General features: G+C 38.3%; 1 protein-coding gene across 1 annotated transcript; it reads right to left on the bottom strand.

Moving 5' to 3' along the window:
- Nucleotides 1–4,001: 4,001 nt before the first annotated feature.
- On the bottom strand, nt 4,002–57,928 carry HPGD (15-hydroxyprostaglandin dehydrogenase). Its single transcript, XM_036764743.1, has 7 exons — nt 57,528–57,928; nt 56,813–56,936; nt 52,238–52,344; nt 35,994–36,090; nt 10,697–10,773; nt 7,574–7,737; nt 4,002–6,522 (listed from the first exon to the last, which is right to left on the bottom strand). The coding sequence occupies exons 1-7, from the start codon at nt 57,618–57,620 to the stop codon at nt 6,384–6,386; spliced, it is 801 nt and encodes a 266-aa protein (XP_036620638.1). The 5' UTR covers nt 57,621–57,928; the 3' UTR covers nt 4,002–6,383.
- Between the last annotated feature and the right edge of the window lie 14,161 nt (nt 57,929–72,089).

A 72,089-nucleotide genomic window follows, 5' to 3' on the forward strand; every position in this document is an offset into this window, starting at 1 on the left:
AAAGTTGTAGTCCACCCAAAGGGCAAGGAAGAAGAACATGGTGTGTGTGAGTAGGCTGCAACATATTACCAAGGAGGTCTTGACTAGGAAAATGGTATTAAAATTAGCAATTAGATGCATATAAATAGATGCAGAGAAAAAAACATGAACCAGTCATAGAGAGAGCAAGGGCTAAACGATGGAGAGTCCATGTGCTCTATTGGTACTTTTGCAGTATGAAGGGATGCAAAGGAAGATTCTCAGGATGTTGGGATATACTCTCTATGAAGGGTTTGTGGGAGGAAAGACTATCACATGGAATGAAAAGGGTGTGGTTAGGGCTCAATCTGTATGGTAGGCACATGGATGAGATCCATCAAAGTATTTAGATCCCAGCAAAATGTAAAACTCATCGAAGTTAAGAATTGTTTTACAATAGTGGTTTACAACACTGTCTAGTACATTGTACTCTCATTCTCTTTATCTCTCTTTTCTGAATAACCCCACCCCACCGCATACACACATGGAATATTTTTGCAGATACAACAGAACACAAAAAAATGATTCTATAGGAAATGGCAAATCTTCATTTCATAGCACTACTCACATAGACATATACACACAATGTAAATTGTAAATGGAGAGTTTTTTCTCTCTACAACTGTGAAAGGTAAGCTGCTGGATCCCACAGTCAAAAGGAAGCATTGGGCTGATTAACAATAGTCATATAATCGATAGTTATTTGCGGATCCTTGCTGGATCTTTTTGTCATGCCTCCTGACTATGGGCATCACCCACAGCTCTGTCCTGGGCCTTCTCTTTCTATACTCTGTCACTTGGTGATCTCATCAGCTTCTATGAATTCAATTATTAGCTCTATGAAGGGGCTACTTTTGCTTTTCTTTATACTCCCCAGCTTGCTGTAGTGCTTGGCACTTAATAAATGCTTAATAAATTATTGATGACTGACTAAATGGCCAACACACTATCTAGCAGTTTCTACCAAACTAAAAAGGCTTATTAATGATTCTGTTCAAAGACCATTGTGAGTTCAATGTGAAGAAGGCTAGCTACTATGTGGACGATTTTAACTTTCCCTTTTCAGACAAACTGAGAAATATAGGGAGGTAATTTGGGATCAAGACACAATTATGGAATCATGGATCTTTTAAGTATCAGGATGTATTTAGAAGACAGATACTTTAAATAAGAGGTAGCAAGCCACTAGGCTTCCTATGGTTTAAGTGAAGGGGATACCCCAAAAGGCAAAAATATAGTCTCTGCCCCCAAGAAATTCACATTCTAGTAGGGAAACAACCTGAAAGTAACTATATAAAAAATAAAATCAGGTAATCTTAGAGGGAATGTACTAAGAGTGCAGCAGAATGGCACAGTGTGTAGAGTTTTTGGCCATGGAGTCAAGGAGACCTGGGCTCAAGTCCTGCTCCTGACACATAATTTCTGTGAGACCCTAGACTGCTCCCTTAATCTCTTTGTGTCCCAAGCAGCTCACTAAACAACTTAAAGTTGCAAAGAAGGTGCTGACCTGTATTCATGGTGGAAGACTTTGTCAGGAGCTCCCTATTCTGATGTAATCACAGGTACAATCTAAAGAGAAACTGCCCTGTGCAAGCACACGCACACATAATCTTTGCATGTTCACCTATCTATATGAATACAAATTAGGGAGGGAGTGATTGAGAGGGAAACCAGGCTAAATAAAAATATATACACATGTACACACACACACACACACATACAAAAAACCCCTATTATATATTACCATATTACATTAGATATTATATATACATACATATGCATACATATATAGTACATATACACACATATGCACACATACATATATACATATATACACACATATACACACATACATATATACATACATATACATACATACATACATACATACATATATATATATATATATATATATATAGTCTGAGCCTAATTTCAAAAAAACATTGTTGACTTTTTACGTGTGCATATATTGAGGTAGAAGTACTTTACCAGAAAGTGTAAAAGATCTTCCACAGCCACAACCTGTCCTTAGTAGTGTATTAAGAATGTGGATGCTGTATATCTCAGAGTTCATGTTGATGTGAAGGACTCAGAAATGATGCCATTTCTGTTCAGTTCAATTCAGTTAAATCCAACAATACAGAATGGAAATCTTGATCTGATATTGAGACTACAAATGGCAAAGCAAGAGAGTCTGTAGGCCATGTTGAAATCATTAGCTAGGCAATACAACCAACTTCTACATAATCTTTTGCCCTTAATGTGTGCTCACTTTTCCAGTCTTTTTGGCTACTACCCACCTCCTGCAATCTTTGACCTAGCCAAACTGACCTTTCTGTTCCTCACTTTCATCTCCCAGCGCTGACCATCTACCACATAGGCCATTCTTTAGGCCTGGAATGCACTTCCTCCTCATTTCTGCCTCATAGTCCCTCTTTCATTAAGATGAAGTTAAGGTGCCATTTTTTTGCATGAAGTCTTTTCTGATCCTGATCCCCTAAATTGTTATTGTCCTCTTTCTCAAACTACCTTATATTTATTTACTTTGCATATATTTGCATTTGTTCAATATGTTTATATATGTACTTGTTGTCTCCCTCATTAGAATGTAAGTTCCCTTAAAGCAGGAATTATTTCATTCTTTGTACTTGTATTAACAGTGCCTCACATAGTTCCTGGCCCATAGGAGTCTCTTAATAAATACTTGGTTGATTGATATTTAGTTAATTAATTATTAATTAATAATTAATTCTCTCCCCTTCATATGGGCTGCGGACCATCTCATTGCCTAGGGCCCATGTTGAGTCGGAGGTGGTTGGTGGAGGATGGCTAAAACCGAACATTCATATTTTTACTCTGTGACTACAGTTCCACACTCATTTGCAGTCTAATTGAATCTGTGGTCATAGTGAATTTTAGCCTGTGCCACAGACTCACCCAAGGACCATGTGACTGGTCATCTTTCCATGGATCCTTAGCTAAACACTTAATTACTTCATTTTGACATCTACCCTTGGGATAGACTAAAATATTTAGAATTCAAATCCCCCAATTTTCTCCCAAATTGTGCAAGGTCATTTCATTATGTTTTATGAGCATACTATATGATTACATTTTATTTAAAAGGCTGTTAAGACCAGGATTTAGAAATTCAGTTTAGACACATCTTAGGACAATTTTAGGAAACCGCACTAAAACTTTTGGGAAATCCTGTAATTTCATGAGATTATGTGGTGTATAGAGCATTGGACTTAATATTGGACAATGGCTCAAATCCTTCCTCAGATGCTCACTACTTTATTACCCTTGCCAAATCACTTAACGTTTCTCAGCCTCAATTTCCCCGTGTGTAAAATAAGAAGGGGGTGTGGTTTTGACTTTTAAGGTCCTTTCCAGTTCTGAAATCCGTGATATATTCTAATGCTCTCTCTTTTCAAATTAATCAAAGGAGGCCCATAGAGTTGAAGTGATTTCCCCAAAATCACACACATAAGAAGGATCAGCTCCAGGTCCTCCCCCTAGGCCAGGAATCATGTCACTACATAATACTGTCTTTCCCTGTTACATTCTATTTTTGGTTTTCCTTAAGTGCCATTACCACTTATTCATTCAATAAATATTAACTTTACCTTTGTTTATAGTCCAGTGCTGCAAAATAGGAATACAAAGACGTACCTGGTCTAGGCCCTGTTCCAAAGGAATTTTCAAACAAAATCAGAGAGAGAAATAAATGAGGTGGTAGGGACAAATTCATAAATAACTAGGATTCTGAGCAGAGGAGGAAGTGTAAAGGATGTGTCCAGGCAGTGTGCCATGAGAAATTTGAAAAGAAGGAGCACTTTCAGTTGGGGATGGGGTGAGGGAGGGTAAGGAGAGCAAATCGGGGAAGGTTTCTTTTTAATTTCTTATTTAAGGGAAAAAAAACTCTAGTAACTAGATATGATATATTAATACATTAAATTTTATTTAAAATTTACATCTTTGATCCCCTCCCGTTTTCAATATTCATTCAGCAACAAAGGAAAAATTCGAAATACTTATGATAAATGAACATTTTCAAGCTTCTCTCAGTCCAACCTAGACTGTCAGGTTAGTTACACAGAGAAAAAATAAGTTGCTTGAATCCTTTGTGACTAAGTGTCAATTATTTTGTGCCTTGGAAGCAGGGAAAGGATCTGAGGATTTGGAAGAAAGTTTTGTATTCACAAAAGAAAACAGGGGAAGCACTTATCTCCGCTGGAATCATCACCGGTAATTTAAAAATAAGAGGCAACTATGTTTAGAATATGCATCAAGCTTGGATTTTCCCAACATAGTAAGTGATTTCTTTCCCCTGTTCGTGTGCTTACATAGTATACCATGTTGCAGAATTATGAACACTATTTACAGAATTTTTAAAAGGTGAACAGCCTTTTTTTTTTTAATATATACACTCACATTTTTGTTTGGTGCTGCTCAGCTATTGCTTTTCAATGCCTGCTACCGACAGTTCTTTGTCTTGAAAGAGAATATTTCTATCACAGAATGTACTTGTTGAGAGCTGCCAGAATGCAGGGTAGGTCTACAAAATTAGTATATACACATTTCGAAGTAGGACTTCACGTCACAGAGAGAAAATGAAAAAAGGCAAAAAATAACCATGGCTTACAATGATGACATTCAATGCCTGGGTTCCCATTGTATGCTGTGAAGAGGTCTATGCCTGAATGTGACATAGCCTATTCCCAACTTATCTCCGTTAAAGGCAAACTGAATCTTCTTCCATTGGAGTCTGCCTTGTTGAGGCTGCCTGTCCCAAAAGCTTTCTTAGTGAACTCTAGGAAATAGCCACCAGGGATTCACACTTAGTTAACTCCACAGAATTTTAGACAGTAACATATATGGTATTATATGCATAAACCCTCCTAACCTCTATCTGTTTTCCTTTAGGAGGTACATTTGTCACTAACTACACAGCGTAGAGGACTTGACTCACATTAAGAGGCCTATAATTCAGCAGGCAGAGAAGATTCACTGGCATTCAGGCTACAGTGACTAAGTTAGGAATCTAGGGCTTTCACCATTGAATGGCTGCAGCATTTACTGGAGCATGGATTACTTTAACCTGGTACAGCAAAAACATTTTTGTACACCTCAGGTAAGGTAACCAGCTTTTCCCTCCACCACATATCTATATCCCTTAATTACATGTAATTACAATGCTAGCAACAAAATGGGCAATATTACATGGCTACTTTTATTATTGTATGCTGTGGCTTTTTGCCAGATCTATTGCCAAATTAGCTCCTGAACAGTGAAAGAGATGAATTATCATCCTATTTGAGAGTACTCAATGATATTTTACAGATTTTAATCAAACGAGTTTAGTGAAAGCCAGGCAATTTTAAAATCCATGAAACTGGCTAACAGGAAAATTGAGTCTGAAATACACATTCCAGTTATATTTGTTTTTATGAAATAGTAAATAAATTTAATTTTTTGGGGGAGGAGGAGGTTCCTACTCTTTTTTTGTTCCATGACACTTCTAAAAGTTTAATTGCCAATATTAAATGTACTGCCCCCAAAGTCTAATATTAAAGCTTTTGAAGTTAGAGTTGGGAACCTTGAATTCAGAAATAGCTGATTAAGTGGATCAATCAGTCACAGTTGTGACTGAAAATGGGAAGGCAGTGTTTCTTCTAAGACAGGAATCTGAGCTGTGAAATCAATAGTCCCAAGTTCTATTCTTAGCCACTGATTTTCTTCCCATCTGTGGTAAGTATATCAACTGTAGTCGATTCCTCCACTTCCTTCAAAGGAATACTGTCACAGTAGATATGCTAAAAATTTTAAGAATGGGAGTTGCTCAGATCAAAGAGCATACATTAAGTATTAAAAGTATTATTATTGAGCATTTGTTATTTCATGTAGCTTAACTCATTTAAACCAATTATGCACACAATTTTTACAACATATATCTATCAGCCTTGAAAGAGCAATTCAAGTATTTAAAATATCAAACGTGAAATGATGGTTCTGAAAAACAAATCATTTGTGCACCAATGACTTAATTAGATAAAAATGCATATTAGTTTTTCAACACCCTACTGCATTCCTCATAGCTCAAGTTTCTATGTCCATTTTACAGTCCATACAATGTATCAGAATTATTAATCACATGCTTAAGACCATAAGGAAAAATGTCATTAACTCATTAATTTCTTCTCACAAAAATACAATTCTTCTTCATTGTAGATTTTCTCATGAAAGAACTTAAGTTGTAAAATATCTTTAAAACAGATAGATTTTATACTATAAATCAAATCCAGAAATGCATGAATAGATCCGTTGTACTTCTCTTCAGATACTGTCAATTCATGAAATGTTTACTGAGTTTTAGACTGAAGTGGAATTGTATCATAGTTTTGAAAGTGAATTCCCTGAGATGTTGTGATCTTCATAATTGCACCATTTAAAGCATCATCTTCTATGATGGTTATCAATCCTTCAGCAATGATTGATGGGCTAAAAAATAGAAATGAGGCACATGAACTTTAAAAGTTAGGGATGACTGGTATTACATCTATTTTTTAAAGTAATTTCTAAAGTACTCATTTACATCCAACCCTCATCACTTTAATATATAATAGGAAAGTAAGTTTATGATGAAGACATTGCTATTCCCAACTACTTCTTGTTAATCAGACATCAGGAGATAATGACTACAGTAGTCAGAGAACATACTACATTTTGGTCACTTTGAGCCTGAATTATTCATATTTACTGTTGGGTGCACTTAGATTAGTCTTTTTCCACCCTGTTTCACAAGTTCAACTTGACACTTACCAGCCAGAAAATGTCAAATTTGAGAGCAAAAAACTATATCTTTATTCTATGACAACCTATTACTGATTTCATTAAGTCATTGGGTGCTCCTGTTTCCTTACATTATTGTGACATTCTGTTGTCTAGCCATGGTAGAATGGGGAATGTGGGTTAGGATATCATGAACTTTCATAAAATTATATTTTAATATAAATATTTAACCTTTGAGAGGGCTCTGTGGTATAGCTGGAGTCAGAGTCACCATATAACATGGGTAACACACCTGACATGCGCTGGTTTGTGTGATCCTGGGCAGATTCACTTAAAGCAACCTTTCTAAGACTACCAGTTGCAGAGCAGATGCCAAGTTGTATTGGTAGAGTGAGTTTCCTCACATGGGAGTGTTTTATACCAGTGAAACCATAGGTTTGGCTCAGTTTGGTTTTTCTTCCACCTTCAGAGAAAAGCAATCAATCAATCATAGATAAGATCCCTAGATTACATTTGTTTTGGAAATAGATGCTGATGACATTCTCTTTTGACATTTGATTACCAGGTAAGATGTTAAAGAAGCAATTCCATTTTAGAAGATAGCAGGCTTCTTTCTCTCTTATAAAATTTCAACATTGAAAAACTCAAATGTCACCCCTGGCTTCATGGGCATAGCAAAACACAGTCATTTGGACCTTGAATTATATGCTCACATATATTATTAAGTAATAGGAAAGAAAACATAAAGATTTCTACTTACTCTAATATCCCATAAAATTTCATCATATCTTTGATACAATCCTTGTATTCAAAATATTGTCCCATGTTCTCTTCTTTTTCAATGGATTCGAGGATTGGTGTGTTAACAAAACCTGGGCAAATGGCATTTAATCTCACACCAGTCTTCATATTGCAAGCTGCCATCTGCCAAAAAAAGTGTTAAATGATTTCCAAAACTACTACTATAGTTTTGAATAGAATTAGTATATTTGCAAAATGTAACAAGTATCATGGTATCATAGAGGGTGAACTAGCTTCAGAGTTCAAATCCAGCCTTTCACATATACTGACTGCTATTGGATCCTGGGCAAATCACTTTATTCTACAATGTTAATCCTTCATAGGATTAAGGCACTGTACAAGTTGCCAAAGATAGGAAGACAAAACAATAGAGTTCTTGCCTTAAAGACCTTCAAAGTCACGCACAAACCTGTCTTTCCTGAGTGATGCTGTCTTACTACTCAAGCACCAATCAGGCTATCAAGCTAGTGCTACCTCTTTCAAGAAGCCTGTCATAATTCCTCCTGTGGTTAAGTGTTTTATTCTCCATTATGTCATATTTATGTTGAATATGTGTAATCAATTTGTGAAGCTGTATCTTTTCCCAAATCCTCAGGCAGGAGGTAAGTTCCTTGAGGGCAGAGACTATCTTATTTTTTTAATTTGTATTCCCAAAGGCCATATGGCACATAGTAGGTGCTTAATAAAAACATGTTCATTAGTTGGAAACACAATTTTTAAACTATGAGAAAAGGGCTCTGTTCTCCCATGGAAGAACTCATTGAGAGTCCTCCAAGACCTCAGAGAGGAAAACAGTAAGGTAGGCTGCCACAGTCTTTACCCTTTCAATGAAAGGAATTCAAATAGCCCAAAGATGGTTGTAGTAACTCAGAGTTTCAGGTTTCTCACCTGTAAAATGAGAAAGTTGGATTAAGTCAGAGCTTCTTAACTTTTTTTAATGTCATGGAATCTTTGGAAGTCCAGCAAAGTCTATGGACTCTTTCTCAGAAGAATTTTTTAAAATTCATAAAGACATAGAATTACACAGTCAACATTACAGAGAATTCAAATCAACCAATTTTATTGAAATAGTTATCAAAATATTAAGAAAAACTTGTTTATAAATCCCAGATTAAGAACTATTGGGTTAGACTTGTCTCTGGGGTCCTTTCTTTTATATTTCTAAGTCTTCTGATCTTCTATTTCCCATAAAATCTCTTTTTGGCTTTATGGAGAGATAGTTGGATGTCTTAGTGATGTCTAGAAAAAATGCTCAAATTTTGCTCTCCAATAAAGTTGACTTGACTTAGGCCAATAATCCCTCTAGTTTATGAAACCAGCCTTCTATCTTATCAGAAACTACACTTAACACTAGTGGGGTGAGGAAGGGTGATCACGGGTAGTGTTAATGTAGATCAGTTTGTTGATCTAAATAAAACAAAGTTGTCATGAAGCCTGTCTGGTAGGGTTTGATTCCTGGACCAGTTACAACCTTGAACAGGCAAAAAAAAATTCTGTTTCATGATTGCAGGCTACACCCTTCATGTACTAGTCACTGGTCGTCAGACGAAATGGTGAGAGTGGTTTGGCTGGGTCATCCACACTCACAGTCACATTGGAAAAATAACTCAAGTCACATGTCCCACTGACAGGAGGGCAGCAGCAGCAGCTTCCCATAGGAAGGGAAGCATGTTGAGAATTCAAGGAGGAAATATGAGAAGCTTTTTTTTAAACATCATCATCTAATCCTATTTGTTTTAGTGGGAGGAGTTGAGTTCTATAAGACTGTAGGTTTATAGAGTATTATTTCAATCATTTTATATCATTTTCAAAATATGTTAATTGTGCTAGCTTTGAACTATTCAGAAAAAATTCATGGTTTAGTTATATATAATAATATATAATCTCTCTAGTCCTAGTCAAATATCTTAAGAGAAATCTGATTTACTTTGGATTGGTCAACCCAGGAACTGTATAGACAGAGTTTAGGATACAATAACTTGGGTTTTGCTTGGGGAAAACTATAGTAAAAATCCAAACTTTGAAACTATTTTCACTATGAGAAAGTTAGAATGTAAAGGATGGACCTATTATATAGTTGTGGCAGAACAGGGACCGGAATCCAAATCTTTTGTTTCTTTTCATCACACAATACTTAAACAATTGAGTAGTGAATAACGTATTGAAGATTCCTTTTATAACATGGTGAATAACTCCAGAATTTAACAGATCTAGAAGTTCAGATTTTTTTATTCAAAAGGGAAAATGCTTTTATTTTTAATTGTCTAAGATCACTGATGTGAAATATTTCTTTCCTTAAGAGTTTAGAATGAAGCCTCCAACCACATCTTAGTCTGTGTTATGGAGAGATAACCTTGGTTCTCAAAAGCAAAACACAAGCTCTGTCAATATCTACCAAGATGGAAAAGCTTGAAAAAGTCCAGTGATGGACTGATCATACATTTGCTGTCCAGGACTAACCTAACTATGTTTGGAGAGTCTGTCACTGAGTTGGCAGAAAGGTGATGAATTTTTTGGTCACAGCAACTGTCAAAGATCATCTATTAAGTTAGAGAAGGATTGTTAACTGTGTTGAGTACTGGTACTGATGAAATTGCAGATCCTTAATGTTCCTAAATCAAATAGAATATCACACTCCTCTTTTCTTTCATGACCTGTAAAATATTGAATTTAATAATAATAATGATAGCTAGCATTGCTTTAAAACTTGCAACATGCTTTATATTATCTCATTTGCTTCTCCTAAAACCTTGTGAAGTAGCTGCTATTACTACCCTGAATTTACAACAGATGAGGAAACTGAGGCAGGTAGAATATAAGGGACTTGCACAGCTAGTAAATGTCTGAAGCAGGATTTGAACGCTGGTCTTCTCAACTCCACTGCTAGTATGTTATCTATTGTGCCATTTTTCTCATGTAACTAACTTTATTAAAATCTAGGGAGGGAAGGAAGAAGAGAGAGAGGAAGGGAGAGGGAAAAGAAAGGGAGAGGGAGAGGGACAGGGACAGGGACAGGGAGAGAGATCTCTATGCTAAGTAAAAGGTATGTGGCAAGTTTTGGGGCAGCTATATATTTACTCACAGCAGCAGATCGTGTGAATCCAATTATTCCATGCTTGGAAGCACAATATACAGGTTGATGTTCAGCAGGCATAAGTCCTTTAAAAAAGATAAGAGAGGAAAAATTAGATAGACTAGGTTTCACTAGACCATGATTAAATCCAACTAATTTGTACTAGCTACAGCTGAAAGAGAATTTTTTTTGGAAATCTTTGAAGTAAAAAAGAATACCCACTTAGCCTCCAGGCAATTTTGATAAACTTCCCAATTTGCCCCCGTCTCTCCCCTCTCTCCCAAATACACCCATTCTAATGGCTAGGGCCTGGGGCCTATAGGTCTAATTAAATGCCCAAGAGGCTTAGTGAAGGGTGAACTCAAACTTCTTCACTGAGAAAATGAGGATAATAATATTTGTCCCGTCTATAGTGATGAGGAAAATCCTTAGTAAGCCATAAGTCTGCTCTATAAATGAATTGCTATTGTTCTCTTCTTCTAAGTAGGCAAGTCGAAGATAATCTTTAAATAGAGTATAGTTCCTAGAGGAAATTCCCATTTAAGGAACCCTATTATCATTTTATGAACTAAAACCAAAGTATCAATTTGTTATTCTGTAAATCCTCCTCTCCACCCTCTTTTCAAGGAATGCTCTGTCATTCCTGGAGAGTAGGGCCAAGGAGAACCTTAGCACCTCTGTCTCACACAAAAGCCTAGTTTGGATCTGGTTCTCGGTTGGTGGCTGGTTACAGCCATTGTCTGTAGCAACCTGACCAATTCCAGGCATTTTGACACCCAGTTTCAGACGAGGACCTTTTGTCCCACATGGTTTTTCAAGGAATTTGCTCATAATATAGTAAGCATTACTATCAAGCTTATTTCCCTGAAATGCCTGCCAATTTGGGAGTTAATTAACTCTCACATCCCTCACTTTTTGTCAATTTTCATATTTCTTCAAGTCAACTACATATTACAGATGTTCCATGCCGTTTCAGCAACATCACTCTTTCTCCTAGCCCCTTTCTTAAACATGATTTCTTTGAGCAGGAAACCAATGATCCTTGGCTACTAAGTTATTACACTAAATGACCTGCTAATAAAATGAAGTAACCTCCACTCAGCATAGCCATTCTCAGATTATCACCAAATAAATTGTTTGCCATGCCAAAATTCAGATATGGATAAAGAGTTTAACCACTCCCAAGATGCACATCAAGTTCCAAACCAGAAAGCATGTTTATTTGGAAGTTATTTAAATCCTCAGAAGAATAATTCATAGGTAACAAAATGTCCACTCTAGGAATCAAAGAAGCTTAATATTTTAGTACTCTTTTTGTTTGAATTAATAAGTTGGAAAAATATATGTAAGTGCATTATCTGTCAATATTATGGCATCCATCACTTAAGTTTTGTTTTTCAAACCAGTTAATTTCTATAATACTCCATACACCCACTGAAATTTTACTTACAACAAAGAAAAACAGAAAAAAGAGAAGCCCTTTTGGGGGGTAGAGTCAGGTGCCTCCTAGCCTCCTTTAATCAATTTGCCCTCTGTCTCTCCACCTGGCCAAAATACTCTACTGGTCAGGACCTGGGGCAGTCTTATAGATCTGATTGAATGCCCAAGAGGCTTAGTGAAGGGTGATATTGGAACTTCTTCACTTACAAAATCAGAATGATAATTGCCTTTTCCCTCTCACCAGGTCTGCCCATCACCAGCAGCAGGAAGCTAAGGGCAGTCCCCTTAGTGAGACTGTGGCTGTCCCCATATCTAGAATTCTCTCCTTCCTCGCTTCTCTGGCTTCCTTCAAGTCTCAGCTAATGTCCCACTTTCTGCAAGAAGCCTTTCCAAGTACTTCTCAATCTTGGTGCTCTTTCTCTGAGACTACCTCCAAGTTATCCTATTTTCATTTTGTTGGGACATAATCGTTTGTATGTTGTCTCCCCTATTAGACTGGGAATCCATCAAGGGCAGGGGCTGTTTTTACCTTCTTTGTGTTCCCAGTGATTTGCACTATGTTCAGTACACAATAGGAACTTAAAATGCTTTCTGACTTAAGTAAAATTCCTAAAATCCTCCAGTTTTCTTCTGAGAGGACAGCAGTGTGTTAGTTTTATCATCTGCTCTCTGGGATCAAGATTCAACAACTACTTATACCTTCAACAGAGCAGAAAAATGTAATAGGAGTTTGAGGCTTACAGGATTTTTAGAATTAGTAGGTTTCTTAGTGATCAAATTAAAAATGGAAGATTGTTTCAAGTTCTCCTAACATAATCGTTTAAAACAACTTTCTAAGGCTGGAAGTATGCTCTCTAGAAGTCAGTTCGAGGAGCTTCATCTAGCCTTTCACATATGATAACAGCAAAAATCCAAACTCATTAAATACTATCCCATGGTCAAAGTTCTAGAGCTGGAAGGATCCTTCAAGGTCATTAAATATAATCCCTTTATTTTTCAGGAGAAGAACCTGATGTTAAGAAAGAGGAAAATGATTTGCCCCAAAGTCATCTATATAATAACTAGTAAAGTCAGTATTTGGACCCAGATCTTGGGGCTCCAACATTAGTACTCTGTCTAGTGGGTGAAATGATATTTATTCAGTGCTACTCCCGAGTAAGAAAACATAGGACTTCTATTTAATCCAGTGGCTTTATTCACCTCCCCTGAGGCAATTTCTTCATGTGTGGAAACTGCCATTACCCCAGGAAATACAGAGACGAGTTTACACAGAGATAAACTGGTTGACACAACAACAAAATATATAATAAATCAAAATACAACATACTCCCAGCTGAAAAAGAAAGCAATCTATAGACTGGCAGAAATGCCTTTCAAAGGGCGATTTAGAATTAATTTCTACTGTCACAAGGCTGAACTTTGGAACTCAGCTCACTCAATATTTAAGTATGTAGTTGGTGAAATAAAGTATTTCAAATACAAGTTTTATTGGCTCTTTCTCCAACTCATTTCCTCAGGTGGTACAATTGTAAAGGCATCCCTGGTTCTTCAGGAACCTTTTTAAACTTCTAGAGGATTTTATTTATTCTAAATATGAGGAGCTGTGAGTATAGAGAAGGTCATAGCCCAGAGAATCTAAGTCGGAGCTGGAAGGGTACTTGAAGGTCATTTTGTCCAACCCCCTTACTTTTTAAGAGAACTGAGGCCCAGGGAGGTGTGATTGTATGGGGAAGACTGTTGAATTCAGCGACCTCTGAGGTTCTTTTCAGCTCTAAAACTGTGACCCTAAGTGTCTTTCCCTAGGTCAAGCTGCTAGTACCTGGCAGAGTCACGAATCATACTCACTTCTTCACTACAGTTCCACGGCTCCTTCCATTGTGCCACATTTTAATTTAGTTCTTTAACAAAATTAAAGACTCATGGCTAAACATGGTATCTTAGAGGTCTGTATGAGGTAACTGTAATATGGCAGCCAAAGGAATTAATGTGATTTAGAAATGTACTAAGAGGAGTACAGCTATTGAGATGATTTTAATGAATGTATTCTGCCCTGCTCAGACCATAGCTAGAGTATTATGTTCTGGTGAAGGAGCCACAATTTAGGAACGACATTGACAATCTGGGGAGTGTCCAAAGAAAGACAGAGAGAATGGTGAAAGGCCTCCAGTCCATGCTGGATGAAGAGAAACTGAAGCAACTGGGACCTTAGCCTGGAAGAAACTCAGCAGGGTCAGGATAGTATTCTTCAAATATCTGAAGGGCTCTGATGTTGCCTTATTCTGCCTGGCTTCAAAGGACCTATTTAATAGCAATGCACAAAAGTTGTAAAGAGGAAAGATGAAGATTAATTGTAGGTAATGCTTCCTAATAGAGTTATCCCAAACTGGAATATGCTGCTTTGGAAAATACTGGTTTCCCTTACATCTGAGGTCATTTAGCAAAGGCTGAGCAACCATTTATCAAGTAATCAACAAAGGGACTATTGTTTTTCGAAGCACTGTGGTGAAGTAATCAATAGCTGTCAAGTTAAAAAACCCAAACAAGCAATCATCTACACTTAAAGGATGACAGCTGAAAAGATGTTTTATGTAAAAAAGGTAAAAAAGAGAAATTATTTTTTGGTATTTTCTGACCTTAATTCAGGGGCTCTTAACCTCGGATCCATGAACTTTTAAAAACAATTTAATCACTATATTTCCGTTATGTCTAGACTGCTAGGGGGCAGTAGTTAGAACAGAGTCAGAGGGGTGGATGATGAGTGCTCCAGACATGAGGGACAGCCAGAGAAAATGCCCCTTGCTGAGAGATGGAATATCTTGTTTGTGGGACAGCCACAAGGCCGTGAATATTTTATTTCAACAAATACTCGTTGATGGATTTTGGCTTTCTCCCCTTATTTTTTATTTTAACAAAAGGTCTTGAATTTATAGTTCTAAATTAGATAACAAGTCTTACTGACTATTTTGGCCTCTGAATATTTGATAGAAAGTTAAAGGGGATACACAGGAAACTCAGTATCATTAGGTTCAGTACCACAAGGCTGGCATCTAGCACCGTTATGAGAACATGACCCCAAAATGCTTCTTGATATGATTGAAACTTCAAAGTCTTTTACTTCTGTGCAAATAAAAAGACTGCTAATAATGTTAAGCACAATACCATTTTCTAAAACAGAATATGCCCTCCAATTAGGAATATCCTTTGGGGCTTCTTTCATACCTTTTTTGTAAAGCTTTTCACTTTCAATAGTAAGCTAAGATAATCTCCCCATTTTTACAGGAATTAACAAAATTGCAGGGGTTTTAGAAAATCCAAATTCATTTCTGAGATGAATGCACAGGTCTGGTCCTGTAATCTTTACATAGGCACAACTCCCAGTAAAGTCTAGATGGAAAGATTTGGCTGTTAAACCAACATAGTTCAGTGTAACAACAGCAGCATTATTCTAAGTGTTTTTTAGTTTTGAGGTTTTTTTTAATTTTTTTTAAATAATTACTGTGTTTTTTAGTTTTGAGTTGTTTTTTGTTTTTTTAAATGTTTTAAAAAATAATTACTGTGCAATCCCAAGAGGTTATTACGGTGGGTCCTCAAAGGCCATGCCACCAGGAACACATCTTTTGTAGGTTTTACAAGGCTAGAATAATTTCAAGTGGGGCCCAGTGTCTTACTGTCTACCTGAGGCAAGTTCTAGGAGGCTCTTGATCAAAAGTTGGTAAAGAATATTGCAGCCACAGCACGTAGTGATTTGTTTATTAAAGCATGCTGGGGGTGGCAATCTGCCTTAGTGAAGGTAGTGCCATAGCAATGAAATGACCATCAGTCTTTTAAAGTGATAAAGAATTATCAAGCATTAAAAAAATAGGTAATCATTTATACTCAAAGGATGTTGCCTCAAAAGATCAAAAGATGTTTTATGTAAAAATATAAAAATGGAAAGTTTTTTTTATAGTTTCCAGACTTTAATTCAGGAGTTCTTAAGCTGACGTCCATAAACTTGTTTGTTTTTTGTTTTTATAATAACTGTATTTTTAGTATACCTGCACAGTGAGAGTCATGGTGCTTACAGTAGAGACTAAATCCTGCTTCCAGAACTTATTAGTTACAACACACTGGTCACTTGACTTGTCGGCCTTGATTTTCTCATCTATAAAATGGGGATAATAATAGGGCCTATCTCCCAGTGTTGTTCTGAGGATCAAGATCAAATGAAATCCTATTTGTAAAGTTCTTTACAAACCCCAAAGAGCTCTATATATGTTAGCTATATGTTAAAAAGCTGTATATAAAAAGAGTTGCATATAAATGTTAGCTGTTGTAGTCATCGTCATCATCATCATCACCATTATCATGGTTATTTTATAATGCTATGTATTTCATTTTATACGTAAGTATCCAGGGCTTTTAATCCAAGTCCAGGGATGTATTGTGCGTCTGTTTGTCTCCCGAGGCCTGGCTCAGCTAATTCTGGAGGCTCTTCATCAGAAGGTTGGTTATAACATGGTTGAGATTCTCTTCCCCAACTCCCTGCCCCCTCCCAGTTCAGGAATACTGCCTTCTAAGGGGTAGAGGACTTGCATTTGGAGTTGAATAGAGTAATGATGCAGATGCAAACACAGATCATTAGATCGATTAAAGTAAGAAGAGAGAAGACTACGTGTAGTGAATAAGAGCTGACCTTGTGTTTCACAAATAATGCACCGGAGGCACTGGAGTTTCTGGACTCCAGCCTCTAACAGGTTCACTCCTGATCTGGTCAGACAGGAAGAACAGGAAGAAAGCTTTGGAGGCGTTAATAAACTTACTTTATCCTAGTCTATTCTTCTCAAAGGGGTTGCTGATAAGGGGAGCACCAGCTCCTACAGCATTCCCTAATCACTCCTCTCACAGGGGTGGGCAAGAAGTGTGTGTCTCGATGGGGTCAATTGAGACAGGTACAGCTTGTGCACTCCCCTAAATCCCCTGAAGTCTTGATGGGGGCTGGTCAAGGCACACACAGGTTCCCCTATGGGTTCCTTGTGGCTCCCCGTGGTTCCCTCACTCACTGACCAGTGCCCACTTGCTTTATTGGGCAACAAAGAAGGCATCTTGCCAACATTAAGCTCACAGATTAACTTGAGCAATATTGTCGTTCTGCACAAGCACAGTAAATATCAATTATGCCATCCCATAACTCATGGCACAGCCTCTATAGGACTGTCTATCACTATGATTCTAGGAATTACTATCTAGGATCCTTGGGGCTATTCTGGGAGTTATTATCTAATAACTGGAAACTAGACATTTCCATGGCCATGGATCCTGAGAAACTGAACTCTGAAAAGAATAACAAAATCCTCCTTATTTACACCTTGAATCTCTCTTTGTTCGAGACAACTTTCTAGAACCTAGCATAGTGGATGAAATCTAGAAGCTGCAGGGATGGTGCTGACCGGTTCCAGTGGAGGGAGTGGAGTTAGATTTCTGCATCAATGAAATCACAACCCCACTCCCCATTCCCATGCTAAATAAAGAAGGCTTCATAGACATTAAACAGACAAAACCCAAACCTAATTTTCATACTATTAACATTAGTATTATACCATTTCACATCATTATGAATGAAAAAGGCAAAAAAAGAAAAGCCTAGGATTCTGTAGAACGGACCTGAAAATCAGCGTGAAGGTGAAATTGTCAGTTTTCCTTTATTGGTTTTAATGATTTTAACCTTCTTTCTAGAGTCTGCATTTTAAAGTCCTTTTCATTGCCTGTTCTCTCAAGGGCTAAAAGTCACAAAATCTTTGGGGCTGTTAAAAAGTAAAACACATAGAAAACTATTTCCCTCCAATAGCAGCATTTCTTTTGATCCCAAGAGGATGCTTATTTTAGTTCAGAAGTATCATTAATGATAATAACTAGCATTTCTATAATGTTTTAAAGTTTGCCAATAACTTTACCCACATTAGCTCATTTGATCCTCACAATAACCCAAGGACATAGGTGCTATTATTTTCTCCATTTTACAAATGAGGAAACTTGAAGCTGAGAGAGGATAGGTGACTTACCCAGGGTCACATACTAGTGAGTATCAGGATTTGAACTCAAGTCTTCCTAACTCCAAGTCCAACAGCCTATTCCACTTAGCTGCCCTATGTCCTCCATCTCTCCCCCTCACTGCCCCCATTACAATTTATATATACTACATCTTTATTGAATTCAATTTATTGGTTGCCTAAGTAGGGATGATTGCTATGTCAGGTATTAAACACACAGATACATGGCATTCAAAGCCTGCATTGTCTAAAAGTTGAAGACCTGTGAATAGACAAAGCTTCAGAGCACAGCTCACTAGACCTCATCATGATTGGTCTCCCTGGCTCCAACTGGACTATCTCTCCTCTCCAATCTAACCTCTACGTAGCTGCTCAACTAATATCCCTAAATGCAAGTCTGACCAGGCCCTTCTGTCGTTCAAGAAGCTCTGCTGTTGTTTAGTCATGTCTGACTCTTCATGAACCCACTTGAGGCTTTCTTAGGAAAGATGCTGGAGTGGTTTGTCATTTCCTTCTCCCACTCATTCTACAGATGAATAAGCTGAGGCAAACAGGGTTAAGTGACTTGCCCAGGGTCACCCAGCTAGTAAGCGTTTGAGGCTAGATTTGATCTAGGGAAGATGAGTCTTACTGATTCCAAGCCTGACAGTCTATCCACTGTGCCGTTTAGGTGCCCACAAGAAGCTCTAATGGCTCTCAATTGACTTCAGGATAAAACACAAACTTCTCTGTCTGGCTTTTAAAGCCCTCCACAATCTGGATCCAGGTTACCTTTCCAGGTTTTTTGCACTTTCTTCTTCTTAATGCAGAGTGTTTCAGTCAAACTGTCCACTTGCTGTTCCTCATGTCTGGCATTCCACCTTCCCTCTCAAAGTTCTGCCTTCTCCTCCCTAATCACAAAAGCAAGAGAGGCCTCAAGGAGGACCTTCCTTCCAAACCCACTTCATGTGCCACCTCCCACATGAGGCCTCTTCTGACTCTACTGTCCCACCCCTAGTTGCTAGTGCTCTCCCTCCCTCACTGAAATTACTTTAAATATGTTGTGTATTTAAGGTAACATTACATGGTTTTTGTCTGTGTCCCTAACACCTAACACTGCCTGGAATATAACAGTTGCCTAATAAATACATTTTGAATTACATTTTATAGTATAGGAATTACTCCTATGAACACTGAGCACTTGGTAGCTGGGGAACATTACAGAAGGGAAATGGGTTAGAAACATCTGTCTCCAACAATTATCCTATTCCCCTTTCTATCAATAGGAAACAATGGATAATGCCTCCCTATGGCACAGAAGATACCATAAAGAGGCATTACCCCATGTCACCCAATCCACTCAAACAGACTCATAGAGGGATTGGAAGTTTGCAAAGCACTTTATCTACATGACCTTGTTTGAGCTCCACAGCCACCCTATGGCTTATTTTATGCAGGACGAATCCTTAGGCTCTAATAGGTTAACTGGCTTGTTCATATCAAGCTCAGTGGCATAGTAGATAGTGAGGGTCCAGTCTCAAATTATCTCTAACTGTATGACCCTGGGTTTTTAACCTCTGTCTGCCTCAGTTTCAACTGTAAAGTGAGGATAACAATGGCACCCATATTCCAGGGTTGTGGTGAGGATCAGATAAGGTAATATTTGTGGAGCACATAGCACAGTGCCAGGAACACAGTAGGTCCTTCCTTCCTTCCTTCTTTCCTTCTTTCATTCCTTCCTTCTTTCCTTCCTTCCTTCCTTCCTTCCTTCCTTCCTTCCTTCCTTCCTTCCTTCCTTCCTTCCTTCCTTCTTTCTTTCCTTCCTTCTCTTCATTCCTCCCTTCCTCTCTCCTTTCCTCCCTCCTATCCTCCTTTCCTCCCTCCCTCCTTTTCTTGTCATACAGCTACTCATTGTCACAGGTGAGATATAAACCCAAGTATTTTTTGACTCCAAGTTTAGGATTCTATGTTCTCATTCCACCCAGCCTCTGTCAGAGAATCAGAAACTACATTACCAAGAGAATGAAAGTTTAAGTATCATTTATTGTTGACAAGAAGTCTGGGTGGAAGAGCTTCTGTGTCTGGCAAATTATCAGTATGATTTCCAGGTCTCTAGACTTGAGCACACCCTTCCCTCAGCATGCTGAGTAACCAACCACTCAACCCTGATAGCTACTCTCCTGTTGGTTAAGCTCCCTAATTACATTTGGTACTCTCTCTGTGTCACTGACCATTACTCATTAATCTTCCAGCCCAACCCAGTTGTCTCAACTAAGCTTTTAACTGGGACACTAAAGGACTTTGCTATGTAGAAGGAATAATTAAGATAGACTCTGGCAGAACTGAAGACAGCCATAGGTATCCCATTACTGTCAAATGAACAGGGAAAAAATGGATGGTAAATATGAAGAGATGGGGGTGGAAAAAGAAAGGCAACATTGAACATGTGTACAAACCTAAAAATCCTTAAAGGGCTCTTTTTAGTTCATGTCATCAAGAACACCCTAGCAGAGGGAGTGGGCTGCCACATACGAATTGTGATTTAAAGGGCACATCAAGTTTCCTTGGTTTTGTATTATAGAGTCTATAATCTTTCCTTTTATGACACGTTCCTTCTCTTCTTAATAGTCTGAAATCACTGTCATTAAAGCCATTGCTTTGCTTTATGGGGGGTTGGAGTGTGTGAGGGAAGAGCAGAAGAATTTATACAGAAGGCTACTGCTAAACTGCATGTAAGGCAAGGACAGGTTTGGGGAGAGCACAGATAGCTGCCTAGCTTTCTCCTATTATTTCACTCTCCTGGATTTGTCCATTAGATCAGGTAGGTGTCATCAGCTGTCAGCGAGAACCTGGCCCTCAGGAGGTGAGATACAGGACTGCTAAATTTCACTGGAATGTGCCAAGGAGGCATCATGATGTGCTAAATTTCACTGGAATGTGCCAAGGAGGCATCATGATGTGCCAAGGCCCCCATAGGAGCCTTGAGCCTGCAAGAGGCAGAATAAAGATGTCATATGAGGTGGAATTGAAGGCCCGAAAGGCAGTGGGTCCAAGAGTGGGAAGCAGGGGACAATGACAAACCTGGATACTTTGCAGTTTGATTGGGGCCTGTTTTGTGAGTCATAATTGATGTCTAATCAGGAAGCAGTTTGAAGCACTAGCCTATCATTTGTCAAATTACAGGAAAAATAGCACCTTAAGAGAAAACAATACTATTGAAGGGAATGTCAGATTTTAAATGATATGTATCATTTGTGAAAGCTCATTCCACTTAAGCTTTTCAAAGACTGAACCTTTGGTATAGAAGAAGAGTACTTTATTATTCAAGAACTATCATGTAGATTGAAGTTTGGCTTTGGAAGCAGAACCTGCATTAAATCCCATCTCCTCTGTCACACACTGGTTGTTACATACCAAATATGTGACCTTTCCTTCCTTCCTTCCTTCCTTCTTCACTCCCTTCTTTTTCTTTTTTCCTTTCTTCCTTCCTCCCTCCTTCCTTTCTTTCCTCCCTCACTTTCTTGTCACAACCCTCTCAATGCTCTAGGCAACTGTCTTAACACTATAAGCTGTAGAAACGTGCTGATTTGCATTGCAAGACAGAACTCATTGTGAATTCTTTATGCTGAACAAATCACGGGCCCAGTTTTACACACACACAGGTTATCCACATTTATTATTATACTGATGTTGGAAGGGAAAGATATATATTGGTAAGGAAGAAAAATGCTTTACTATTTGGGGGTTTAGTAAGCATATACAAAAGATCTGTTGACTTAGAAGTGGAAGGATATTTAGACATAAAATGTAGTCCAACCCTCTCATTTTGCAGGTGAGAGACTGGAGCCTAGAATGATTTAATGATCTGTCCAAGGTCATACATCTAGTAGTGGGAGAGGCAGGATTTTAACCCAGGTCCTCTGACTCCCAATTCTACGCTTTCTCTATTGTACTATGTGTGCACATACACACAGATACATACACATAATTAAACAAATGTGTATTTAACTACTAGATTCTTTGATAAAATCATTCTGATGCTTTTTTCCACTGTACCACATGTGTACATACACATATATGCCTATATACATATAAAGATACATGTGAACATAGATGTGATAGGGCAGCTATGTGATGCAGTGGATGGAGTGCTGGGCCTAGAGTCAGGAAGAATAATCTTGAGTTCAAATCTGGCCTCGGACACTTACTAGCTGTGTGACCCTGAGCAAGGAACTTACCCCTGTTTGCCTCAGTTTCCTAATCTATAAAATGAGCTGGAGAAGGAAATGGCAAAGCACTCCAGTATCTTTGTCAAGAAAACACCAGATGGGGTTGTTAAGAGTTGGACATGACCATTAAGAACCAGTTGAACTTTCTGTCATAAAGATGGCTCTTTGAGGGGAAAAAGGGGGAAGGATACATGGGTAAATTTAGGTGTTAAAAAGGTATATTTTTTTTTGTTCATTAGATCTATCTATTTAAAAAAAATACTCAAGACTTTTTCAAAATCAATAAATTATTCTGTTTTCTAATGGAAAAAAAGAGTTGGACATAATTGAAACGACTAAACAACAAAACATTTGTGTATGTGTGTGTGTATATGCGTGTATGTATGTGCATACGTATAATATTTACTGAAGTTACTACTCATATACACACATAGATGTTTAACTATAGTTAAACGTCTGTGTATGTGTTTTAGGAGTATCTTTAATAAAGTTGCTCTAATGCCTCACTGTGGTTTGAGGGTGGCTCAGAATTCGTAGGTTCTCACGGACATTGGAACATGTGATCTGGCAGTGCCTGGCCATCTGAAGACCAATTTAGCCAAATATGGAAAAAAGCACCATCACCAAAAGATTAGGGAATGGGTGATGGTTGATTGGTTTTGGTCACAGCAACTAATGAAGGCTAGTTTACTAAAGAGTTGGGATCTATTTTCCTCAAGGGAGTATCTGTCTTGATGAAATACTGGATAACTGAAGCATCTGTAATATATATTACACAGATATATCTGTTTTCATATAGACATATATATATATATATATATATATATATATATATACTTAGTACGTATGTGTGCACACATATGTATATTTGTGTATCTTTGTAAGAGTATACATACTCTCTACCCATCTATGAAGTATATAGATAGATATAAATATATTTAGACATAAATATCTTTTATGTTGATAACATTATAATGTTAATCATATTAATACTATATTGTCCCATTATCCCCTATATTAAATGTGACATTATGCTTTATAATTCTATATACACACTTGTGTATATAGACACATACACATACACATATAGACAACTCTGTGGCTAAATGAGTCCTCAGTTAAAAAAGAACTGAGAACAGTCTTAAGTTCCACATTGTTATTTGTAAATTCCTATCCTGACATCTGACTACAGGCAAAAATCATCAAATGCTTCCTGGGCTTGAGCACATTTATAACACAGGGCCAGTATTTTCTACCTAAGTATTTCACTGGAGCTTTGTCAAAATGTAATGGAGCTTTGGGAACAAGCCCTGACCCACCAAAGCCAGGGCCCAAATTTCTTTGTGCTATTAAATCTGCAACCGGAATACATTTTCATTGACTTCCAAATGGGGATATCATCAAGCAACGCAATAGACCAGAACACATTTCTGATTAATTGAAACTTTTAAACTTTAAAGCTGAAAGAGACCTTGGAGACCACCTAGACCAATGGGAAACTGTTTTTTCCTTACAACACAATGTTTTTTTGGTAGGATGAGTTGTAAACATTGACTTTTTAAAGTTGTCAATGCTTGTGGAAAATCGGGAGATTTTTGGTGTACTCTTTCTCCTTGGGAAGGGTAGCCATTTTGTTGAGTGCACTGTAGAATGCGGGGTCTGATATGTTTTAAGGTTAGCGTTATGTATAAAAGGCAAGATTTGTTGGTTTTGCATATACTGTTCTTTCCATACTATTTAGGCCAAGTAAGATTTTCATTACTAAAAATTAATTTATAATTTTTTTAAGCTGCAATAATGTGATACGCAAATTTCCCAGCATACTCAGACTTGAGGCATATTAGTTCACTGTGGCATATTCTTTAGGAACCACAATATAAGCTTAACCCTTTGTTTTACAGATGAGGAAGTTGAATCCTAGAGCAGGTTAAAGATTTTCTAAAGGGAGTAAGAATAGATGTTTGACTCCAAGGCTAGGTATGATCTTTCTATTATGCCATGGGGGTGGGGGCATACTGAAAAGAATCTAGTCTGCTATTAATGACCTCAAAAGAAAGTGATTTGGACTTCAGGTGCCAAGATGGCAGAGTGAGAAAGGAATCCTTTGAAGCCCTCCTAAATTCCCTTCTAAACAACTTGAAAAACAGCTCAGAATTGAGATAGGTACAGGGAAACAGCTTATCAGCCCAGCAGGACAGGTCTGTCTCACTGGAGTGTTGGGGAAGGAAAGGTCCAAGCGTAGCAGTAGCAGTCAACCTCACAGCAGGGGTGCCACAGCAGGGGTCCTGAAGCAAGGCTCCAAACCTGGGGCAATCTACTAAGGAGGCCCTACCCTCCTGAAAACCAGCTGCTAATGAGCCACAGCAAGGCCCCACCCCAGCAACCCCATTCCCCCCATTCCCCCAGCATAAGCCATCAGGGACGCCTTGGTCCCATTGCTGACCAGTAGTGAAGCCCCACCCCTTGAGCAGGTCATCAACAAAATTACTTCTCCAGGACCAGATCCAAAAAGGCCCTGTTTCTATAGCAACCAGCAGCAGAGTCCCACCCCTAGGATGGACCAGAAACAAGATCCCGCCTCTGTGTCCAGCCACCAGAAATACTCTGTTACAAAAACAACAAAGCTCCACCCCTGGAGCAGGCCAGCAGCTAAACCCTACACCCAGGGGAGACCAACAGGGAGGCCTCACTCCCCAGTATAAGCCAGAAGGGAAGTCTACCCTCCAGAGAAAGGAAGTAGATAAGCCCTGAAGCCCAGTGAAAGTCAGCAGTAAGCCAGCAGCAGAGCCTCTGCACAAAAAGCTGGGGACAGTGCAGGAGCAGAACCCAACTCTCAGATAAAAACACAAAGTCACAAAAAAGCTGAAAAAATGAGCAAAAAACAAACGAAAAAAATCACCCTTGACTGGAGGAAGTTACTATGGCGATGGGGAGGATGAAGGCATAAACTTAGAAGAGGACAACAGTATCAAAATGGTTACATGTGAAGCCTCAAAGGAAAATGTAATTTGGTCTCAGGCCCAAAAAGAATGCCTGGAAGAGCTTTAAAATGGGTTTCAAAAAGCAAATTAGAGAAGTAGAACAAAAATTAGGAAAAGAAATGAGAGTAATGCCAGAGAATCATGAAAAAAGAGACAATGGCATGGGAAAAGATATATAAAAATTTACCAAGGAAAGTAACTCCCTAAAAAATAGAATTAGCCAAATGGAAAAGGAAGTACAAAAGTTCATTGAAGAAAATAATTCCTTAAAAATTAGAATGGAACAAGTAGAAACTAATGACTCTATGAGACATCAAGATATGATAAAACAAAATCAAGAAAGCAAAAATAATTGAATAAAATGTGAAACTTCTCATTGGAAAAACAACTGACCTAGAAAATAGATCCAGGAGAGATAATTTAAGAATTACTAAACTACCTGAAAACCATGTTAAGAAAAAAAAAGACTGGGCAACTTATTTCAAGAAATTATCAAAAAACAAACAAACAAACGAAACTCCCCTGATATATTAAAGCCAGAGGGAAAAATAAAAAATGAAAGAATCCACTAATTACCACCAGGAAGAGATCCCCAAAAGAAAACTCCCAGGAACATCATAGCCAAATTCCAGAGCTCACAGATTAAGGAGAAAGTATTGAGAGCAGCCAAAAAGAAACAATTCAAGTATCTTGGAGCTACAGTCAGGATTACACAGGATTTGGTAACTGCTGCCACATTAAAGAACCAGAGGGCTTGGAATATAATATACTGGAAGATAAAAGAATTAGGATTACAATCAAGAATCACCTACCCAGCAAAATTGAATATAATCTTTTGGAGAAAAAAATGTAAGGAAGTAGAGGACTTTCAAGCATTTCTAAATAAAAGACCAGAGCCGAATAAAAACTTTGACCTCCAAACTAAAGACTCGGGGGAAACATAAAAAGGTAAAAAAGACACAAGATAGAGAAAACATAAAAATTTCAGTAAGGTTAAACTATTTATATTTCTATATAGCAAAATAATATTTGCAACTCTTAATTTTATTACTATAAAAAGAATTGGAAGGAGTATATGTAGACAGAGTGTATGGATATAAGGTGACTGTGATGGGATGATACCCAAAAAAGAAAATAAAGTGGTGAGAAAGAAAAAATGCACTGGAAGAAAAAGGAGGGGAGAGATTGAATGGGGTAAATTATCTCACATAAAAGAGGCATAACAGAGATGTTATAATGGAGGAGGAAATGGGGATAAGGGGTTGGTGGGCAAAGTTTAAGCCTTACTCTCATCAAAATTGGCTCAAAAAGGAAATAACATACACGCTGTTGGATATAGAAGTCTATCTTACCCTATAAGGAAGGAAAAAGGGATGAGGATAATAAAGGAGGAAGGAGGACTGAAAAAAGGGAGGGTATATTGGGGAAGGTAGTGATCAAAAGTAAAATACTTGTGAGCAGGGAAAGGTAGGGGGTAAGAGAGTGAAGGGGATAAACAAGAAAAAAATACCATGGAGGGAATTACCATAACTATAAATGTGAATGGGATGAACTCACCCATAAAATGGAAGCAGATAGCAGAATGGATTAAAAAACAAGAATCCTACAATATGTTGTTTACAAGAAACATATCTGAAGCAGAGAAATACATAAAGAGGAAAGGTAAGGGGCTAAAGCAGAATCTATTATGCTTCAACTGAAGCAAAGAAAACAGGGGTAGCAATCATGATTTCAGACAAAACAAAAGCAAAAATAGATCTAATTAAAAAGGATAAGAAGGAAACTATATCTTGCTTAAAGGTATCATAAACAAGAAATAAATACATAAACAATTGGTTAATTTGATTAAAAAAAGGAAAGAAGAAAAACAAATTACTAGTATCAAAAATGAAAGAGGTGAATTCACCACCATTGAGAGGAGATTAAGGCAACTGTTGGGAGCTATTTTACCCAATTATATGTCAATAAATTTGACAATCTAAATGAAATGGATAAATATCTAAAAAATGTAAATTACCCAGATTAAGGGGAAAAGAACCTAAATATCCCAATCGTAGAAAAAGAAATTGAAGAAGCCATCAATGAACTTCCTAATATAAAAATCCCAGACCAGATGGATTCACAAATGAATTCTACCAAACATTTTTTTTAAGTTTGTTTTTTTTAATTTTTTTTTGAGATAACACATGTAATTTATTTAACATATTTAGTTTTCAGCATTTTCACAAGAGTTTGAATTACAAATTTTCTCCCCATTTCTACCCTCCCACCCACTCCAAGATGGCGTATATTCTGGTTGCCCTGTTCCCCAGTCAGCAATCCCCTCTGTCACCCCACTCCCCTCCCATCCCCTTGTCCCTTCCTTTCTTGTAGGGCAAGATAAATTTCTACACCCCATTGTCTCTGTATCTTATTTTCTAGTTGCATGCAAAAACATTTTTGTATGTTTTTGAACATCTGTTTTTAAAATTTTGAGTTCCAAATTCTCTCCCCTCTTCCCTTCCCACCCACCCTCCCTAAGAAGTCAAGCAATTCAACATAGGCCACATGTGTATCATTATGTATAACCCTTCCACAATACTCATGTTGTGAAAGACTAACTATATTTTGCTCCTTCCCAACCCATCACCCTTTATTGAATTTTCTCCCTTGACCCTGTCCCCTTTTGAAAGTGTTTGTTTTTGACTACCTCCACCCCCATCAGCCCTCCCCTCCATCATCCCCCCCATTTATTTTTATCTTCTTCCCTCTTCTTTCCTGTGGGGTAAGATTCCCCATTGGGTAGGTATGGTATTCCCTCCTCAGGACAAATCTGATGAGAGCAATGTTCACTCATTCCCCCCTCATCCGCCCTCTCCCCTCCTCCCACAGAACTGCTTGCTCTTGCCTCCTTTATGCGAGATAATCCACCCCATTCTATCTCTCCTTGTCTCCCTCTCTCAGTATGTTCCTCTCTCATCCCTTAATTTGATTTTATTTCTTTTAGATATCTTCCCTTCATCTTCAACTCACCCTGTGTCCTCTCTCTCTTTCTCTCTCTCTCTCTCTCTCTCTCTCTCTCTCTCTATATATATATATATATATATATATATATATATGTATATATACACATATATTATATATATATATACACATAGATATATACATACATACACATTCACCCATATATATATATATACACAAACATATATGTATGCATATTCCCTTCAGCTACCCTAATACTGAGGTCTCATGAATCATGCTTGTCATCTTTCCATGTAGGAATGTCAACAAAACAGTTCACCTTTAGTAAGTTCCTTGCAATTTCTTTTTCTTGTTCTTTTTCTTGATTACCTTTTCATGCATCTCTTGATTCTTTTGTTTGAAAGTCAAATTTTCTATTCAGTTCTGGTCTTTTCATTGAGAAAGCTTGAAAGTCCTCTATTTTATTGAAAATCCATATTTTGCCTTGGAGCATGATACTCAGTTTTGCTGGGTAGGTGATTCTAGGTTTTAATCCTAGCTCCATTGACCTCCGGAATATCGTATTCCAAGTCCTTCGATCTCTTAATGTAGAGGTTGCCAGATCTTGGATTATTCTGATTGGGTTTCCACAATACTCAAATTGTTTCTTTCTGGCTGCTTGTAGTATTTTCTCCTTGATCTGGGAGCTCTGGAATTTGGCAACAATATTCCTGGGAGATTTCTTTTTGGGATCTATTTGAGGAGGTGATCGATGGATTCTTTCAATTTCTATTTTGCCCTGTGTTCTCCTTGATAATTTCTTGAAAGCTGATATCTAGGCTCTTTTTTTGATCATGGCTTTCAGGTAGTCCAATAATTTTTAAATTCTCTCTCCTGGATCGATTTTCCAGGTCAGTGGTTTTTCCAATGAGATATTTGACATTGTCTTCCATTTTTTCATTCCTTTGGTTCTGTTTTATAATATCTTGATTTCTCATAAAGTCACTAGCTTCCACTTGCTCCAATCTAATTTTTAAAGTAGTATTTTCTTCAGTGATCTTTTGAACCTCCTTTTCCATTTGGCTAATTCTGCCTTTCAAGGCATTCTTCTCCTCATTGGCTTTTTGGAGCTCTTTTGCCATTTGAGTTAGTCTGTTTTTTAAGGTGTTGTTTTCTTCAGTGTATTTTTCACTATTTTTTGGGTCTCCTTTAGCAAGGCATTGACTTGTTTTTCATGGTTTTCTCACATCCTTCTCATTTCTCTTCCCAATTTTTCCTCTACTTCTCTAACTTGCTTTTCCAACTCCTTTTTGAGCTCTTCCATGGCCTGGGACCAGTTCATGTTTTTCTTGGAGGTTTCTGTTGTAGGCTCTTTGACTTTATTAATTTCTTCTGTCTGTATGTTTTGGTCTTCTTTGTCAGCACAGAAAGAATGCAAAGTCTGAGACTGAATCTGGGTGCGTCTTCACTGCCTGGCCATATTCCCAGCCAGCTAACTTGACCTTTGAGTTTTTCAGTGGGGTATGACTGCTTGTAGACTACAGAGTTCTATGTTCCACGTTTGGGGGGGAGGTGCCAGCTCTGCCACACCAGCACTGCTCCTTCCCCAAGAACCCCCAACCCGAACTGGGCTTAGATCTTTGGCAGGCTGTGCACCCCTGCTCTGATCTGCCACTTAATTCCTCCCACCAGGTAGGCCTGGAGCCGGAAGCAGCAACAGCCATAGCTGCCCCACCTCTGCCGCCCCCGGGGCTGGAAGCCGAACCATGAACTCCTTCCACTCCCGCAGCTCTTCCCACTAACCTTCTCCGCAGTCTTTGGTGTTTGTGGGTTGAGAAGTCTCGTAACTGCCGCAGCTCACTGGTTCAGGGCACTAGGGCATGCTCTGCCCAGTTGCTGGTCTTGTTGGTCCACGCTGCTCAGGCTGGGCTCTGCTCCACTCCGTTCCCAGCTCCCAGGTCCCAGCTCCCAGCTCCCTGTGGGATAGACCTCACCCAGAGACCATCCAGGCTGTCCTGGGCTGGAGCCCTGCTTCCCTCTGCTGTTTTGTGGGTTCTGCCATTCTAGAATTGGTTCAGAGCCATTTTTTATAGGTTTTTGGAGGGACTCTGTATGGAGCTCAAGCTATTCCCTGCTTACCAGCCGCCATCTTGGCTCCGCCCCCTTAAGTTTCTCTACCAAACATTTAAAGAACAATTAATCCCTATACCATACAAATGATTTGTAAAAGTAGGTGGAGTCCTGCCAAATTTGTTTTATTACACACATATGGTGCTGATATCCAAACCACTAAGAGCCAAAACAGAAAATTATAGACCAATTTCTCTAATGAATATTGATGCAAAAATTTTAAATAAAATACTAGCAATGAGATTGCAGTAATATATCACAAGAATCATACACTATGACCAGGTAGGGCTTATACCAGGAAGGCAGGGCTGGTTCAATATTAGGAAAACTATCAGCATAATTGACTATATCAATAAGAAAACCAACAGAAATCATATGATTATCTCAATAGATGCTGGAAAAAGCCTTTGATAAAATACAGAACCCATTCCTACTAAAAACAGTAGAGAGTATAGGAATAAATGGAGCTTACCTTAAAATGATAAGCAATATTTATCTAAAACAATCAGCAAGCATTATCTGTAATGAGGATAAGCTAAAAGTCTTCCCAATATAAGCAGGGGTGAAGCAAGAATGTCCATTATCACCTCTATTATTTAATATTGTACTAGGGATGTTAGCTTTAGCAATGAGAGAAGGAAAAGAAATTGAAGGAATTAGAATAGGCAATGAGGAAACAAAACTATCACTCTTTGCAGGTGATATGATGTTACACTTAGAAAATCCTAGAGAATCAACTAAAAAACTACTTGAAATTATTAGCAACTTTAGCAAAGTTGTAGGATAAAAACTAAACTCACATAAAACATCAGCATTTCTATATATTACCAACAAAGCACAGCAGTAATACAGAAATTCCATTTAAACTAATTATAGACAATATAAAATACTTGATAGTCTACCTGCCAGCATAAACCCAGGAACCATAAACACAACTACAAAACACTTTTCACACAAATAAAGTCAGATCTAATCAACTAGAAAACTATTAATTACTCATGGGTAGGCTGAGCCAATATAATAAAAATGACAATTCAATCTAAATCTATTTATTCAATGCCATACCAATCAAACTATCAAAAATTAGTTTATAGAGTTAGAAAAAATAATAACAAAATTCATTTGGAAGAACAGAAGTTCAAGGATGCCAAGGGAATCAATGAAAAAAATGTGAAAGAAGGTAGTCTAAGTATGCCAGATCTCAAATTGTATTATAAGATAGTGATTATCAAAAAATATGGTACTGGGTAGGAAACAGAGTGGTGGATCAGTGGAATAGAATCGATAATCATAGTAATCTAATTTACGATAAACCCAAAGATCCAAACTTTTTGAACAAAAACTCATTCTTTGACAAAACTGCTGGGAAACCAGGAAAAACAGTGTGACAGAATCTAGGTATAGACCATCTCATATTGTATACCAAGATAAGGTCAAAATGGTTACGAGTTACACATAAAGAATGATACTATAAGTAAATTAAGAGAACATGGAATAATTTATCTGTCAGATTTATGGTTGAGGGAAGAATTTAGTACTGAAGAAGACATGGAGAGCATACAAAATGTAAAGTAGATAATTTTGATTATATAAAATTGAAAAAAATTCACAAACAAAACCAATGTAACCAAATTTAAAAGGAAAGCAGAAAACTGGGGAAAATGTGCACAAGAATCTCTGATGAAGGCCTCATTTCTCAACTATTTAGAGAACTGAGTCAAATTTATGAAAATACAAGTCATTTCCCAATTGAAAAATGGTCAAAGGATACAAGCAGGCAGATGAAGAAATCAAAGCTATCTATAATCATATGAAAAATACTCTAAATCACTATTGATTAAAGAAATGCAAATTAAAAAAAACTCAGAGACACCACTTATCAGAGTGGATAATTTGAGAAAAAAAGAAATTGTTGTATGTTATAGGGAATATGGGAAAACTGGGACACTAACACACTCTTGGTAGAGTTTGTGAACTGATCTAAACATTCCTTAGAACAATTTGGAACTGTGCTCAAATGGCTATAAAACCGTGCATACCCTTTGATCCAGCAATTATTCTTCTAGGTCTGTACCCCAAAGACATCCAAAAAGGGGGTGGAAGGACCTATTTGCACAAAAATATTTATAGCAGCTCTTTTTGGGGCTGCTAAGAATTGGAAATTAAGGGATTTGGCTAAACAAGCTGTGGTATATGATTGAAATGGAATATTACTGTTCTAAAAAAACAGGATGATTTCAGAGAAACCTGGAAAGACTCGCATAAACTAATGCATAGTGAAGTAAACACAACTAGGAAAATGTTGCGCACAGTAATAGCAATGTTGTTTGGTGAAGAATTGTGAATGACTTAAGTATTCTCAGTAATACAATGAACCAAGACACTTCCAAAGGGCTAATGATGAAGCATACTATCTGCCTCCAGAAAAAGAACTGATATTGATTGGATAGAGACTGAAGCATGCTATTTTCACTTTCTTTTTTTGAGCCTTCTTGTGCAAAATGACTAATATTGAAATGTTATACACAAATGCACATGTATAACCTATAATTGATTGCTTAATGTCTGGGAGGAATAGGGGAGAGGAGGAGGGGGGAATAGAATTTGGAACTCAAAACTTTAAATAAAAATGTTAAATTTTTAAAACATCACTCTACATAGAGGCCTCTTTTAGTGATAGATTGTAGTTTTGGAAAATGATTTCATAAACCCATGATAAGCTACAGGGACCAGGAAAGACTGGCATTTGAAGCTGATTTTGCCACAGTTCCCAGTGGACATTTAAGTCTCCACCTTATAGGAATGCTAATGACTTGAGAAGAAAAGTCCAACACAATGACTGGGCATACATGGGTAAATTAAAATAGTATCAATGCAGCCATCCAATTAAAACAAGTGCCAATATTCTTCTACTACTCAACAGAATTGGAAAAAATAAAAAGAATAATTCAAAAATAGTACTTGGGAGCCTGAATTTTCTAGATTGGCTGTCTAGAGTAATCTATTCATCTCTCAACCTCAATTGACAAATATAGCTACGTAAGATTATATATCTAGAACTAAAAGGAACCCAAAAAAGGCCATAGAGTTCAACCCCTTCATTTTTAAAGATGAAGAAACTGAGCCCAGGAAGGCTAAGTGATTTTCAAGGTAGACAGGTAGAAAGCATCAGTGGCAGCATTTAAACGCAGGCATTCTGACTGCATAGCCAGGACACCTTCTTCTGTATCACACTGCCTCCATACAACTGAGTTATACAAAATCACCTGGAATTGTTGATTTAGTAATTCCCATTCATAATTGCTATGGATTAATCAAGTAGAAATCCACCCATTGAATGTTAGCTCAATGTTCCCAATCTGTGAACTGGTAGGGAAAGGGGAAAGATGGTCCAAGAATCCATGAGCCAAGCAACTTTTGTCCTGTTGATCTTTATTTAGCTTCAAAAAAATATGCACCATAACTACGTATAATAAGTCAGCAAACATATCTTCTGTAGACTAACTAATATCTTGCAAGTACATATGTATGAGGATAGAGATAATAGGAGAACTTTCAAATAAAGACATTTCCTTATCAATGCAGGTGAACACCTGCTCTGCAGTATAGAATCTTGGAGAGATGCTTAGTACAATAAGAGATTAAGTGACTTGCCCAAGGTCACATAGTCAGTACATTTAGAGGTTGCACCTGAACCTAGGTCTTACTGACCAATATGGCTCCTGGAGTCATAGAGGTTTTTTTTGTTAGGGTTCTATGTATTTCTTTTTTCAATCAATAGATACTGATTGTATAACTGCTATCATGTGGGGAGATCTTCCAATATTTTTTACCATAAAAAGAATCATCATACCAGAAAAAATTGTGCTGGATGAATAGTCTCCAAAATGGGGACTGTGGAACTAGGGCCTACCTCTTACCACTGACCTTCCATGTAGCTGGTTCTCTCCCCACTCAGAAGCCTTAGACCCATCACAACTATGCTGGCAACATCTGGCTTTCTCTATGTCTTCTCTATATGTTCCCTACTCTCTATTTATACATGCACTACTCCAGTTCAGACCCTTACCACTTTTTAGCTTTTATCACTTCTAACCTTGACTACTAAAATAGTCTTGGAATTGGCCTCCATATCTCTAGATCTTGGGACACCTAGGTGGCTCATGAAGTCAGGAAGGCTCATCTTCAGGAGTTTAACTCTGGCCTCAGACACTTACTAGCTGTGTGACCCTTGGCAAGTCACTTAACCCTGTTTGCCTTACTTCCTCATCTGTAAAATGAGCTGGGGAAGGAAATGTCAAACCACTCCAGTATCTCTGCCAAGAAAAGCCCAAATGGGGTCACAAAGAGTCAGACATGACTGAATAACACAAAAAATTCCTAAAGGTCTCCTCAATCCTATCCAGCCTTCATACAGCTGCCAAAGTGATTTTTTTTGTACCATATGACCCCTTACTCCATAAACTCCAGTGGTTCTCTGTTAACATTAGGGCCAAATATAATTTCATCTTTATCTCATCCTATATTTCTATATGCCTATGTTTCATAATGTACATAATTACTAGAACAGTAGTACAAATATAATTTGAAGATAGGTAAATATACATATATTTGGGGTTTGTGTTCAAATATCTTTTGCTGATAAGCAAGGGTGTGCTAGCACCAATTCTAACTGACTCTGAAGAGTTGATTATTAAATTTTCAGGGTGAGCATTCACATTTTTGGATATAAGTAAAAGCTATAAATCAGGGCTTGATTTATTGTTGACTTCTAAACTTAAAGTGATGAAGAAAATGGTAACAAGGCAGAATAAACTTTTCTCCTCCCGCCCCGAGAGCTAGTTGTTAAACATTTATCAGCAGGGGTATACAATCAAAAAAATTTAGAGATTACTATTCTGTACAATCACATAGCTAGAATTATGAGCTGATTCTAACATCATATATCAACTCTCAACTTCATATGCAAATCTTGAGGATTTGTCAACCCACCCCTCATTTCATCAAGCTTTCTATTTTTTCAAAGTGATTTCACACATGCTATTTCCTAGGACTAACAATAGCCCTTAAAAAGAATCTGAAGCAAGGGCTCTTGACTTGGGATCCATGGATAGATTTCATGAGGTCTATGAACTTGGATGGGATAAAAAATTATGACTTTATTTTTACTAACCTCTAACTGAAATTTAACATTTCCTTCAAATACAAATGAAGGCAAAATATTCTTCTGAGGAGGGGTCTACAGACTTCCTCAGATTGCTAAAGGAACCTTGACATGAGCAAGGTCAAGAACTCCTGCCCCATATAAAATGACATTCTGAGTGCTCAGACTGGAGATGTGGGCACAAGCTCAAGTTACAAAAGTTAAAGGACAGTCCAAAGCAAGGGAACAATGCAAATTCATAAATGCTCAAGACCATTAGGAAAATAAAAATACAATTTTTGGTTGTTCCTTTTCAAACAGATGGCTGTCTTGAAAATGCAACTAATAGAAGGCATGGGGCTAACTTTTAAAAAATACACTTTAATATACTAAAAAGGGAAGAAAAGATGTATTTACATTTCCTTTTCTTACCTGCCAGAGATGACATGTTGATAATGACTCCTCCATCACCTCCATTTTGTTTACTCATGTAGTCCAGTCCAAGATACGTTCCACTTATCACAGAAACCTGATAGTGAGAAAAAAGGAGAAATCAATGCACAGGTGGATTTTGCCAGTTACTGTTGTTTAGGCAGGGCCAGTGAAGGAGGTAAAAAGCACCTTTGCATTTCAAGATATCCTTGAACATTCATTGAAACAAAAGAAAATCAATCATATTTGAACCTGAATTTTAAGTGTGTCCAATAATTATGGTACTAACCATGCTACTGTAAAACTTAGAATGATAGATTTGGAGCTGAAAAGGCCCTCTGATGTCATTTACATGCTATTAATTTATTAAAAGGAATATTATTTGTAAAATATTTTTCAAGTCTTTAAAATACCATTTAAATGCTAGCTACTAATTATTATCATCATGCAGTTCGGCACTTGTTTTGCAGAAGATGAAACTGAGACAAAGAGGGTAAGTGACTTGGCCAAGATCACACTGTGGCAGACCTGAGATTTGGACTCAGGACCTCTGATTCTAAATTGCTATATAAAATATCACCTAAAATACTTGTTTTATCTCAAAATATTGCATTTTAGCTAACCTTGTCAGGGAGTAGATCAGTTACTGCAATGGACTTTAAGTCCTGCTTAGTTTGAGAATCATTCAGAAAGCCCACTGATCAAGAATTATTAAATGGTCTCATTCATATGTTTCTTTTCCAAATTTTGTTGTTGCCTCTTGACATTTTGCACCCATATTCCAATATCATTATATTCCTGTCTTGTGACTACTTCTTGGGTTCCATTATCCTTCTGTTCCTTATCTATGGACCAGGAATCATCCATTCATTCATTTGCTCATCTACGGGTTACTGTACTTTTTTTGACCTAAGACTAGAATTTAAGATATCATCAAAACCATAAACAATTTGTGAAGTAAAATTTATGCCTGAAAATGTAATTATTTTCCCCTTCAGTTTGGGGCTTCTTCACACCTGTGACTCAGCTTTGGGAGATAAAAACTTATTTGAGATTTCATAATACCTACTTACATTTATCTGACTTTCAAGGACCGAATTAAGAGGAAAATGATCTTTAATGAGTCTGAAGAGGTAAGTATTTGCTTTCCTATCTGACATTGCCCTTGTTTCAAAACCTTTTGGGTTTTTCCAAACAAGCACTCAGAGAGGCTTATCTTACACAGTAGTAGTTTTGTAACAAAAAATTAAATTACTATCCTATTCATTTCAGCAATAAATCAATTTGACATTAAGCTGACTGTGGAGCAAAATGAGCCATTCCCTCTTCCCACTAACCCAAGACAAAAGACACAACTTAATTGTTTATATAAGAAGAAAGAAAAAATAATACGGAAGGATAGAATTACCAAAATCTGTTCTATTCTGCCAGTTTCTGGCCGAGCCTCCTGCATGCCCAAACAACATCTAGGTATCATATGTATTAGCACTTTGCTTCTTACCTATACCTATTCTCATGGATTTACAATTTGGTTGACAGACAAGTTCCATATTTTCAATACACATGGACACACACACATATATTCAAAATTAAATCTCTCTTTCTCTCTCTCTTTCTCTCTCTCTCTCTCTCTCTCTCTCTCTCTCTCTCTCTCTCTCTCTCTCTCTCTCTCTCTCTCCCCCACTATTTCATGCTGCCTCTGTCCCTAAACAATCATTTTGTTATTGTCGTTCAAACAACAGGAGCAGTGTCTGGCTCTTTGCGACCCCATTTGGAATTTTCTTGTTAAAGATAACTGCAGTGGTTTGCCATTTTCTTCTCCAGCTCATTCTGCAGACGAGGTAACTGAGGCAAGCAGGGTTAAGTGACTTACCCAAGTCATACAGCTAGTAAGTGTCTGAGGCCAAATTTGAACTCAGATCTTCCTCACTCTAGGCTTGGTACACTATCCACTGTCTATCCACTGTACACTATCTACCTGACTAAACAATCAGAAGCAAAGAATTATTTTAAAGTGGTTTCAAAATGAACATGTGGCATGACTTGACCAACTGAAACCTTCTCTAGAGAAGTGAATAGAATTCTTGTTGTGGAGTCAGAGGCACCTAGGTTCAAATCCTGCATCTGACACTATGTGACTATGACTTAATCACTTAACCTCTTCAAGTTTCAGTCTCTTCACCATCTAGTCCTATTCTGGTGACCTAAATAATTTTTAGAAGCCTCATATGCAGAGTACTAAAATTTGGTTTAATATATTTCCTTATGAGCCCTTTTTTTCCCCGTTAAGTAAAACTTTCTATTATAACCCCTTTATTTCTCTCATTGTTCTGTCTATGGTGAAGAAGTCTCTCATGGATGCCATAAGGTAAACAAATATTCTTGAGATAATTCCTAACATTTCAATCTTAAAAGAAACCTTCGATGCCATTCTCCCCAACATACTGCCTGAAGTAGGACTCTCCCTCCAGCATCCTAATATGTGGTCTTTCAACCTCTGTATGAAGATATCTAGCACAGAGTTCCATGTGTTGTCTTGAGACTATTCGATCCATTTTTGTACAGCTCAAAAGGTTAAGAAGTTTCTTCTTAGTGTTTATGAAAATATTCCATGGCAAGGTGGCGGTACAGTGGAGGGGGGAGTGTTTAGGTCCAGAGTTTCTTCTCCTACAGTGACCTAAAATCTGTCTCCTTCTAATGTCCACCCCTAACTATCTCTATTTGAACTAAATTGTTTTCTTTTTAATTTAGAGATCTTTACCTCTTGGAAGGGATGTGCTGGTAAACGTTTAACAGAAGGCTGGGGGTGGGGATTATATGTGACACTTCTAAGTTTAATGTGCATTAGTAACCTTTTCTCCATCCATTTCGTAAGTCTAAGTAATCAACCAAATAATAAATGGAGCTTTGATTTGTAGACTTTACTGATTTCCAAGAGGTGTAAAAGTTCACACTGAAAATTTCACAATTGCTCTCCTGAGTCGATACAAGCAGGTTCCAACATACCCCTGCCTCTATTTTCCTATGCACAGCAGAGCTTACTCACCACTAGATTTTTTCCAACTTGTCATTTCCCTTATCTCCTCCCTCATCTTCCCTTTGGGGTTATCCTTTAGGACAAGCATGATAAATAGAGATTTTCTTTTATATTGCCCAAACTATACGACTTTATTTCTCAACTTTCTTGCTTTCTCTTATCTTTCCAGTTCTTGAAAATGCTGCTTTTATTCAGATAATTATTACCCTTTGCTTCCTCTTCCCCTTGTTTTCCATTCTCAACTTCTCATCATAGTTTATAGCATCCATCTACAGTGTGTACTTTTTGCTTGGAGCTGCCTATGAGTTAGTGGGTTACCTTGACCTCTCACAGGCTCTGGATACTTCCTCGGACTATGTACATAGTAAATGTTATTGTATCTTCATGGAAGGTATCGAGCCTATCTTGGAGACATTAAGGGGAGCTTAAGTAGCTTCCCAGGAGCATGAGCAATGGAAGAAACAAAAAGGAAAAAATGGAGTAGGAGTCAAAGAGAGTTGGGTTTCAGTACTGGTTCGACCACTCACCAGCTAAAGTCACCAGACATGATTTTCTCATCTGTGTGATGGGGACAATGCTTACCAAATCAACCTGTCTTACAAGATTGTGAGAAAAGTGCTCAGTGGAGTTGGAAGTGAGTTTTTTATCAGTTCGTTTCCTTTGCTGGGTAGCACACTTGGGGTAAGATACTTGTGTTAGGAGTAAAGGGACAAAGAGACATGGGATTTCATAGGATAATATATTTAGAGTTAGAAGGAACCATGAAGGTCAGAGTCCAAATTCTTCATTTCAGAGATGAGGAAATTGGGGTCAAGAGTTTTTTTTCCAAGATTGGGTTATGGTGGCACATGCCCATAGTCCCTGCTACTGGAAGGCTAGGAGACCACTTGAGCTTTGGAGTTGTAAGTTGAAATAGGGCTAAAGTTGATCAGATGTCTGCACCATCAGGCACAGGTATAGCAAGCTCCCAGGAGTAGGGGCCACTATGCTGCCTGAGGAGGGAAGAACCAGCTCCGTTTAGAAATGGAGTGTTGTTCAGCAATGCATTGGGGCCTTGAGTGGCCCCTGCCCTTCCAGCCTGGCCCAGATCTTAGTAAAACTTTCTATTATTATGCCTCTATTTCTCTCATTGTTCCTCCCATGGAGAACAATTATTCCTTGTATGCAGTCAGGTAAATGAGTGTTCTAGGTATATTTCATAATTATGGCTCAGGTCCCCCCATCTTGCCCAGGCTGGAAGGGCAGGGGCCACTCATGGGCCCAGTCCACTGCTAATGGATTGCCATTAGTCACTTGACTTGGCCTATTCCATTACTAACTTGGTCTCGTTCTCCGCTCTTCTGGCAACTACATTAAATTGTCTCTCTAATAAGGTACATGTGAGTATCTAGGCTGGCTCTATTGCCTAGCTATAGTTGTATCTCTTTCCTTATAAGTTCTTCCTAGCAACAATTTCATGTTTTCACTTTGAATTTAGTGGGGCAGATGGGAAAGAGTACCTGTTGACTCTTTGCTCAAATTTTCATACAGGGATGGAACTGACTTTTTGCTTTAATTTATTAACATGCTGACAGGTCAAAATAGAACACTGGACTAAGCAGCAAAAAAGAGAGTTCAGGACTCAGGTCTGCCACCCTTGGTCAAGTCTTCTCTGATCCTTAGTTTTTTATATGTAAAATTATTGCTCTGGATTCGTTGCTGACGTCGTCTTATCTGACTCTTAACGGCCCCATTAGGGGCTTTCTTGGCAAAAATAGTGGAGAGGTTTGCCATTTCCTTTTCCAGCTCATTTTACAGATGAGGAAACTGAGGCAAACAGGGCAAAGTGACTTAACCAGGGTCACCCAGCTAGTATCTAAGGCCAGAATTGAACTCAGGAAGATGAGTCTTCCTGACTCCAGGCCCAACACCATCTAGCTGCCCTATTGGGCTGGATTAGATGCCCTAAAAGTTCCTTTATGTCTTTTTTGGGGGGATGAAAAAAATATTTTTTCATGATCATTTCAGACACAGTACAGCAGAATAGATAAAGTGCTAGATTCAAACCCTTACAAATTATTTAACCTCTTAGTGTTCTAAGCTAGAAGTATCTAACTCAAGAAGATGAAAATGTAATTGGAAAATATTTAAGATACAACATAAAAATGCAATACAACACAAATAATGTTAATTTGTATTTTTTTCAAGTCAAATATGTCCTCAGGATCCATTTCTATTTGAGTTTGGTAGCTGGGGTGGAAATTTCCCTAAGATTTTAAATCACTGTGGTATTAAATTACATTGGTAGAAGCTTTATCACTCAGAATTCCCCATAAAAATGAAATCACAAGTCCAATCCTTTTCTTCTATCCTTTTTATCATATTTATCATATTTAAAACTAAGTCCAGATGCCAGTATCCGACTTGAAGTAACTAAGAGAGAGCCTGATGTATTCAGCTCATCTTTGTGGCCCTGAATTACAACAGTCTGATTAACTTGGCTGCATTTGTTCCTGATACGTAGATTATAATTCACCCAGATCAGTTCCTGACCCATCTTGCTTGATAGAATTCTCAGAATCATTCTAGTTCCTAGCTCATGTTTGACTGATTTAAACTATAATTTATTTGTAACTGCTGAACGATAATAGAATCAGAGCTGGAAGGGACTGGGAGGCCATCTAGTTTAATCTCCTCATTTTAGGCCCAGGTAAGTTAAATGTCCTGCTCCAAAGTCCTATCAGTCCTGAGAGAGAATTTGAATCCAGGTCCTCTGACTGAAAAAGCAGTCTTTCCACTGAGCCTCACCGCCTTCTGGTCTCAGGAGAGCATCATGGTATAATAATAAAAAGGTGACCCTCACAGAAGGGCCCAACTCCACCTGGTTTGGTGCACTAGCTGCTTTGGAGCAGGGACCCCTGATGTGTCCTTTACTTCATGACATTGACCTATGACACTGGCCTGGCCCAAAAAGAATTTGATGAAGGAGACTCTTTGCCTTTCAAAGAGTCATTGGGAAGCTTGTTTAATTCTGGAGCTCCTCAGGGCTCCTGAGTCCCCATTTCCATATCTGCAGAATGGGTATTGGGGAAGGGAGATTAGATGATCTCTGGTGTTCCCAGAGAAAACATGAAGCAACTAAATGGCATAGTGGATAGAACCCTGACTTTGGATGCAGGAGAACCTGAGTTCAAACTGGGATCCTGGGCAAGTCACCTAACTTCTTAGTCTCAATTTCCCTCATTTGTAAAACTGGGATATTTGTACCTACCTCAAATGAGGATCAAAGGAGAAAATATATGTAAACCTTTGCAAACCTTAGAGCATTATATGATAGTTATCATAGATTTATTATTAATGTTATTATTATTATTAACATCATCATCATTCTCTGACTCTAAGTTTTATAACCTTGTAAAGTTGTCTAGAACTCTAGATATCCTCTGGTGAGTTTACTGCTGAAGAGATTCTGGTAAAAGGGCAGGTGTTCTGCCTTGGTCATAAATCAAGTAAAACTTGGAGGAGGTGGAAGGGGATGGGGTGAGAAAATGTTGCTCCAGGTGTGGCAGAGCAGGACCAATAGGCTGTCTTGTTTTTCACTGCTGAGGCCTTTGCACCATAAAGAGCCTAGGTGCCATTCATCACTCCTGCTGAGCATAACAACACGAATGTTTAACATCAGTATAAAACAACCACAGATGTCACTGGAAAAAGTCTGTGTGGACAGAGAAGGAGGGAATAATGGCTATGGATTGGCTATACTGGCAGCCATTCAGAGCTATCTAAATATAGTACACTATTAACTTTCCCTGGGGCTGTGTATCACCATGGATCTGATAAAGCTTCTACCCTCTAGGAGTGTATAGTCTCAAATGGGCGCTAATAACATGGTAGAGCTGGAGGGGGAAATGGCAAACCACTTTGTTGTCTTTGCCAAGAAAACCCCGAATGGGGTCACAGAAAAGTCAAACAGCTGAAATGACAGAACAACAACATGGTATGGCACACAAAATGAAACAAGACAGAACAAATAGGTAGCTAAAAGTAAAATTATTATAAATATTACCCACAAATCCAGAGTCTTCCATTCTAGTCTTATAGAGAAGCAAGTGGAAAGGAGAGTGGGTGTTAGACTCTTACTATCAGTGGGCCTAAGGAAGAATGGACTGAACAAACTTTTAAAGTTATCTATGAGTAACAAAGGTCATGTCCTGTTCCCTTTACACAAAACTAAACAAATACTTTCATTCCTCTGTACAGTCTAGCCAAGGTTGCCTATAGCAGCAGGGTCCTAAGAAAAATAAAGGAAAACTTGGCTTTAGTGAGGAAGGAGAAGGGCCAGTGGGGATACAGAAAATCCCTTTTGCTATTCCAGAGTTTCCTATTTACAAAGAACCTATTGAGGTTCTTTCCTGCATGGAGCAGGTGTTTATTCAACCAAGTATTGTTGTTTTTTTAAGCCAACATGCCTTCTTTGCTGGACAGAGAGAGATTTGAGACCCTATTCAATCTCTGTAGTACTCTCAATCGTATTTTCTATTTCCTGTTCTTCTCATGTCACTGTAGCTCCTGACAGTTTTGAAAGGCATGAATGTTACTCAGTGTTATTTATCTAGTCCCTAACCATTGTAAACCCCAGGTGCCACTTAAATATCTAAAAAAGGTCTATGGTGATAGCTGAACACCTTCTGTCTAAAGAATGGCAAATAAGGGCCTAAATCAGTTTGGGGGTGGGGATGGCATCCATATAATCCTATGGTTCTTTGGATAGTAGCCCTCCCACTCGGTGAACCTCACTCAGATCCTCCTTATTTTATATGTCTTGGGAGGAAGGTGCTGTCTTATTAAATCGTATTCATGAAATGGTCCTGCAGGACCCAATTTACTTTTGCATTTGAAACAGTGTTAAGGATAGTGAAATACACAAGGTTCTTCCTATTCTCTGAAGGAAGGGGGTGTTTCTGAATCTGTTTGGTGTCATAGAACTCTTTGGCAGTCTGATCAAGTCTCTGAACCCTTTCTCAGTATAATGGATAAAGTAAAAAGCATAGAATTACAAAGGAAACCAGTTACAGAAATGTGGCAGAATTAGGGTGCAGAATGAGATATTTTTTTATACACCCATTGAGGGAATTTGTTTTGTTTGCTGCATGTTTGTTACAAGAAATTTGTTTTTCTTTTTCTCTCAGAAGGATGAGAGGAGGTAATCTGTAAGTGTTTATAATGTAAAAACAAAGCGCATCAGAAATTAAAATGAATTTTTATAATGTCCAGAAATTTAAAAGCAAATTTGTGGATTCTAGGTGAAGAATCCCCTTGTTATAAAAGAATCAGAAATCCCAGTAAACACTGCCAAACTGTTTTTTTTTTATGGAGGAAAACTTAGCGTTCTATTGTCACACTGAGCACAGGAAGCTGGGGAAATTTTTAAGGGAGCCTTTTGATGACCTTAAAATCTAAATTAAGTCTCACAGTGTTTGCATGACTTCACATGTATAATTGATACTGTATTGCTAGCCTTCTTAATGGGTGGGGAGGAGTGGAAGAGAATTTTTACCATCCATTAAAAGATGGGTGGCAAAAATTTTTTTTAAGTATAATGGGGAAATATTTGATGAAATAGATTTTTAAAAAAAGGTTTAGATAAAAACAGTCTCATGGTAAATAAGGCTTTAAACATGCACAGGACTTTAAGGTGCAGTCCTTCTAATCAAAGTAATTGTTTTTTGGTCCAGACCTGTGATTTTATTGTTGTGGGGAATTCTCACTGAAGAAACTCTATTATAATAGACCAACTCCTGCTTTGTAGGATGTAGTCTTAGAAGGCTGTGAAGGGTAGGAGGAGGAGGGTGTACCAAGTCATTGAGTGAGATGCCACTCTCTGGTTTAGGTGGGACTTCGACCCAGTTCAGCTCTGGCTACCATCTACCTTCAGTTGTTACCATCAATGACTTTTTTTAGAATATCCAATTTTCCACCAAAGCTCTTGGCAATGTCAGCTAAGAGTATTTTTCTAAAATCCCTTCATTGATAAGTCCCATTTCCACCTTCGTAGGTGACTGAAGAATGAATCCAAAGGGTAAATCTTGAATCCTCTGACTTGGCTTGTACCCAGTCATTGTCACCATCAACTTTTTGGTTAAGGCACTTGGATTCTCTAGACATGCTGTCATGTCATCTGCAATTAATGATATTCTGACTTCTACATTTTCAACATCAATCCTTCCAATTTAATTCCTGGTTTTTATAACTGCTGAAATTTCTAATACTGTCAAATTTTTTTTTTCTAAAAAAGTAGTAAGTGTAGGAAAAGAAAATGAATCCAAGAATTTAGAAGCACAGACCCACCACGCTCACTTGGCTACATGTCTGCTGAATGGAATTGGCTGGATTTAACTGACCAAGAAACAAATTCATCTGATACTTCACTCATCTTAAAGGTACCATCACTCATACAGCCTACACCATCAGTCTGCTCCTTTCCTTGGAACCCAGAGAAAATTAATTCTCTACTCTGTGGGAGAAAAAGAAATATTACCAAAGGTGCTGTTGTCAGTAATCATCATTGAACTTCTCTCTGCCAGCTTATGAAAGGAGGTGGGGGAAAGCCCCTTCCAAAAAGCTGCAGTGTCACCATGACGGAGCACTTTAGGGCCATGGAAACACATTTGCATAGGTCAGAATGATTGTCCCTGCCATCCCTGCTGTTGCTTTGCTACTCTCTCATTTCAGGCTTAAAGTAATTTAGAAACCAAGGGCCACCAGCTGTTTTAAGTAATTCTGCTTGAGCTAGTCATAAGTTCAGTACAGCAGCAAAAGAGTTCTGGATAGAAGGCTGTCAATCCCATGAGAAATATCTCATGTTGAGCAAGGGAAAACAAACAAAAAAAGAGTGAGCAATTTATTAAAATTAGGAAATTGTGATCTAATTTTCATCTATATATTTGCAAATGTGTCATGCTAAGAGTGAAAACTAACACATGAAGAATCTCCATCAATTCTTAGAAGAAACTAAGATACTTATTGATTCATTCTAAGAAAGCTTAAAGGTAGTGGGCACTGGTTCCTTATTCATTGTTGTTCAGTTGTTTTTCAGTTGTATCCAATTCTTTGTGCCCCCATTTGGGGTTTTCTTGACAAAGATACTGGAGTAGTTTGGCATTTCTTCCTTTAGTTCATTTTACAGATGAGGAAACTGAGGCAAATATGTTTAAGTGACTTGCCCAGGGTGACATACTTAGTAAGTGTCTGAGTCCAAATCTGAACTCAGGAAGAGGAGTCTTCCTGACTCCAGGCTGGACACTCCACCCACTTTGTCACTTAGCTGCCCTCCTTATTGGTAATCCACTGTTTTATCCTGGGATGGCCAACTATGCTAGATGTACTATCCCTCTATGTAATTCCCCCCTTCCTATTTCTTCTGGCTGGCAGCATGACTGTTTCTGTGGTCACAGCTGTTTCCTGGCCACTCCCTCAATAAGGTTTAAAAGTGATTTAGAAATTGAGGGCCACCAATTGCTTTAGATAATTCTCTATGAACCATGAATGTGTTCAGTTTGAGTAGAGAATATTTTTCAGTTCTCCCACCTAGACCATCCAACCAGGAGAAGCAAGCAATGCCTAGGAAAAGGGGATGGGAGAGGAAAGAGCCCAATCCAGTTACTGACTGCTCATGAGAAGACTGGAGGGGATTCCGGGGAATGCCAGATAAAAGTACCAGTCACACTTAAGTCCATATTTTTGAGCCCTCCCTCCTCCCCTCTGAGTGAAGTGTTCTTCTGGTGCCTCATCATGGTGATGACCCTGGATTCTTTGAGGCTATACCAGTGGATCTCAAGTTCTGACAAGCCCCAATAAATTGGAAAGAATTTATGAACAGAGCTGGTGACAGACTCTTGGCCAAGGATCAGAGATCCTCATCACCAGCAGGTTAGCCACCAGGTAACAAATGTACTTTTGGCAATAGCAAATTAGGAAGCTTTCTGTGCTCTTTATCAGTGGAGAAATTACGCACAAGGATTTTGTGAATTAATACTAAGCCCAATTTTCTAAGCCCCACAGTATAAAGGGACTCCATTTACAAAAAAAGAGGTAGAACTGAATCTCTTTGTACACTATGGTCTATTAGACCAAGTGGCTGGTGTTATGTAATGGTTCGAGCTGTATGAGAAAACATGACATTTTTATGGTTGGTGAAAAAAATCTGTTTTACCTTGAATGTAGAAATAATTACATAGGCAAAACAAGCAAAACCAGACCCACACAGAACAGGCATTAATTGCTTTATTGTTTTAGTCACCACCATTTCCTGGCACTTGTTGTAGTCCTAAAGTTTACTACAAAATTAAAAGAGGTTGGCCAGGAAAAAACTGCACGTTTAGCAACACCCTTTCAGAGACTTCCTGCTAGCTTCTCTGCTCTCACCTTGGCTGGCAGAACTGCTCATATAACATAAGAATCTGGAGAGATCTTAGAGGTCATATAGTAAACTGCTTTCATTTTAGGAAAATGAAGGTCAAAGAGGTTATAGATTTGGTGCTGAGAAAAGCTTCCCAACGACAAGGGCTACCCAGAAGCAAAATGGGCTGCTTTAGGAGGTAGAAGGGTTGTCCTTGTTTGAGAGTGTCCACATAGAGGCTGAGTGACTTGAATGCTGGAATGTCGGGAAGACCTGGGTTCAAATTTTGCCTCAGACACTCAGTATCTGTGCCACACTGGGCAAGTCACCTCACTCTGTTTGCCTCAGTTTCCTCATCTGTAAAGTGAGCTGGAGAAGGAAATGGCTAACTACCTCAGCATCTTTGCCAAGAAAACTCTCTACGGGGTCATGAAGAGTCAGACGTGACTGTGTGCCTGATTAACCACAACGACCGCCTCTTAGGTGTGTTGTAGAGGAAATTGTATGTTATTGCATGAGTTGGACTGGATGATTGCTGCTGAAATCCCTTCCAATGCTTCCATTCTGTGACTTTTTTATTTTCAGTGACTTTCTCTAAATCCCCTAGCTAGGCAAGGGCAAGACTGGAACTAGAACCTAGGTCTTCTTATTTAGTATCCTTTCTGGGCCACACTCTTTACATTTTCAACTTACCTAAGCAAAAACCAAGTCAGCTTGACAAACAAAGAGACTTGGCCTCCATCTTCTAAGGGGTTTCCACAGGGGCTGATGAATGCCTGAAATTCTGATACTAGAGCTTCTCTTTCTTTTGGCTTAAGACTTTGACCCCAGTTAAAATACCAGTATTATTAGGAGAGAACCATACTGTAAGATGAAACCAGCCATTTATACCTTAATGTGAATGAGGAATCCTAAGATTGGATTTTAATAATGGGGAGGGGGTTTGGGGAAAGAAGCCATTACAATACTTGGCTGATTCTTCTATAGCATCTTAAATTACTTTCTATCCTTATCTTATGTGATCATCTCTACAACTCTTGTGGCATAAAAACCATACCAAAAAAAAAAACCATGGGTGGTCTGATGGTTCTGGCAACAGAAAGGAGAAAAACAAGGAGAAATTTGATCTCTTTGACCCTGAAGAGAAGTATTAATTATGTACAAATTTGCCTAAAATGTTTGTCCAGAAATACCATCCATGTTCTGCAATGGTCCTTGTTTGGGGAATTTGTTTTTGCTTTTTTTTTAATATAAAAGCTATCATTCATTCGTTGGAAGTCAGGAAAAGAAAAAACAGAGCCACCCAAATTAGCAAAACCAATAGGGTTCTGAGAATGATGTGATTACTGCTAATTGGGAGTTGTGCTATATTCTAACTTGAATCAAGGTTACATTAGCTTTCCATATTCACTTTTCCATTCTCTCTCTCCTCTGATGTCATAGCACTTTCTTACTATCTCCTCTATTAAAAGTTATTTACAGAAAAGGATCAGAAATCCCTTGTTTATATTCTAAGATGAAGCTGCTCAGTGTGTACTCTACCTCTCCCCCAGGGGGTAGTTATAATTTAAGCCTTCTCTGCCTCTCTCATTGCATACTATGAATCATAAAAAGGCTTTGCCCAGCTGAAGGATTTCTGGCATCATTGAGAAGGAAAGCATTTTGAGGCTCAGGGACCATTTCATTCAAGTACTTCTAAATGCCTTTCTCCCCCAGTGGAAACTGTCTGTAGCATTCTTTGAATCAGCTGTTCTTTGGTGACATTTTAGGGTAGAAAGAGTAAACTAAAAACCTAGGCCAGAAGAGACGAGAGGAAGATAGCTCCGTATACTTTAGTATAATGGAAGTCTCTCTTAAGTACCAAATCTCACATATTTATATATGTTTGAAATATTCCTATTCCTTCTTTAAAAGGAAAAAATCATTAACTGGCTGAAGTGTCTAATAATGGCAGACATCCGGCAAATTATCAGAGTCACTGTATTGCCAAGACCAGCTTTGAGTGAATAGCTTAACAAAATCCTAAAATATCCCTTGGTTAAGCTTAAATAGGAGGCAGCATGATGTAGGAGATAGAGAGGCAACCTCCAAACCAGAAAGATTTGGATCAGGTCCTCCCTCTGACATATACGCTAGACTGTGTGACCCTGGGCAAGTCACTTAGCCTCACAATGCCCTAGCCAATGCTAAGACTACAAAGTGCAGCTAAGGTAAAGACCAGCATTATAAGATGATGTTCCCTCATAACAGTGAAATGACAGATTCGGTCTCCATCCTTATGAACCTTAAATACCTTTTGATGCTGGTCATAGGCACCAGTTAAATAAACCCTTTAAAAACCCCATTAGATTAAATGAGGAATTCACAAAGCAATCTTTTAAAGTGCTCAGATCATTCTTGGGTATCAATTGTTATAGAAATACCCATAGCATCCACTGGTAGGTACTGATGTCAGTTGACACTATCAACATTAAAAGATCTAGGAAGAAAAACCTAGGCTTCTTTATTATGCATAAACACAGGTCCAGAGTTCAAAAAGTAATGCTGAACCCTGACCAGAGCCTTCATAAGGCTTATATAATTTGCAATTACATTACAGAGATAAAGGAATGATTTTTGCTTTCTGACTTTCACAATGGAGACAGAATCTCACTCATTAAGTGGGGAATGAAGAAACAACATTTTAGGGATATAAACTTCAGAGAATTACTCACTACTAGGCTTGTGAGATTTGAATTTCAAGGCTACATTTGGAGGGTTTACAATGGGCTAATTGAGAGGGGAACATTACATGCCAAAAGATAACTACAGAGCCCAACCTTGATTGTGGATTCCTCCATAAACAAAAAGGGAGTAGTAGCCTGGGAAATTACAGATGTCATAAATTCCATTTACCCCTATCTGGTTTCTTATTTTAGATGCAAAATAAAGGAATTACTGATTTTAACACAACTTAAGAAAGGCTCCAGTCAGCTAAGTGACATTCTCAGAAAAAGGGTTAATTTTGGAGCAGAAATAGTACAGGTTGGGGCAGGTAGGTGGCACAGTGAGTAGAGCACTGGCCCTGGAATCAGGAGAACCTGAGGTCAAATGTGACTTCAGACACTTCACACACTAGCTGTGTGACCTTGGGCACGTCACTTAACCCCAATTGCCCTGCCTTCCCCCCTCCAAAAAAAAGAAATAGTATAGGTTAATAAAAGGAATCAAAAGCTCTTATGATGCACTGTTAAGCTTTATCCTCTGCCAATAGAATAGTATTTCATTTGATATCCAGGGATGATGATGAGGGCACAGTCTCTGGGAACCCCCTTGAACCTGGAGTACAGTCTCTGAGAGCCCCCTTGAACTCTCCTTGAGTCTTCCAACTAGATCTGGCCTTCCCCTAAGGCCATGGGCCTTGCATTATTATTGGGCCCAAGTCTCTGCCTAGCCTAGCCCTCTATTGTCCAGCTGCTTCCCACCCTTAATCCTGATCAATATATCAACTCAGTCCCATCAAGCTCCTCCTTAGACTCCTCCTCAAGTCCCTCCCTAAACCCCTCCTGTAGTCACTCCAGACCACCCCACAATCTTTGTGTATGTAATCTCCATCTTGCCTACATAAAGGTGCTCAGATTCAATCTAGTTCAGTAGATTGAATCTGGCCCGCTTGTAGAAACAGGCATCACAAAGGGTGGGATTTCTTAAGACAACCCATTATGGCAAACCCTTAATAAACTTTGTCTTTTCCCTTGGCTGAGAAGGCTTGAGTCTAATTCTTTCGGCAGGACCCTGTGTGTTGGTACTTTGGGGTGTCGAGCACCCCTCAACTCCAAATCTCTTCAATGATAATATCTTAACTCTGACTAACCTAAACTCTCACTCAGTTTCCATTCTGACAGATGGAGAGGGAGAAAATAATGAACATAGAAGAATTTTTCTTCTGTTTGAAACTGACTTAATCAAATTTATGTCCATGGCCTCACTGGCATCATTCTAGACCCAGCTAAGCTAGGCAATGCCCCAACAGCAAGGAGAAGGTCTCCAATCCAAACTGTGTGACCACACCCAGGAACATATGGCCCAAGGCAGGGCAGGATAAGATCTCCCACAGCACAAGTTGGGCACAGCTTCAAAAATATCTAATGTCCTTTGATAAGTCTATTTATAAGTGATAGGCAAGCTATATAAAGTCAACCAATAAACTTCAGGGATCATCCTGTTTTACCTATCTAGAATTGAAGGGAACTTTGAGGTCATCCAATCTAGCACCCTCATTTTTACAGATAAAGAAACTGAGGCCAAGAATGACCAAGTATCCCATCATTAACTGGCATAGCCAGAGTTGAACCCAGATATTCTCACTGCAAATCCAAGGAAACTTTATTTATATGATGGAAGTAATAGAATCATAATGGAAAAGCATAGCTCTCATACCAATGTACCTTCATATCAAAATCCCAAAGTCCAGTTTCAGCTTAACCATGCTTGCTGTTGCGTGCCTGGACTTCATTCAAATGTTCCTCTTTGTTTTCCTTTGTTATCACTTTTAAAAAGATGAGTTAAGAAATGCCTTTTTTTAAGAAAAAAAGTATTTCCTTTTGGTATTTTAAGGCAGTCACCTCTTTAGTTCAGTCCCCAGAATGCCTTCCTGTTTTTCAAGGAGAAATACCTCTCTCTAGCATCCTGTAACTTCCCTCTTATCTCCCTAAACATATACTATTGTACTTGTAGTTCGTGTGTTCATTTGAATGAAAGCTCCAGCAAAAATAGACTAAACACATTCCCCCCCCACATAGTTTGCTAAACCCACTCTAGAGGTAAGTCAAAGACTCAGATAACACTTACCAAATTAATCTGGACAGTTTTCTCCCAGTGTTTTTCATTATTCACTCCAGCATTATTGACCAAAATATCCAGTCTTCCAAAATGTTGAACTGCTTTTCGAAAAGTATCTAATTCCAAGAGGAAAAAATAGAATATATTTCAGGTATCTTCCTGTCTTCTACGTCAAACAGTTCTTATTAAATGCATTTTTCAGAGCTATACTACTTTGGCAAAAGCTATTTTCCAGGTTCTGTCAGAACATACTAGATTCTAGAAACAGGAAGAATTACAACTATTAGCCTGCTTGTGCTTTCCAACAACTTCCTACATTTGCAAGGAATTAGTTACTAGCTAGATCTCTGTAATTTCAGTCAGAACAATATGAACCTATTATTACATAATTATGTTATTAGCTATCAGCTGAAAAACACTGTTTATCAAGTATGACATTAACAAAAAATATTGTGTTATTCAGGTCGAAAATTGCTGCAATCAAATTGACGTTATATAATATCCACCTATATTATTAGTAAACAGTCAGAGCAGGTATTCTCAGGTAGTTTTTGAGTCTAGATAGAATTTGATTACTGTTCACTTAAGAGTTGATATTTCCTTTTTCCTACCTGATGTCAACGATCTGTACCAGAAATATTTAAGAAAGATATAGTGAGAGGCAGCTCATAGGAACAATAGGTATTAGGAAATACATTGTTGATTAAAACCATATGACCACTAGAGGCCTTCATGGGGTCCTTAATCTTCCAGGGGACAAATATGATCGTTATTAGTTTTAACAAATAAATAGACTGGTGTTACAAAAAAGAACACCAACACTGCTCTCCCTAACCCCAGTCCCCACCCCCATTCATGGCAGTGATCTGAAGAGCAATAAATTTTTTTCTTTCACCTGACATTGAAATCCTGATACCCTTCCTCCCTTTCTTACTGAAAATCAATCAATCCCATAATCCTAGACAAAATCTTTGTCCAGTGGCATCTCACATGATTCCATATCTATTTCTTATCCTCTGACTTCCCAAATCTATGTGTAAATAAGAGATAGATCACATTTCAGTTCAAGTCTAGTATTTATTAGACATACTATGAGCCAGGGACAAGACAAAAGCCCCAGCCCTCAAGGATCTAGCATTCTTGGGAATGGGGGAAAATGGATTGGAAGAAGAAAAGTGCAATTGGGAAGAATGAGGAAAGGTATCTTTCTAAAGGCTTAAGAGTACCAATAATAGGTACCATGTATACAGCTTTTTAAAGTTTTCATGACTCGTCTCATACATTATCTTACTCTGATAAAATTTTCTTATTTCCTGATTCAGATAGCACTTGTGGTACATAGTAAGTGGGTCTTTGAAATATTATGTGCAGCTACTGGTTGCCAAGCAATAGTTATCATTTAGATAATATTTTAGGTTTGTAAAGCACTTTACAAATATTATCTTATTTTAATCTCACAACAACCCTGGGAGGTAGGTGTTATTATTATCCTTATTTTACAGATGGGGAAACTGAGGCAGACAGAGTTAGATCCTAAAAGTATGGAAATTGTATTAAATGAAAAATACTGAACTTATATAGTATGGGACCTAAGTTTAAATCCTGCCTTTGCCATTTATTCTCTGTGACCTTTGGCAAGTCACTTTCCCTCTTTGGTCCTCAGTTTCCGCATCTGTAAAATGAAGGTGCTGGATTAGATGACCTTTGAGGTTCTTTCTAACTCTAGATCTGTGAGTCTATAATTCTATAGAAAAGCAGCAAGAGAGCTAGATTCCAGACCCAGATTCTTGGCCACTCACTGGCTATGTGACTTTGGACAAATCACAAGTTTCTTTACTTGTAACATAAAGTTATTTTTTCTAAATCATTTGTGAAGTCCTGTCCAGCTTTAAAGCTCTATGGTTCCAATGAAAGTGGAAGTAGCCACTTTATAAACTCTCCTGGGCAGCATTAAAAACTAAATGAAACAAAATCCCTTACATTATTATACTTGTCCAGAGGTCATTGTTTTTTTTTGGCGGGGGGGGAGAAGCGGAAGCAGACTCTATGAAATGTTTTCCTTAGATAGAGATAAAAGGTTGATGTATCATCAACTCACAAACATTTTATATGTAGCTTACCCACGCCCAGGATAACTGCCCTCTTTTACTTAGCATACAATCTGGTCACCTCCCCTACCCAACACCTATGCCTTGGGACTGGTAAATGAATTTTAAATATTGGCGCAGGTAAACCGTAATTACACGGAAATGTTCAAGACTTTGTATACATTCTAAGGTCAGGTCAAAATGTAATGCATTCTGGAGTCAGGTCAAATGGTTTTGTATTAACCACAATGCTGACTGTATTTACTGCATGCTAGTATATTGAGATCCCTATTGCCTACCAGGGCTCTCAATAAACCAGCATCATGAAATACCACAATACCTAAGATGGGTAAGTGTTGTTTTGACTTATACATTCATCCCATTCCTCAGTCACCACCCCCTCCCCCAGTCAAGTCACTAGTTCCTTATTTTGTAACTTGTTAGAATTTTCAGAATACAGCTCCAAGATTTCTTTAAAAACCACTTCCTCTTAATATGTGAACACTTTTATTTATATCACAAGTTTTTCCTCAGTCTTTCATAACAGAATGGAACATCTGTTTTTATACTGTCAGACAACCAGCCTAGCCTAGAATTTTGACAACAGAAAAGAAAATAAAACATGGCAGCATGGTGCTTTCCATGACAAAATCCTCCTATGTTACACATGGCACTCTAGAAAACCCTCTCTTCTCTGTCACCACCAATTGTGGAACTCTCCACCCTTTTTTGATAAGCAATCTATTCCCTTTGGCCAAGTCTCTGCCAGTGAGGCACTTGTTCCTGAACCTTTAACTCATCTCCATGAAAAACTTATCTCTACACAACATCCCTTTTAGTCCCGTGGATGGTTATTTAAATAAATAACTAACTCTTTGCTAATGTTCGCTGAAGCTTGCTAAACATATCCCTTTTCTCAGATAACAGAATGCTTTAGCCTAGATAAAATAGTTGGTTGGCCAGTGGGTGAGATGATTTTAAGCAGGTAAGGGACCTCCTAAAGCATGCTTACAGAGACAGTTCCCTAGAATTGTAAAGTGCCATAAAAATGTCAGCAGCTAAGAGTAATGACACAGATGGCTAGCCCTGCTGAAGGTTTATGTAAGTCATCCTCAAAGTTGTTATTTGTGTCCCATAAAACTTTGTGGGATAACAAGCTGCATGTGCTTACTTTCCATTGTGTGAAGCACCGACTTCCTAGTGTGTAAAGATCCCCTCCAGATCTCATCTCCTTAAGAGTCTTCATAAACTCTCTTTCATAGTCAAAATTTGTTCTCAGCTACTTATCATGAGTTAAATTTCTATTTTTTAAAATTTGTCTAAGTTATTTCCAAAATGTATCTGTTTTCTACTCAGTAAGAGATGTTATAGTCTACATATTCTGAACATTATATTTAATACATATATAGGTATATACATACATATACACATATTTCATACACACACACATATAACCCCTTAACGGATTTTTGGTGTCAAATCTAGCCTGACAACACCGGTGTGACCCTGAGTAAGTTACTTAATCATTGGGACCCTGAATTCCTCAACTGTAAAATGAAGGAGTGGGGCAGAGTGTATTACACAGGCTTTGAGGATCCTTTCAGTCCCTTACATGGTGGCAAATATATACAGTTTCATTTTTGTCTATTGACTTACTTGCCACCAATTATCAGGTCTCCCAAGTATTCATGTCTGCTTGGTGTATTTCAATCCAATATTGCCATTGACTTTTCGCAAGTAGATTGACCTATTTTAAGCTGAGCTGATGGAAACAGGAAAGCTTTGAGGAAAGCCTGATAAGAGAACTTTTTTTTCCAGCACTGAGTTTGCAGTTATTAGCAAAAGAAAAATTATGTAAATGCAACATGGAAAGAGCCAGAGAAGATCTGGTTTAAATCACATTGCATGTAATTGACAATGATACTTCTAACATATAAAGGGGAGGGGGACAACACCTGTATCCTACTTTAATTCTGCATTAAGTGTTATCGAGTTTTCCGTGAGAAAATAGTTTGACAATTCCTCTAGAATCTAGACCTATATGGGTTGCAACTCACAGTTTAAAAAATGCTGAAGGGGTCTCCCTCCAGTGGAAAAAGTTTAAGAAGCCCTGCTCTGGATTCCACTAACTTAAAAAGTACCACTTGAGATTTCAGTCCTTTAGATTTACTAAACAAGGACATCAAAAACACATGCACAAAATTTTTTAATACACAAGTTCTTAAAATAAAGAAAAAGAATTTGTCTATGTTCTTTGCTTTTCCCAAGTAATGTAACTATTGATCAGAACTTCTTTGGTCGGAAAGACTCAGGCTTTGAAGCTTCATCTGCTGGTGATCAGCAGCGGGCTGAACTCCAGGAGGCTGCTAAATTGCACACATGTTGGCTCACTAACAAACACCGTGCTGACTCCAGGTTGTAGCTAAGTATGATGCCCTTTCTTGTTGACAGATTCACTCCCCTCCGTATTGCACACCTCACCCCACAGACTTCTTACCTCTCAGTTGTTCCTGATCTGCTACATCACATTGAAGAAACAGCGTCTTTTGAGGCTCGAATTGCTCGTCCAGGGCGGCTTTACATTTTTCACCTGCTTCCAGATTGAGATCCACCAGTGCTACCTGTTGAGAACAGAGAGAGAGTGTGTGTGTGTGTGTGTGTGTGTGTGTGTGTGTGTGTGTGTGTGTGTGTGTGTGTGTTTTGGGGGCTCAGTTTATGAGAAGAGCAGATAAGCAGGAGAAGGGAAGGCGTCCGGGGCACAGACTTAGGAGTTCAATTATGGAAGGTAATCACAAGCTTTCTGCCCCTACTAAATATTAAAGCTTCCAGCCCAAAGCAAGCGAACCCCTACGTGAGACTAATAGATGGCATTAAGGTAACGCTTTTAAGTTTGCAAAATGCTTTGGAAAATACTATCTCTTTCGAATTGTTCTCGGTTGCACCCTGGGGCAACCTTGTGGCAAGGAGTGAGGGGAGGCAGTGTGTGGTGGTGGTACTTGTCCCTGAGGACCAAAAAGGGGTATGACTTGTCTCTCCTGATCCCTCCACTACCTCTTAGACCTTCAGTTCCCGCAGCTCTCCCTCCCGCCCCGAGAACAGCTTTCCCCAGGGCCCCCGTCAGTCCCACGGACCCTCATTTTCTCCATCAAGCTCCACCTCACCCCACTCCAGGTTCTGCATCACGCTTCCCTCTCCTCTCTTGCTCCACTCACCTTGGCGCCTTTGTGCAGAAGTTCCTCAACGAAGGCTTTCCCTATGCCCTGCGCTGCCCCCGTCACTAGCGCCACTTTGCCATTCACGTGCATGATGCCCAGCTTCCCTGCAGAGGCGGTGAGTGTGAGCTCGGTGGGCAAGCTCCAAATCTTCTTCTCCCTCTCTGGGTTTACAGAGCTTTTTATTATGCTCTATAGCCAGTGGGCGGGGATGAAACTGTCAAACCCCAGGCCCAGAGAAATCTGCATTTGTGTCACCTGCCCTAGAGCGCGCTGGGACTCAGCTAAGCAACACCAGCTAATTCTCTCTCGTCTTCCTGCTTTGTTCTTTGCCAGTTTGTGCGCCAGTCTCTGCTCTGACTAACTGCACAGCTGTCTGCAGGGTTGACAGCGGAGAAGTCTGGCCTGGAAGGAGGAGGAGAAGGAGGAGGAGGAGGAGGAGGAGGAGGAGGAGGAGGAGGAGGAGAAGTGCGTGTGTGTTTGTGTGTGTGTGTGTGTGTTTGCTGTGCCTTGATAACCATCACCAATAAGGGAGGGCAAAAGGGAGCCCCGGGCACTTGAAGTAATCACTAGAAAAGGATCTCTAGGGTGCTCCTGCTGTTCTCTTTTTCCCAAAAGGGGTCATGTTTGTTGGATTTCTACTTTAAATGTTCCTCTTGTACAATTAGGCAACTAAACTTAAAAGTTTTCTTCTCCTTGGCCAGTGAAGTACATACACAGCTGTCTTCCACTGAGAAGGAAGGGTTTCTGTTTCTGGTGAATGCTTCTGCAGAGGTTTAAAACCAGGCATGAAGTGTGAAGTGAAGTGTGGTTCATTTGTGTAACTTGGAATCACATTCCTCTAACCCTTAGATCAAAAAACACTTGGAAACCTGTGGTCATTCTCTATCCAAAGTATTATCAATTGCGAGCCACCTCGAGGGCTCTCTTTGAGAGAATACAGTGGGGAAGCATGACCGTGCCTGGAAGGGACCTGCAATTGTAAAAGCTGCCTTTTGGAATCCAGTTCCTATTTATTGAACCTCCTTAGTTGGAAGGGGTATGAAGAATTGGACGACTTCCCAGTCCTGCTGCTGGAGAGATAAGATATGCATGAAACAATCAGAGCCAGTAAACAGAGTGCTTAATCAATGAATTAGTCCATAGGCATTTATTAAGCACCTGCTCTGTGCTAGGTGCTTATGCAATAAATACAATAGACGAAACTTTCTCCACCCATAAGGAGTTTAAGTTAAATAGAGCCATACTAGGATAGCTTATTGCAGAAATTCTTAGATGGGGATCTGTGAAGTTTTTTTGTTATTTGTCTAATATTTTGATAATTATTTCCTTTGTCCATTTTTTAAAAATAAAGTTTTATATTGATAGCTTCAATACTGATGTTGAATAGCTATATTGATACTTTGTTTTTTTTACTTTGCCTAATCTTTCCCTGTATCCCCCATGATAATTGTATTTTAATGTAATTGGTTTCATTTGCAACCCTGTATGTTTTTTGCAATTTAAAACTATTATTTTGAGGATTTCATAAGTTTCTTTAGACTGCCAAAGAGGTCCATGATACAAAAAAAGGTTAAGAATCCTTGCAGTAGTGGGATTCAAATGAATTAACAACTGGTCCCCCACAGAACCAAGCCTAGGCACTGCCCTGCCAGTGACTTGGTGGGTGCAGGCCCTGCCCCGACTAACAACCCGGTCTCGGAACTAAACCTAAAATTAGGGAACCGGTGGGAATCCACTGAACCCCACCACTGAACCCTTGACTTCTTGGAAGAAGTGGGACTTCTTTCAATTCAACAGTCATTTATTAAGCACCTACTATGTGGGAGGATGCAGTGCTGGGAATACACACATAGTGTGCCAGGCACTTGCAGATACAAAAACAAAACAATTAAGTAGTGCTTGACTTCAAGGTGCTTGCTTACATCTTCTTTAAAAAGGTAATAGGATTTAATTAATGCTGGCATTTCAGTTGGAGGAAACAGGATGCTAGATTCAACCTGAAAGGGTATAGCAGGCAGTAAAGACATTGAACTAATTAGAATGAAAGATACCTTAGTTAGGGGAAGACAGGGTTGGTGAGATGGAGTCAGCCCTTGATTACCAGATAAAAGAATTTGGTCACACCTAATGGCAGTGGGAAGAAGATGTAGGTTCTACTAGGAAGGCTCATCTGGTGGTTTTCCTGAGGATGAATTAGAAAAAAAAAACATGGATATAGTCAGATTAGTTAGGAATTTAGTACAGTAGTTCACCCATAAAGTCTTGGGAATCTAGACTAGGATGACGGTGGTATGGAGGGGATGAATCAAAGAGATGTTGAAGGAAAGATTGGCAAGATTTAATTACTGACTAAATGTAGAAATGAAGTTGAGAGAGTGGAAAATGATTCCAGTTTTCAGGCCTAGGTAACTGGAAACCACTGAGAAACTGCTGGAAATTGGGAAGAGTAGTTGGTTCAGGTTGGAATGGCATATCTGAGATGGCAGAAGAACATGTTTGGAAATACAGTACTGGAGGTAAGATGAAATGTCATTGGCTGAAGAGATAGGATTTGGAGTCAAAATGGAACACAGAGATCATTTACTTCAATCACCTTCTTTTACACAAAAGGAAACTGAAACCCAGAAAAATTGAATGACCTCTACCTCAATAGTAATTAGAAGAGATGGGATTTGAATCCAGGTCCTCTGAAAATTTAATATTCTTCCCATGATATGATTCTGCCTTAAAATGGAGATGAGGATAAATATAGAGAGGGAACTTTTTTTGAGCCAGAGAATTTAGGCTCTAATCCTAGCTATGTTACTTATTACTGCAATGACCTTAAGCAAATCACCTAATGATTCTGGGTTTCATATCCCCCATTTGTAAAATCAGGGAGATCAGTGATGTGATTTCTAAGATTCTTTCTACTTCTTTATCCTGTGATTTCAGTTCCATAGCTGTGAAGGTAAAAGTTATAGATTTGTGAGTAGATAAAAGGGGAGCATTGACTTTGTAGTAACTGGATGCCTTCTTACCTTTCTAGTTTTCTTCCAATTTATTCATCTCTACTTCCTCTTTGATCCAGCTACATTGGCTTACTTATTCCTCATCTCTGCCATCTGTTTCCTTTGGCCCTGCCCCTTATTTAGAGTTCTCTCTCCTCATCTCTGCCACCTGGCTTTCTTCAAATCTTATCTCAAATTTTATTTTTGCAAGAAACTTTTATTTTCTTCTCCCACTTAATGTTAGTGACTTCCTTCTAAGATTACCTTTCCTCTATTCCCTATGTATCTATATTGTATATAATTATTTTCAAAGCCTTCCCCCTGTTAGAATGTGAGTTCCTTGAGGGTAGAGGCTGTGCTTTTTTCTTTCTTCATATCTCCAGTACTTAGCACAGTGTCTGGTACATACTACACTTAATAAATGCTTAACTGAAATGTTTATTGACCAGAAATTTGGAGGAAGAGAACCCTGGAGAATCTAATCAGAAATCAGGAGGAAAAAGAGGAACCTTCACAGGAGACAGAGAAAGATAATTATAGTGTGGTCTTCCAGTAGCAAAAAAGAATTGCAAAGTACAGTGCCATGACAGGATAGCCAGAGAAGATGAGAGTTTCAGGAATGATATCAGATACCACAGAGTTCAAGGAGCATTAGTTCAGAGAAAACAGCATTGGTTTGACTAGATTATTGGTGACTTTTGAGATCAACTTTGATAGAATACCAAAGATGGAAACTTTATTTTTAGCATGTCAAAACGTATTTGAACAAAGAAAAAATTATAAGATCATCGATTCAGAGCTGGAAGGGACTTGTAGAGGTGAACAATTCCAACTCACTCATTTTACAAATTTAGAGATTAAATGAGTTGCCCAGGCTTATACAGCAAATGAGGTATTAGACTGATTACCAAATATATCACTAAGGCAGAATTCATGACTTCAAAGATAACCATGAAGATGCCTGAATGGTCCAGAATTGCAGGATGTAGAAGGCAGAGGAGTCAAAGCATTTATTGAAACTCAAAAGTAGCAGACCCACAGACCAGTATCCTCAGTTCGACCTCCTGGCAAGAATCTTCCAAAACCAGTATGCCCATCTCACAGTAGTGACCAGGAGGCCACAGAAAACCATTATGGCAGCAAGCCAAGCCATGCTGGTGCTTCCCCCTCCAATGCCAGGGCCCTCCAGCAAGAAGACCACCCACTGGCCTCAAGCTCCTGCTCAGCACTCTCCAGTCTCCACAAGGGTCAGTCCTGCCTTTTTGTAGTGCCTGCCACCATCGCCACTGCTTCTGCCACAATCTCCAAGCTGTGTTCCAGCTAGCTGACTGCTTCATCTCTCCTTCAGCTCTTAACTGCTCTCACCAACTGCTTCTTAGCTCTGCTTCAACCGCTAAGAAAGCTCCTCCCACCACAGGCTTCATGTCATCACGTGGACCAGAACTGAGGGGTCTATCATTGGCTCCAGTCCTAGCCAGTCCCCCCAGGACCCGGAGAGCCCTGCCCCCGAAGCCCAGTGAATGGGCGGAAAAGATCTTCCCATTCACCGATTGCCTTTACACCAAACCGAAGGTCTACAGAGCTGTTGTGTTGACCTCATTGTTGCATGCCTGTGAAACCTGGACAGTCTACCAGTGCCGTGCCAGGAAACTGAATCGCTTCCATTTGAATTTTCTTAGGAAGATCACCTGGTAAGATAAGGTACCAGACACTGAGGTCCTTACTTGAACTAAACTGCCAAGCATTCAAACTCTGCTCCAGATAGTGCAACTTTGATGGCCACGTTGTTCCAATGCAAAACAAACGCTTGCAAAAAGACTATTTTATGGAGGACTCATGCAGGGAAAGTGTTCACATGGTGGTCAGAAAATATGATACAAGGATACTCTCAAGGTCTCTCTCAAGAAGTTTGAAATTGATTGTGTGACATGGGAGATATTTGCACAGGACTGCTCAGCATGGCATGCCCACATCAGAGAAGGTGCTGTGCTCTATGAGCAATGCAGAATTGAAACAGCTCCAAGGAAGCGCAGGATGCACAAGTTTGGAGAATCCACCCCAAATGTTCACACAGGCTATTTGTGTTCAACCAGTAGAAGAACATTCAAAGCTCATCTTGGCCTGATCAGCCACAGTTGGACACACTGAATCTTGACTCAAGAATAGTGATGTCATTTCGGTCCTCATTGAGAACAAAGACCAACAACTAACCAGCCTGAGGCAGGATTCACACTCAGGTCTTCCTGAGTATTCTATCTACCATTCCACATAGCCACTCAGAATGAAATGAAAATTGAAGTTTGGGCTATAGACAACTTGCACAAGAAGTGTGGGTGTAAGGGACAGAATGCTATTTTAAGATGGAGATAGAGACTAGATCTGAGATTTTATTGCTATAGGAATTTCCAGATGAGGATACAGTTTCTACTAAATTAGATCAGCACCTTGTTCTATAACTTGCAGTAATAGAGAATTGCTTAGCGCATTGAGAGGTTATAACTTGCCTATGGCAACACTGTGTTGTAAAAGTGAGGTTTGAGCTGAGGTTTTTCTGACTATAATGCCAGTCCTCTAACCATTATATCACACAACCTCTCAGCTATCTAGCTTATTCTCTCAGATAGAGAAGGCCACTAAGAAAAATAATAAAGGCGATTGATGACAAGGAGACCAAAGTTGTCAGAGGACACTTTTTCATAAATGCAGTCTAGAGCTAATAAATAGCATGTTTTCCTCCAGCCCTGCAGGATCATGGAGAGGCAGAGGCTGTCGAGAAATTATTTTAGTTGCTGAAGTTTCTCAGATACAGGCAAACACAGAAATTCCTTATTTTGTGTGTGATTTTTTTCATAATGATATTGACAGTTCATAGTCTCATAGTGTTTTATTTTATTTTATTTTATTTTTGGAGGCAATCAGGATTAAGTGGCTTGCTTGTGGTCATATAGCTAGTAAGTGTCTGAGACTGGATTTGAACTCAGGCCTGTTCTCTGACCATTGAGCCACCTAGCCGTCCCTCCTCGAAGCCCCTCCCTCCGCCCCCCCTCATAGTATTTTAAGGTTTATAATGTTTTTTTTCTTCCTCTTACCACAGTTCTATGTAATAGGGAAGTATATGTATGATTATCTTCATTTTATAGATGAGAAATCTGAGATTTACAGAGGTTAAGTGATTCTGACTCTAAATCTGTGGTCCTACAATCCTTTGTGGTCAGGAAGCTGGAAGGTGTTGATTTCTATTGATTTCAAGTCCAATGCTATTTCCTCTCTGCCTTGCTGCCTTTCCAAATGAATAATAATAGTTTCCAATTACACAGTTGTTTAGTCAGTAAGAGTGGGAGAAACTCAGTAATGGTATATTAAAGTCTCTTCCTTTCCAAAAGTATGCTATCATTCCTTATCACTTCTGTGATAATAAAATCTAAAGTATTTGACATTTATTACATATCTATAAAGGTTTGCATGTTATGTAGCCTAAAGCAATAAAAATTACAAGTTACTCATCTAGTAAAAATACACCCATCCAGTACCCTGCTGCTTTTGATACTTGTCTTACTGCTTCTACTTGCAAAGATTTATTTGGCATTCAAATGCAGGTTGAGTTTAGAGTCCTTCCTTCATAGTGACTCACTATTAACTTCACTGCAGTGAAGTCAAAATGGGTGTTAATCCTCATAAAATAAAAAAAAATCCGTCAGTTGGTTATTTTGCCAAAAAGGGATTTTTGGTAAAACCCAGTCAAAAATTTAAGAGGACGAGGAAGAATGGAATGGTTGTCTTCATCACTCAGGAAAGGAGTACTCAAATCATGGAAACCACAAATACATTGAAATTTTTGAACAGATCTGTTTGACAAATATCCATTTACATTTTAGAAATATTTTTAAAAACATTTTTAAAATATTTATTTTAAAGGCTTTTAAATTTTACATATGGGTTAAGAGGTAACATAGATTAGTGGATAGAGTTAGGAAGATCTGACTTCAAGCTTCCACTCTGACATATATTGGCTGTGTTACCCTGGGCAAGTCACTAAACTTCTCACTGCTCTAGGCAACTCTCTTAAGACTGTAAATTGCAGAGAAGGTTCTGGTCTCCATTGGCAGTTGGAGTTCCCCATACCAGTGGAATCACAGATAGTCTCAAACATCTATAGGTCAACACAGAATTAAATCTTTTGTGGGGGTATAATTAGATGGAAGAGACCTTATACCTACCTGGTATAAACCTCTCATTTTGCAAATGAGGAAACTGAGGTCCAGAGAGGCTGTGTGGTATATTACAAGAGTTTTTTTTCCCCCTAGATATATGGCTACTAAGAAATTTATCTATTCTAGAGAATAATTAAGACAATTAGGTGGCTCAGTGGATAGAATATTATGTCTGGGGTCAGGAAGACAACTTCCTGAGTTCAAATCTGGTCTCAGACACTTACTAGCTGTGTGACCCTGGGGAAGTCACTTAACTTTGTTTGCCTCAGTTTCCCTACCTATAAAATGAGCTGGAGAAGGAAATGGAAAACCATTCCAGTATCTTTGTCATGAAAACCTCAAATGGGTTTCATGAAGAGTCAGACATGACTACAAAACAGCTGACAGAGAAGAATTAACTTGACACTTTGGGCATCACCCTATTACCTAACTTATTAGCATGTTAATTCATACTTCACGGAGGGAAGTATAGGCTTTTCTTTTAAGACATCAATGAGGAAGGGAATAATATTCTTTCTAAAGGAGTGGAAGTGAAGAGCTTAGGCTCTTAGATCTATACTTGCATTTATTTTCTTTATTTGTAGACTTGTGATTTCATTGGTGCAGATTAGTTTAAAGAAAACTCTTTCCACCAGTGCAGAAAAACAAACCATCTCTGCAGAGATTAATTGCTTGGGTTCATTGGAAAATGAATTGCCCACGACCCCACAATCTTTCCATGTCAGACCCCTGGTTCTCTAAGACAGCCTTTTTATAGGAGTGACATGGACACCCACACATATGCATACATAAATGTATTCATATGAGAAAATTTGGTTGTTTGTCACCATACAAAAGAAAGTTTTTAAAGTTCCAAATATTTCTCTTTTTCCTCAGAATATGTTTATTTATTTGTTTTGGGGTTGTTTTGCACTTAGTAGAATTTTATTTTTTCCAATTACATGTGAAAATAGTTTTCAAAATTCATTTTTGTAAGAATTTTAGTTCCAATTTTTTCTTTCCTCCCTTCCCTCCCCTCCCCAAGAGAGCAAGTAATCTGATACAGGCAGTACATGTACAATCATGTTAAACATATTTCCGTATTAGTCACATTGTGAAAGAAGAATCAGACCAAGAGGGAAAAACCACGAGAAAGAAAAAAAAAAACAAAAAAGTGAAAATAGTATGCTTCAATCTAATTCAAACTCCATAGTCCTTTTTCTGGACATGGACAGCATTTTCCATCATGAATCTATTGGAATTATCTTGGATATTTTGCTGAGGAGAGCTAAGTCTATCATAGTTGATCATCATACAACATTGCTTTTACTGTGTACAATGTTCTCCTGGTTCTGCTCACTTCACTTAGCATGAGTTCATGTATACCTTTCCAGGTTTTTTCTGAAATCCATCTGCTTATCCCTTTTTACAGAACAATAGTTTTCTATTGCAATCATATATTACAAATTGTTTAGCCATTCGCCAATTAATGGACTTCTCCTCAATTTCCATTTCTTTGCTACCACAAAAAGAGATGCTATAAATATTCTTATATGTGTGAGTCCTTTTCCTGTTTTTGTGATGTCTTTGGGATATAGATGTAGTAGTGGTGTTGCTAGATCAAAGGGTATGTATGCACAGTTTTATATCCCTTTGGGCACAATTCCAAATTGCTCTCCAGAATGGTTGGATCAGTTCACAACTCTACCAACAATGCATTAGTATTCCAATTTTCCCTTATCTTCTCCAACGTTTATCATTTTCCTTTTTCTATCATATTAGCCAATCTGATATGTGTGAGGTAGTACATCAAAGTTGTTTTAATATGCATTTCTTCAATCAATAGTATTTTAGAGCATTTTTTTCATATGATTATAGATAGCTTTAATTTCTTCATCTGAAAACTGCCTGTTCATATCCTTTGACCATTTATCAATTGGGGAATGATTTATATTCCTATAAATTTGAATCAGTTCCATTTATATTTTAGAAATGAGGCCTTTATCAGAGATACTGGCTGTAAAAAAATTGTTTCCCAGGTTTCTGCTTTCCTTCTAATCTTGGTTGCATTGGTTTTGTTTGTGCAAAACCTTTTTAATTTAATGTAATCAAAATTATCCATTTTCAGAGGTAGACTCCCAAACATTTTATATTGTCTATAGTTATTTTAAATGGAATTTCTCTTTATATCTCTTGCTGTTGGAATTTGTTGATAATATATTGACATGCTGATGATTTGTGTGAGTTTATTTTATATCCTGCAGCTTTGCTAAAGTTGTGTTAATTGTTTAAGGTAGTTTTTTAGTTGATTCTCTAGGGTTCTCTAAGTATGCATCATGTCATCTGCAAATATTGATAGTTTTGTTTCCTCCTTGCCTATTCTAATTCATTCAATTTCCTTATCTTCTCTTGTTGCTAAAGCTAACATTTCTAGTACAATATTGAATAGCAGCGATGATAATGCACATATTTGTTTCACCCCAGTTCTTATTGGTGATGCTTCTAGCTTTTCCCCATTAAACATAATGCTTGCTGATGGTTTTACATGAATATTGCTTATCATTTTAAGGAAAATGACATTTATTGCTGTGCTCTCTGGTCTTTTTTTTGGAGGTGGGAAGGCAGGGCAATTGGAGTTAAGTGACTTGCCCAAGGTCACACAGCTAGTAATTGTGTCAAGTGTCTGAGGCCAGATTTGAACTCAGGTCCTCTTGACTCCAGGGCCACCTACCTGCCACTCTAGTGTTTTTAATAGCAACAGGTGTTGAATTTTGTCAAAAGCTTTTTCTACATCTATTGAGATAGTATATGTTTTTTGTTAGTTTTGTTATTGATATGGTCCACTATGCTGATAGTTTTCATATTATTGAACCACCTATGCATTTCTGGTATAAACTCCACCTGGTCATAGTGTATTATCCTTGTGATAAATTACTGTTATCTATTTTCTAATATTTTATTTAAATTTTTTCATCAATATTCACTAGGAAAATTGGTCTATAATTTTCTCTCTCTTTTGGCTGTTCCTGGTTTGGGTATCAAACGACATTTGTGTGATAAAAGGATTTTGTGTCAGAAAAGAACTCCTTCTTCACCTATTTTTCCAAATAGTTTATATAGTATTGGAATTAATTGTTCTTTAAATGTTTGATAGAATTCACTTGTAAATTCATCTGGCCCTGGAGATTTTTTCTTCAAAAGTTCATTGATGACTTGCTCAATTTATTTTTCTAAAAAGGGGTTATTTAAGTATTTTCTTTCCTCTTCTGTTAATCTGGACAATTTATGTTTTTGTAAATATACATCCATTTCATCTACATTGTCAGATTTATTGGCATATAGTTGGGCAAAATAACTCTTAATTATTGTTTTAATTTCCTCTTCATTGGTGGTGAATTCACCCTTTTCATTTTTGATGCTGGTAATTTGGTTTTCTTCTTTCTTTTTTTAAAATCAAATTAACCAAAAGTTTACTATTTTGTTTTTTCCCATAATAACTAGGTCTTAGTTTTATTTGTTACTTCAATAGTTTCTAACTTTCAATTTTATTAATCTCTCCTTTGATTCTCAGAATTTCTAATTTAGTATTTAATTGGAGATTTTTAATTTGTCCTTTTTCTGGCTTTTTTAGTTGCATGCCCAATTCATTGATCTCCTCTTTCTCTATTTTATTCATGTAAGCATTTAGAGAAATAAAATCTCCCCTAAAAACTGCTTTGGCTACATCCCTCAAGTTTTGATGTTGTCTCAATATTGTCATTCTCTTTGATGAAATTATTGATTGTTTCTCTGATTTGTTGTTTGACCCACTCATTCTTTAGGATTGGATTTTTAGTTTCCAATTCATTTTTAGTCTATCTTTTCATGGCCCATTATTACACATAATTTTTATTACATCACCTTTCTGTATTTGATTTTGAGGTTTTTATCCCCTAATACACGGTCAATTTTTGTGTAGGTGCCATCTACTACTGAGATATAGGTATATTCCTTTCTATCCTCATTAAATTTTGTAACAACAATGTTACTAGCCACTGCTGTGGGGGGTGTAAAGCCAATAACATCAGCACACAGGAGGGCTGTTAGCACAGGTTCTTTGATCTGTTTTTCTAAGGAAAACAACTTTAAGGGGTTAACAATATTACTTTAATTAAACATACATATATCATTCACTTAGTTCAGGGAGAAAAGCCAGCACCCTGAACTTCAGAGAAAATATAAACAGAAATTACAAGCAGAAATTACATAAACAGAGCAAATAAACACAAATCAACAGACAGGCTTCTAACTGCCTGACCATAGCAATACATACACAATTATCAGAGAGAGAAGCACCAACATCTGCGTTTTCAAAGTCAGAATGGGCTCCTCAATGGTTACCCAAAGTCTTGTCTGGCCAGATCACAGGAACAGTCTTCCAATGGGTGAGCCCTAAGCAAAATGCGAATCTCAGAGTATATATCCACTTCTTCAGGGTCAGAGCACGTCACAACCATACGACCCAAACCCTATGTGACCTTGGCCTTCAGGCAACTTAAGCAGGTCATCAAAGACTCAGGATTCAATCGAAGACTCTTGATTGAAACAAAGGCAAGACTCATCAAAGGCACTTAATTGCCTTAGTGCTGAGAAGCACTCCAAAACAAAGGACAACAAAAAGTCCCACTTTGCTTGCCATTACAAATTTTCTCCAGAGGTCTATCATATCTAATTTTTCTAAAATTATATTCACCTCTTTATCTTCTTCCTTGTTTCTTTTGTGATTAGGTCTATCTATTTCTGAGAAGGGGAGTTTGAAGTCTCCCACTAATATAGTTTTGCTGTCTATTTCTTCCTGCTTAACTCACTTAACTTCTCCTTTAAGAAACTGCCATTTCACTTGGTTCATATATGTTTAGTATTGATATTACTTCATTGTGTATGGTACCTTTTAGCAAGATGTAGTTTCCTTCCTTATCTATTTTAATTAGATCTATTTTTGCTTTTGCTTTGTCTTACCTCAGGATTGCTACCCCTGCTTTTTTTTTTACTTTAGCTGAAGCACAATATAGTGTGCTCCAGCCTTTTACATTTACTCTGTGGGTATCCCTCTGCTTCAAATGTGTTTCTTGTAAACAACATATTGTAGGATAATGGTTTTTAATCCATTCTGCTATCCATAGCCATTTTATGGGAGCATTCATCCCATTCGCATTCACAGCTATATACTACTATGTATTTCCCTCTATCCCCCTGCTTATACTTTTCTCTTTCCTTTCACCCTATCCCTCCTTACCAGTGTTTTTCTTATAACCACCACCTCCTTCAATGTGCTTTCCTTTCTACCAGTCCTCCCTTTTCTTCCCTCTTTTCTCTTCTACTTTTTCTCACTGGCAATATCTCCATCTCTGCTGCGTTTTTCAATTATTGACTTCCTCACTGGAACCATCATTTGAGGAAATACCCATGCTGGCCTTTGAGGGGGCAGCTAGGCTCTGCAGTGGATAGAGTGCCTGGCCTGGAGTTGGGAAGATTCCTCTTCTTGAGTTCAAATCTGGCCTCAGACTCTTACTATCTTTGTGAAGTTGGTGAAGTCACTTAATCCTGTTTACCTCAGTTTCCTCATCTGTAAAATGAGAAGGAAATGGCAAACCATTCTGGTATCTTTGCCAAGAAAACCACACATGGGGTCACAAAAAGTTGGACAGAACTGACCAACAACAAAGCCTTTCTGAGATTGGCTCAGCTCCATATTGTCCCTATTCCTCCCTCTCCCCCATCCCACACATTTTTAAGCTCCATTTTATGTTATCTTTCCCCATTAGAGTATGAGTACCTTGAAGGCAAGGACTATCTTTCTGCTTGTATTTGTATTCCCATTGTTTAGCATGGTACCTGGCACTTTAAAAGTAGTCAATAAATGCTATGTCATACTGAAGAGTCCTGGAGGGTCAGGAAAAAGTATGTAACTGGGATGTATATACTGAAATTTTTTTAAAGTCTGAAGCGTATCCTCTCTGTGATTGTTGAGGGAGAAATGAACCCAGGGATGTAGAAATCCCAAACCAAAATTCCCAAGGCAAGGCCGCCTGGAATGAATTCGTGGACCCAAGCATTATTCAAGACAAGGAGGCAAAGATTTATTATGCTTTATGTAAATAAAGCGGGCAGGAGTTCTTAGGGAACCTGCAGCCATACAGGGCTATAGGGAAAGTTTAAGTACAAGATTTAGGGATGAAACCTGTCAATTAGGTGTTTTGGGGTGGGATTAGGGAGTGGTCAAGGCGTGAGTAGAGGTTGGTCAGTTCTTAAAGGAACATGAACTTTTTGTATCTACTACACAGGTATCTTACCCAGAGTTCACTGGGAAATAGCCCAAAGTGGGGTTACCCAGGGGTGTGGTTTTGCCTGTGAAATGTCACTAAGTCACCAAAAGTTCACGGCTGACTGGGAATATCCAGGTGGATTCCACCACGTGTCTTGTTAGACAAGATTAATGTAAGGGAGTATACATTTGACTGTGTCTAGGATACATGTTAGACTTGGTGTATAGTCAGTTATCAGCATCCTGAATCAATCTATAATTGGGCATAGCTGCTTACTGAGGAAGAAGCAGAGATAATTTGGGGGCACACTGCCCTTTAGCTAGAGAGGCTGCCTGGGAAAGAATATATTTGAGAACTAGATGTGTTCTGAAATTGGAATTCTGCCACAGGCACAGGCACCCAGGCAGAGGCTAAAGGAAATGTGATGTTAGAATTAGGGTCCAAGCACAAGCACCCCAGCATGATCATTTTAGTCTTAAGGTTTAAAGAATTAAGCTTCTTTATTTTCATTTTCAGTAAAACTCTCCTCCTTTTTTTGCCAAGTGCTACAGGCCTATGTTATAACTACTGACAGCAAAAATTAGAATATTCAGGAACAAAAAGAGCAGGGATGAACTGTATCATTAGCAAACCAAGATAGGTCTTATTACATAGGGAGGAAGAGTGATGACAGGTAGATAATCAGTATGATCTACCCCATACCTCAGAGATATCTGGAGAAAACAGAAGGCATCCAGTGGAAGCTCTCAGCTTGTAGAAGGACTTTGACATGAGTCTCTCAGGACGAGCCAGGCATGAATAAATTGTGATCTGTACGTGGGGGACTTTTTGGAGGAAACTACAAAAATTACACAACCATTTGAGTATTGGGGAACTAATATCCTCAATCAAAAATTGAAATCTGACCTTCTCCTTAGTGAACTTTTTCCAAATTATACTTATTTCTGTTGTCTCTAGCTTATACTTTGATTTTTTGGGAGTGGGTGGAAGGGAAGAGGAGGGACTTTAACAATGAGGTTCTTGAAAATGAGGGAAATAGCTGGCTGTAAGGATCAATCTGTTTGGTTTTTAAAA

Source organism: Trichosurus vulpecula, chromosome 6, assembly GCF_011100635.1.
Source record: "Trichosurus vulpecula isolate mTriVul1 chromosome 6, mTriVul1.pri, whole genome shotgun sequence".
Taxonomy (NCBI): Eukaryota; Metazoa; Chordata; class Mammalia; order Diprotodontia; family Phalangeridae; genus Trichosurus; species Trichosurus vulpecula.

What these genes read in the sequence shown, in the direction of transcription:
- HPGD (XM_036764743.1), bottom strand. Translation starts at nt 57,620, where the DNA reads ATGCACGTGAATGGCAAAGTGGCGCTAGTGACGGGGGCAGCGCAGGGC. An exon ending in CAACATGTCATCTCTGGCAG is followed by an intron (nt 10,774 to 35,993) that starts GTAAGAAAAGGA and finishes TCTTTTTTAAAG; the next exon opens with GACTTATGCCTGCTGAACAT. An exon ending in AAATTTTATGGGATATTAGA is followed by an intron (nt 6,523 to 7,573) that starts GTAAGTAGAAAT and finishes TCTATTTTTTAG; the next exon opens with CCCATCAATCATTGCTGAAG.